The sequence below is a fragment of the Rutidosis leptorrhynchoides genome, chromosome 5 (genome assembly GCF_046630445.1).
Source record: "Rutidosis leptorrhynchoides isolate AG116_Rl617_1_P2 chromosome 5, CSIRO_AGI_Rlap_v1, whole genome shotgun sequence".
In the NCBI taxonomy this organism is placed as follows: domain Eukaryota; kingdom Viridiplantae; phylum Streptophyta; class Magnoliopsida; order Asterales; family Asteraceae; genus Rutidosis; species Rutidosis leptorrhynchoides.
The window spans coordinates 387,448,884-387,520,972 of NC_092337.1; positions in this window are offsets into that span (position 1 = coordinate 387,448,884).

The window sequence follows — 72,089 nt, forward strand, 5'->3', positions numbered from 1 at the left end:
GAATGTCGGTTACCAGGTGTTCAATCCATATGAATGATATTTTTGTCTCTATGCATGGGACGTATGTTTATGAGAAATGGGAATATGAAATCTTGTGGTCTATTAAAATTATGAAATGATTATTTATGATAAACTAATGAACTCACCAACCTTTTGGTTGATACTTTAAAGCATGTTTATTCTCAGGTATGAAAGAAATCTTCCGCTGTGCATTTGCTCACTTTAAAGATATTACTTGGAGTCATTCATGACATATTTCAAAAGACGTTGCATTCGGGTCGTTGAGTTCATCAAGATTATTATTAATTTAATTATAGTAAGATATATTACGAAATGGTATGCATGTTGTCAACTTACGATGTAATGAAAGATTGTCTTTTCAAAAATGAATGCAATGTTTGTAAAATGTATCATATAAAGGTCAAGTACCTCGCAATGTAATCAACTATTGTGAATCGCTTGTAATCAATATGGACTTCATCTGGATGGATTAGGACGGGTCATCACAGTTGGTATCAGAGCGGTGGTCTTAGCGAACCAGGTCTTGCATTAGTGTGTCTAACTGATAGTTGTTTAGATGTCTTAGTGAGTCTGGACTTCGACCGTGTCTGCATGTCAAAAGTTTTGATAATCATTTCTAGTCAGAAATCATCTGCTTATCCTCCTTAGGAAATTACCTGCTTATCATTCTTAGTCTAGACACATCTTACTGCATTGATTGCATAAATAGTGTATAGACAAAACTCATATCTTAGCGTATCCGCTAATTCATATCTTAGCATATCTATTACTGTAAACTCTACCTGACATATTCCGTATATTCCTCCGTAACTTATGGGATTTTAGTATTATATATACATATGTAACTTATGTATTGCAGGGTACTAATCTACATCCTATAATCTATTTCTTATCGAAAATCCTTCAGCTGATCGTACGAGATGAATCCCTCAACCATTTCGAGTCCCTCAGATTTCGATAGCTATTTCGATAGTTATTCCGACAGCTATTCCGATATGGATTTCCACTCGAAATCCGAAAGCAGTATAACCAGAATGAATCAACCAATCAGTCATCCTCAATTCATCTGATGGGTTCGTAGTCGACTTAATCAATGGAGACGCGAAGAAGGCGATCCCTTCCACCACCCGAATTTACCTCTTGGCGATGAACCTGAAGCACTTATCGACGAACCTATTTGTAATACTATTTTCTCTCTCATTTCATGAATATCTCGCCAAGATTATATTCTATCCACAATTCTAAACCTTATTCATTCGCTCATTCCAACCGACAATCATCTCGGAATAATAGAAGAAGTCAACAAACTTCGTGCTTGAAAAATAAATTTGGAGAATATGGTGCAAAATTTACCAGCTTCAGCAATATCACTGGCACCAACAGTACCATCTATAACAGCACCAGTACCATCAGTAATCCATGACTCAACATCTCATTCTGTACCTCGAGTATAATCATCATTCTACGTATCGTTCTACATCAATTATCTCCGTTCTTCATGATGATTATGTAATCTCTAATATTTTAGAGATTATGTATTCTAGTTTTAACGATAAATCAAATGAGATTAATATTATATTAACTCATTAAATAAATGATTTTCATCTGAAGAAAATATATATGTAAGTATATTTTCATAAAGATTGTAATTAAAAATTCCTTCGTACAAACTGTTAATGGTGAAAATATTTTAATGGGTAGGTAATACCCGAGGAATATTTAGTTTTCACATTAGTAAGTTACACTGTACATTCTTCGAATCTGATTCAACAGTCATTTACTATCCTACTTACATTCACCGATATACGTATCTGTTCACCGTAAAATAACCCTTTTCATTCAATTTCATATTTGGATTTTAATCTATCAGAATTCAACAAGTGGCATAGTGAAGAAAACATTTGACAAAATAAAATTTGTTAGAAACAAACAAATTACCTATGAGAAGAATTTTGTTACGAATCCACGCTAACTGTTCCTAGCTAACTGGTTACACTTTATTTATCGCAATTTAATTATCGCAATTTACATTCTCGCAATTTTATTTACCGTTATTTAATTTCTGTTATTTATTTTACGCACTTTAAATATCGGGACACGTATACAAGGTTTTGACATATCATATCGACGCATTTATATATATTATTTGGAATAACCATAGACATTCTATATGCAGTAATGAACGAGTTCTCTATACAGGGTTGAGGTTGATTCTACAATAATATATATAATTTGAGTTGTGATCGAGTCTGAGATATGTACACGGGTCACGATACGTATTAATTAATTCGAATATTATATATTAAATTATATATGAATTTTGAATTGCTAACTGTGAACTATCAATCGAGGACTACCAACATTGGACAATTAAAATGAATTAAAATACTGTTTATAACATATGAAACTAAACAAATCTTTAAGTTTGCCACTTGATTTCACCCTAAAACCTCATTTGTATCTTGACGATTACAATCTGCGTCCAAACCTTTTGTAATTCTTGAAAACACCTCAATTGAGAGGATGAACCAACCGCACTTCATCTACGGAAGAAGAGATCGATACATATAGTTATGCACCTGAAAACTCTCGGAAACTGAGTAAACATTTAACACATAGCTGTGTTAATCCCTTTAGTATTATTATTACCCAACATAACTTTGCAATCCCTTTCTAATTTAGCCAATTTTGTCCCAGCTCCAACAAGTCAATTTCGACTTTTCACTCGGAGTAGCTTATTATAACCCTGATATATAAGTTGCCGTTCGTCATCGATACCGGAAAACCGTTTATATCTCACTACATTAGCAGTAAACTTACCAGCAACATCATTGATCTTTGTCTTTATGAAAAGTTATTATATTCATTGAAATCCTATCATCTACTCATCTGCATCTAATGACGAGAATTGCCGTACCAAACACCGAGAATCAGCAATCGATATTTTGAAATCTCGCAGCATGTCTACATCAACAGTTATATGTAAACATATAACATTTATCTCTTAGAATTATGATCTTCCATTCTGAAATTTTGAAAAGCACCCAGTCTACAAATCATTATCTCAAATTCTGAAAAAGCTGAATACAGCAGCACAGATTGTACACGACCTTAACTGTCAAAAGTTTGATGATAAAGAATGGAGTATTGCAAACACTCAATAGAAAATTTAGTACCGAAAAGTGGATTATGTGAAACTATGAAGGAAGCCGTGGACAAATCACAAAGAATAAGTTTGACTTCAAAGAATTCAAATGATTCAATATCTGCTGAAGTCTTTAGCGAATATCTTGCTCCTTACTCTAAACCCTTGCGGACAATAGTTTCCATCATCCTCTGATCTTAGATATTCCAAGATATCATCATATCTTTCATTATAAATATCCTCCATATTTCTGAAGATATTTTTATAACTATTCTTATCTGAAATCATTAAGCTCTTCGTGCTATCAGTGTTACATCATATAGAAACTGTTAGTTTCTATATTCTGTAAACTTTCGAGCTTAAAATATGAATATTATTGAAGTAATGTTGGGAACTGATGCATGAGTTATTATAATATAATGACACTTGATCAACGTGATTATATTACATTAAGTCATGCTGAGTTTCTAATAGAACGTGATGATTCACAGAACATATCGTCATCACGTGCCATGTTACATAACTCTTTCATTCAAATTAACTTCAGAACATATCAAGAAAATATATTCTTGATAGTTCTATTCTCAGTGATTCTGGTAATTTGACAAATCAAATCGTGCCATTACGATTTCCTTCTTAGAACATTAACAATGTTTATTCTGAAGTTTATATCTGTGAATTCTGAACCATTACAAGCGGTGTTTAATCGCAAGAAGAAGAAACGAAGGGACAGAGCTCCAAAATATAAGAGAAAATATAAAGCCCAATAACAACACGGAGGTTACAAACCGTGGATATTAATACGAATAACAATATAAAGACATGAAATAATTAAGAATAGTATTACCCCAAGGTAATAGTAGGAGTAAACAGATTCTTCTGGTGGAAGATTGGAAAGAAGGATGATAGAAACGATGATTAAGAAAACATCAAGGATTAGAATGGGATTAAGCATTTCACAATCTTTTGGATGTATGGACTAAGAAAGAAAGTATATGAATGGTGAGAATAATGAAACGGAAGAGTTTGATTTATAATGAAAAAAAAAATCAGACAGAGTAATCTAGGCAGATCACGGTATTTAATTATAGAGATCTTAAATTCCTTATACGCCGAAGAATCAAATCTTTTAAATTTCGAAGATTTTCTTTAAATCCATTGAATTCCGAAATTCAACCCTCTACGTCAAAACTTAAGACGCACCTTATTTTCTAAATTCAACCCTGACTCTGTCAAAAGTTAAGACGCACCTTATTCTCTAAATTCAACCGTGACTATGTCATTGGTTAATACGAACTTGCATTTCTTCATTTCACTCTTTTGCGATAGCTTCACTCGTACGCTTCACATGATCGAATTGTTTTATCTATATTAATCAATAATGATAAAACTCTAACTCATATTCGTCATGAAAACATTCTTATTGTTAGCCATGACGACCTCACTCAAATTTCGGGACGAAATTTCTTTAACGGGTAGGTACTGTAGTGACCCGGAAATTTCCGATCAAATTTAAACTTAATCTTTATATGGTTTCGACATGATAAGCAAAGTCTATTTAATTGAATCTCAAAATCTTTGAACTGTTTACATGGATACATTTAAACCTATGACCATCCTCGACGATTCACGAACGATTGGGTGTAAATAAATATGTAATTATATATGTATACATAAATTCTATACGTAAGTAGTAATATATATATATATATATATATATATATATATATATATTGTAAATTATAAATATTAAAGAGTCAATGAGATACATAATTGATAGTAAAATATTGGTAATATTAATATTACTACCATTAATTTCACTATTATTATCAATATTTGTATCATTAATATTATTATATAATGCATATATGAAATTTGATATGTACAAATATTATTATTAATATTAGTATTATAATTATTATTAATTCTATTGTTATTATTATTATCTGTTTCATTAATATTAGATATTAAAAATTATATAATTAATGTTATCATGATTAATATTATTTATATATTTATTATTAGTATTAATATTATTAATAATTAAAGTATACATTTATTTATATAAATTATAATCAGATACACATGTATACACATACAAAATACAGTGTATATATATTCAAAGATATATACAGATATATATCTATATAAACACCGTATATACATATATAAATGCTAATAAATTGTCTAAATACGTATTCTGTTACAACTCATTTTCAAAACTACAGATGATTGTCCTTCTGTTTAATTGGTCGTACCAATCTATGAGGAATCAGAACCTAAAACAACAGGATAAATCCAAAACTTGTTAACAATCGACATCGTTCTATATTTTTGTGTACGATTGATTCCTCCTGTCAAACTCCATTGTTATTAAACTCAAACAAATCCAGTGTATATGATATCAATTGATTTTACCTTATCACTTTTCAATCACCTTCAATCTTGAACATTCCTTCTTATTTCTTCTTCGATGAACCACCATATCTTACAACTTGCTCGATGTAAACCTCCAACCCATCAACACGAACTCACCACCAATAATAGCATCCGTGAATTTACCTACAAATGCTACTACTTCTTCTTTAACATCACCACTATCTTTTATCACCATTAACAAAACCACAAACCTGTCATGTTTTCTTTACTATCGTGATCAAACCTAACACCGTTATTGAATCTATTTTCTGTTTTTATTCGAATACAACCACCAACTTAAACCCATTATCGTAGTACACCAACACAAATCCATCGCCACCATTTGATAGCCACTTGAATCCTCACTTCCATCACCTTTCACCACCATCTCTCTTCTCTCTCTCTCTTCTATTTCACTGTTATTATTCGACACCTATCACCCTTCTCATTTCTTGATCACTATCGTAAACCACTTGGGCTAATATATTATTACCGCTATTTTACAATCAAGAACAACCATCACTCATCACCTTCATTTAACCACCACCAACACGATCACCTTCAACAACCACAATCGCTACCCTTGTAAACCACCTCTCCTTGAACTCACTATAAACCGTCACCACTTTGAAACCCATCATCACCATCCCGTCGCCTGCCACCCTTGTTTCGATTAAACAACAATCAACACGGGCACTATCTGCTAAAATCTGATGCGTTATAGCTTGGTACCGCTGTTGCATTTTTTTTTATATAACATAAAGGAGAAGAATATGTCCACCATTTAAAGTTTGCAACTTGGTTATATAATACTTCAACAGATACAACACATGATTAAAGCTTATGTAAGAGATGTTTTAACAAAAAGCAAGTGAGGTTGATTACCCTCTCATGGCCGACCAAAAGAGTACCCATTAGGTGACGTTTAAAGTTTCATTGAAATTATAGATATGTTGTAAGATGATGATTTTGATTAAAAAAGGATGATTATAATTACAATAATGGGAAATGAGTTGGTGAGGAGTTGTTAGGTTGTCGAAAGCAAAAGCAAAGGAAGGGATTAAATTGATCATTTTTTGTGTAAATGTTTGATGTGTCACGAACAGAAAGAGATCAAGAACCAGAATCTTATTTCCCTTTTCAATGTGGGCCGTAAATCCTTTACTGTTGGGCCAGGTTTCTTTCGCTGTTGGGCTGTCACTAATCTTGGGCTGATATTTTAATACGTGGGCCGTAAGTTTGTTGGTGGGCTGTGACCCAGATTCGGGTCTTGTTGGATCATTATTAAGTATATTAACTAATGAGACACATGATGATAAATACTGAATATAATGATAACAATTATTATGTTATAATACGCGTAATAGAAGGTGATGATAGTTTAGGTGATGATGATTATTAGTCAATAAGGATGATGATAAGAGTTAAGATTATGATGGTGATTAAATTGATTAGAATAAAAGACCATGTTAATGATGATGTCATGATGATGACTATGTGTATTATGATCATATTATAACAATGGTGATTATACACTCAAGAAGTTGATGTTTAGAAGTCGATGATAGACATATACGTTGATGATGATGATATCATGATGAGCAGGTGATGGTGAAAAGAGATGATGAAATGGTTAAGAAAAAGAGACGAATTTATATATATAGATTAGGGACTAAATCAAGAAAACACGATTAGAGAAATGGTTCAGGTTGTTATCAGGTTAGCGGGACGTCGCGGGTTCAAACCCAGACTTGGACATTTTTTTAGGACTACTCCTTTGAGGTAGTTACTTATCCATTAACTCTATTAATATTATCATCTTATTATTATTATTATTATTATTATTATTATTATTATTATTATTATTATTATTATTATTATTATTATTATTATTATTATTAGAATTATCATAATTTTTATCATAATTAGTATTATTTTTATCATTATTATTATTACTATTAATATATCAAATGAAGATTTTTCTATATAAAAATATATTTATGACATAACACCTAGTCATATTAATACTTTTGTAATAAATATTAATTATCTATATAAAGATAAATATATCTAATTAAGTTACTAATAAAACACATAATATAAAATAATAAATAAAAACACTAATAATATATATATTTGTTTGATTACCATTACATGTATTAATATACGTGATTGAATAATAGGTTCGTGAATCCGAGGCCAACCCTATACTTGTTCAATGCCGTTATATGTATTTTTACTACAAAATACAGTATGGTGAGTTCATTTAATCCCTTTTTACTCATTACATTTTTGGGCTGAGAATACATGCAAATGCTTTATTAACTGTTTTACAATATTTATATGCGTGAGTTTCATTTGTTCCTTTTTTAAATGCTTTTGCAATATATATTTTTGGGACTGAGAATACATGCGCTGCTTTTATAAATGTTTGACGAAATAGACACAAGTACTTAAAACTACATTCTATGGCTGGATTATTAAACCGAATATGCCCCTTAAGTTTGGTAATCTAAGAATTAGGGAACAGACACCCTAATTGACGCGAACTCTAAAGATAGATCTATCGGGCCCAACAAGCCCCATCCAAAGTACCGAATGCTTTAGTACTTCGAAATTTATATCATGTCCGAAGGAGGATCCCGGAATGATGGGGATATTCTTATATGCATATTATGAATGTCGGTTACCAGGTGTTCAATCCATATGAATGATATTTTTGTCTCTATGCATGGGACGCATGTTTATGAGAAATGGGAATATGAAATCTTGTGGTCTATCAAAATTATGAAATAATTATTTATGATAAACTAATGAACTCACCAACCTTTTGGTTGACACTTTAAAGCATGTTTATTCTTAGGTATGAAAGAAATCTTTAGTTGTGCATTTGTTCACTTTAAAGATATTACTTGGAGTCATTCATGACATATTTCAAAAGACGTTGCATTCGGGTCGTTGAGTTCATCAATATTATTATTAATTTAATTATAGTAAGATATATTACGAAATGGTATGCATGTTGTCAACTTACGATGTAATGAAAGATTGTCTTTTCAAAAACGAATGCAATGTTTGTAAAATGTATCATATAAAGGTCAAGTACCTCGCGATGTAATCAACTGTTGTGAATCGCTTGTAATCAATATGGACTTCTTCCGGATGGATTCGGACGGGTCATCACATTAATTTCCTTTATTTTATATTTAATTGCACTTTTAATTATCGCACTTTTATTTATTGTCATTGTATTTAATTGCACTTTTAATTATCGTACTCTTTAATTGTCGTACTTTTTATTTATCACATTTTTATTTATCGCAATTTCATTATCGTTATTTACTTTACGCTTAAAATTAAGTTATATTTATTTTTAATATTTTACATTAGGTTTTAACTGCGACTAAAGTTTTAAAAATTGACAAACCGGTCATTAAACGGTAAAAACCCCCTTTTATAATAATAATATCACTTATATATATTTGTATTTTTATAAATTTAAAACTAATATAGCGTTAAGCTTGTTTAAGAGTTCCCCGTGGACGAACCAGACTTACTAAAAACTACACTACTGTACGATTAGGTACACTGCTTATAAGTGTTGTAGCAACGTTTAGGTATATCCATTCTATAAATAAATAAATATCTTGTGTAAAATTGTATCATATTTAATAGTATTTCGTTATAAAAATAATACTATTTCCTAGTACACCTCGCACACATCAAGTATTTTTGGTCATGAAATACTATTAAAAGCCAAGTGTGGGAAAATTTAACATTTACTAGTACACCTTTTATTTTCATTTATCCCACTTTAATCAATCAAATATTATCAAAAATACTTGATGTGCGTAGAGGTGTATACGAAATAGTTATATTTTTATTAGGAAATACTATTAAATACGATACAATTTTACACAAGTTATTTATTTATTTATAGAATTGATATACCTAAACCTTGCTACAACACTTATAGGCAGTGTACCTAATCGTACAGTAGTGTAGTTTTTAGTAAGTCCGGTTCCTTCCACAGGGAAAATAAAACAAGCTTAACGCTATAATTTTAAAAACTATATTTGTAAAAATACAAAAATATATATAAGTAGTATTATTATTATAAAAGGGGGTTTTTACCGTTTAATGACCGGTTTGTCGATTTTAAAACTTTAGTCGTAGTTAAAACCTAATGTAAAATATTAAATAAATAAAAGACTTAATTTAAAGAGTAAAGTAAATAACGATAATGAAATTGCGATAAATAAAAATGCGATAAATAAAAAGTACGACAATTAAAGAGTACGATAATTAAAAGTGCAATTAAATATAATGACAATAAATAAAAGTGCGATAATTAAAAGTGCAATTAAATATAAAATAAAGGAAATTAAATATGAAATAAAGGAATTATGCTTATTTAAACTTCCGTAATCATGATGTTTGACGTGTTGTTTTTAGTTTATTCCCATGTGTTAATTGTCCTTTGCCCTGGATTATTCGATATGTCCATATGGATTTGTCCATAATAGTCCATCAGTCATAAATATAAAGTGCGAAAGTCTTCATCAAATTATTCTTATTCCCGAAGTCAAATATTCTTACTAATTGGGGATTCGAATTGTAACAAGGTTTTAATACTTTGTTTAATGAATACACCAGGTTATCGACTGCGTGTAAACCAAGGTTTTACTACTTTGTTAACAATTACACCAATTACACTTGAATGTAATCCACCCCTGTTTCAACAAGTCTATTAACTATTAATCAAGTTTCGTGTCCGGTAAAATGAACAATTATTGGTATTTATAGATATCCCGCCCACCGTACCCAGTCAAGCGTATGTGGTTATATTTAAATACATCAAATTATAAGTCTATATATTATATTAACGAGGTATCGTTTAGTTAATATAAAAACCCATTAATAGCCCATAGTCTAATTTCCACAAGTGTCGTTCTTTTGTCCAAACCCCAATTACGGTACAAAGCCCAATTACCCAATTTTAATATTTAGTCTAACATCATGATTACTTCGGCATTAAATAAGCATAATAATAACTTAGCTACGAGACATTAATTTAAAAATAACATTAACCATAACTTACAGTGATTAAAAATAGCGTAGCGTTACACGGACAGAATTTCGAATTACACCCTTACAACATTCGCTAACATACCCTTATTATTAGAATTTAAAATTAAAATTAAAATTAAAATTAAAATTAAAATATAAATATATATATATATCTTACGTATGAGAGAAAGAAGAAAAAGATGTGTAAATTTCGTCCAAAACTCGCGAACTTTATAGGACCAGGCCTGGATTTCAGGGCCATGCGATCGCATGGCTTTTGTGCCTCCAGGCCATGCGATCGCATGGGGGTAGGTAGCAGCTCACATATTATTGTTTCTTTGCTTGTCGACGTTTTAATAAATAAATATAATATATAAATAATTATAAGAATTATTTAAATATTATATTATATTTATGTGCATAGTTAACTTGTAATTTTTAGTCCGTTGCATCGAGCGTTGAGAGTTGACTTTGGTCCCGGTTCTGGATTTTCGAACGTCCTTGCGTATAATTTAATATCTTGTACTTTGCGTTTTGCGTCTTGTACTCTTGTAATTTTGAGACGTTTCTTATCAATAATTGGAAACACTTTGATTGTATTTTGTACTTTTGAGCTTTTTGGTCGTTTGCGTCTTCAATTCTTCGAATCTGTCTTTTGTCTTCACCTTTTATTAATTAAACGAATATCACTTGTAAATAGAACAATTGCAACTAAAAGCTTGTCTTTCTTGAGGGATAATGCTATGAAATATATGTTCGTTTTTAGCATTATCAAATATTCCCACACTTGAGCGTTGCTTGTCCTTAAGCAAGAAATCAGTAACAATTTAAATTATTGAGGGTGATTAGCGTAGAAAAATGATTAAATTTTACCAAAGTTTCCAAACATATTGGCGTTTGTTTGTTTGTTTTTTTTTTTTTTTTTTTATGTTTTTGGTGCTATGAAAGTATTTTTATTTTTAGTTTATAAAAATATAAATTTTATTTCAAAAATACTTGATGTGTGCGAGGTGTACTAGGAAATAGTATTATTTTTATAACGAAATACTATTAAATATGATACAATTTTACACAAGATATTTATTTATTTATAGAATGGATATACCTAAACCTTGCTACAACACTTATAGACAGTGTACCTAATCGTACAGTAGTGTAGTTTTTAGTAAGTCTAGTTCGTCCACAGGGAACTCTTAAACAAGCTTAACGCTATATTAGTTTTAAATTTATAAAAATACAAATATATATAAGTGATATTATTATTATAAAAGGGGGTTTTTACCGTTTAATGACCGGTTTGTCTATTTTTAAAACTTTAGTCGCAGTTAAAACCTAATGTAAAATATTAAAAATAAATATAACTTAATTTAAAGCGTAAAGTAAATAACGATAATGAAATTGCGATAAATAAAAATGCGATAAATAAAAAGTACGACAATTAAAGAGTACGATAATTAAAAGTGCAATTAAATGCAATGACAATAAATAAAAGTGCGATAATTAAAAGTGCAATTAAATATAAAATAAAGGAAATTAAATCTAAAATAAAGGAATTATGCTTATTTAAACTTCCGTAATCATAATGGTTGATGTGTTGATTTTTAGCTTATTCCCATGGGTTAATTATCCTTTGTCCTGGATTATTCGATATGTCCATACGGATTTGTCCATAATAGTCCATCAGTCATAAATATAAAGTGCGAAAGTCTTTGTCAAATTATTCTTATTCCCGAAGTCAAATATTCCAACTAATTGGGGATTCGAATTGTAACAAGGTCTTAATACTTTGTTTAATGAATACACCAGGTTATCGACTGCGTGTAAACCAAGGTTTTACTAAAGAGTTTGGAGTCAGAAGCAAGGTATTCGCTAAAGATTTCATCAGAAATAGAATCATCAGGATTCTTTGAAGGCAGGTTTTATTTTTATAACGAAATACTATTAAATATGATACAATTTTACACAAGATATTTATTTATTTATAGAATGGATATACCTAAACCTTGCTACAACACTTATAGGCAGTGTACATAATCGTACAGTAGCGTAGTTTTTAGTAAGTCCGGTTCGTCCACAGGGAACTCTTAAACAAGCTTAACGCTATATTAGTTTTAAATTTATAAAAATACAAATATATATATAAGTGATATTATTATTATAAAAGGGGGTTTTTACCGTTTAATGACCGGTTTGTCGATTTTTAAAACTTTAGTCGCAGTTAAAACCTAATGTAAAATATTAAAAATAAATATAACTTAATTTAAAGCGTAAGTAAATAACGATAATGAAATTGAGATAAATAAAAATGCGATAAATAAAAAGTACGACAATCAAAGAGTACGATAATTAAAAGTGCAATTAAATACAATGACAATAAATAAAAGTGCGGTAATTAAAAGTGCAATTAAATATAAAATAAAGGAAATTAAATCTGAAATAAAGGAATTATGCTTATTTAAACTTCCGTAATCATTATGGTTGACGTGTTGATTTTTAGTTTATTCCCATGGGTTAATTATCCTTTGTCCTGGATTATTCGATATGTCCATACGGATTTGTCCATAATAGTCCATCAGTCATAAATATAAAGTGCGAAAGTCTTCGTCAAATTATTCTTATTCCCGAAGTCAAATATTCCAACTAATTGGGGATTCGAATTGTAACAAGGTCTTAATACTTTGTTTAATGAATACACCAGGTTATCGACTGCGTGTAAACCAAGGTTTTACTACTTTGTTAACAATTACACCAATTACCCTTGAATGTAATCCACCCCTGTTTCAACAAGTCTATTAACTATTAATCCAGTTCCGTGTCCGGTAAAACGAACAATTATTGGTATTTATAGATATCCCGCCCACCGTACCCAGTCAAGCGTATGTGGTGATATATAAATACGTCAAATTATAAGTCTATATATTAAATTAACGAGGTATCGTTTAGTTAATATAAAAACCCATTAATAGCCCATAGTCTAATTTCCACAAGTGTCGTTCTTTTGTCCAAACCCCAATTATGGTACAAAGCCCAATTACCCAATTTTAATATTTAGTCTAACATCATGATTACTTCGGCATTAAATAAGCATAATAATAACTTAGCTACGAGACATTAATTTAAAAATAACATTAACCATAACTTACAGTGATTAATAATATTTAGGTTTTAACTGCTTTCCCAAATAATATATATAAATGCGTCGATATGATATGTCAAAACCTTGTATACGTGTCCCAATATTTAAAGTGCGTAAAATAAATAACAGAAATTAAATAACGATAAATAAAGTGCGTAAAGTAAATAACAGAAATTAAATGACGATAAATAAAATTGCGAGAATGTAAATTGCGATAAAATAAATTGTGATAATTAAATTGCGATAAATAAATTGCGATAAATAAAATGTAATCAGTTAGCTAGGATTTTGTTAGCCTGGATTCTTAACAAAATTTCTCATAGTTAATTTGTTTGTTTCTAACAAATTTTATTTCGTCCAATGTTTTCTTCATTATGCCACTTGTCGGATTCTGATAGGTCAAAATCCAAATATGAAATTGAATAAAAATGGTTGTTCTGTGATGAACGGATTCGTATAGCTGTAGTTGCAAGTAGGATAGTAAATGACTGTTGAATCAGATTCGAAGAATGTACAGTGTAACTTATTAATGTGAAATCTAAATATTCCTCGGGTATTACCTACCCGTTAAAATATTTTCACCATTAACAGTTTGTACAATAAAAATTTTAATTACAATCTTTATGAAAACATATATACATATATATTTTCTTCAGACGTAATTATGGATTTAATGAGTCAATGTGATATTAAACTCATCAGAATTACGGCTAGAACTAGAGTACATAATCTCTAAAACATTAGAGATTACATATTTTCCATGAAGGATGGAGATAGTTTATGTAGAACGATTCGGAGAACGATAATTATGCTTGAGGTATAGATTACGAGGTTGAGACGTGTAATGATGTTGTTGTTATTGGTACTGGTTTATGCTGCTGGTGCTGCTGATGGTGGTACTGTTGCTGTCGGTGCTACAAGTGTTGTTTGTGCTGAGGTTGGTAATGATGTTGGTGTAGTAAGTATAGCTTGTTGATCACTCACCATTCTTGTCAGGTTTTATATCCTACCCTCTATCATTTCTATCCATCCACTCATCTGATTCGATAGATCTTGATTATCAATTCGAAGTTCCCTAACTTCTTCTAATATTCCCCTTCGATTGGTATTCGAAAGTAGAGGTTGAATATTTTCTGAGATTGCAGTAATGCGACCTTCGAGGTGGAAAACTTTAGCAAGAAGGGTGAATACAATGTTATGCATAGGTTCACCGGTGAGTACATCGTTTTCTCCGATGTTAGGAGGTAAGTTTGGTTCGCAGTAGGGCTCGCCTTCTTCATTTCTCCATCGAGTGAGTAAGTCTCGGACCCACCCCCATCTCCTCCAGAAAGAAAAATAACTAAATGGTTGAGAAACTTCTGGTTCATTGACTTCGGAGTCTACTTCAATATACATCTCGAAATCGCTTCCGGAACTAATGGAGTCCAAGCTAGGTGTAGGATCCATCTCTCACGATCAGTTAAAGAGTTTTGATATGAAATGATTTTCAAATATCGAATGATATTCTAATTATATATAGAATATCTATACATATTCCAAAGATCCCGTGAATCACTTCTTTATTCTTCACACTTTGTACATCAGTGATTTCTATACGGCGGTATAAACAATGGTAGTAACGATGTGGTTTACAGTCCCACATGACTATAAAAATTTAGATCCTTTAAGGAAATTGGATCTTTATGAAAACATTTGATCTTTTGAAAATTTAATCTAGCTTTTACCCTAGATAAGTTTTCCGGAATAACCCTTCACCAGTGTTTGCAAATTGTTTTTGCGGGTTTGGTGGGTTTCAGATTTGAAAATTTTAGCTCAAAACTTGTGGTTTTATGTCACCCACTTGCTAACCTTGTATTGGGAAAGCAACACGTCCAGTATACTTGCTCTGTATATTACCTTTTGGTAAACTATCGTCCGGTTGTAAAGGAAAGCGTTGAATAAGCAACTGTTAAGGCAATGTCCCGTGACATGCTTTTAATTATGGTTTATAACGTGTCGGATGCAATTACTATCCTTGGTAGGAGCAATAGTAAAGCTCACTCTAATAATTTTTTCAGTTTGGCACAAGGTCCTGTCTTTGACCATATTATGCAACCACCGTTCTTAGGTTGACACCCGATTTGGTTCAGGTGACCTAATGAATTCCAGGTGAATTCCTAGGATTTTACGGTCAATGGTAATGAACGCATTGAAAATGGGTTTTCAGAAAACAAATTGGTTTGTAATTATGATCAAAATATTTTCTCGTTCAAGCTCGAGTTTAGATATCATCGAATTCCAGGAGTTTGTAATTCTCAATCTTTAAAAGTCAATCTCAAGGATTGAGTAATATCAGTCTTAAAAGCTGATTTTTGATCTTTTAAGGAGATTATCCTTTCTGGGGGTCTGATTCATTAGTCTTATCCAGCTAATTTGCACGACGTCCTCCCCATTTTACGAGACAGATCCTCTCATGGTTAGGATAAGTCTGACCACTTGGCGACCCTGTTTGATGCTGAGGTCCGTGGATTTCCTGCTGATTTTAGAGATGACTTTTCTAGATTTTTCGTCAACCTACAGCTGGTCTGGACGACAACTTCATGACCTAAATCAAGAAGCGTGTTTCTTTTTCGAAAGACTTTACTTCCTTTTAATGATGGAATTGATTCATCGTGTAGATCCATCTTTCTTTAAAATATATTACAATTTTTCGGGTAAAATGGTTAATTTTGTCCAAAACAAAAGTATCTTTGTACAAAATATGTGATATATGTTTTAAAGAACTTGGTAAATTTTCCCACACTTGGCTTTTATTTTCCTTTTTATTGTCCTCTATTCCATTTTAAATGAATTCTAATATTTTGGTTTGTTTCTCAATTTATGTCCTTTCCGAGGTAATAATAATTTCGGTGTTAACACCTAGTTTTATCGTTCATAAATATGTATAAACATGATTTTTAATTCATTTAATTGAAAATTTTGAAAAATTTTACTAGAATTGGGTAGTCAGTATATAAGACTAGGGCTGTTCTTTATTATCAGAGAGCACTAGATTCTAATACAACTACTGCGTTACTAGTACTTTTAATGGTAACCAAGTGTATAAGTCAAAAATTTTTAAAATCCGAAAGAATTTAACCCCTTCCCACACTTAAGATCTTGCAATGCCCTCATTTGCAAGAAATTAGTAACAATTTAAATTATTGAGGGTGATTAGCGTAGAAAAATGATTAAATTTTACCAAAGTTTCCAAACATATTGGCCTTTGTTTGTTTTTTTTAATAATATAAAACCTTATAACTTATAAAACACATAATTAATAAAATTTTAAAAATTTGTTTCTTTTTAGGATGAGGGCGTTTCGGATCGTTGTCCTAGTCCGTCCCTCGACAAAATTTTAAAATTCGTCAATTCAAAGCGCGGTTTTAAAAGTAAAGATTTTTGGGGTTTTTTTTTTTGGCATACTCTAGTTCAATAAGATTAAAAATAATGATAATAAAAGTTCTCGTCCCTCCCTCGGGTAGAGCAATTTCGGTTCAACGACCTAGTCTTCAACTCACGACGAATTTTAAAAATCAAATTTTTAACTTAACGAAATAAAGTAAATTTTTGTTTTTAAATTCACACCAAACTTAAATTTAAAATGCATAAAATTAAAAATTCATATTAAAAATTCACACCAAACTTAAATTATATTTTTATTTTTATACATACAAACTTATATTAAAAATATTAATTTTTCAAATATTTACAATTTTAAATATAGTGATTTAAAAAGTTTACAATATTATTTTAATATTAATTTTAAAAACAAAGTAAAAATAAAATTAAAAATATTTTTGGTCTTTTATCCCACTTTAATCAATCAAATATTATCAAAAACATACGCCCCTCTTTTAAGTAAAGTAATTTCGGCTATATTACCTAGTTTTACTCCTGACGAATTTCTGAAATATTTTGGGTTGATTGATTAAAGATATTTGTACCTTAAGAATAAACGGTAAATTTCGCAGTGATGTAATAAATTTTTGTATGATATCAATAATTTCGGTCACGCATACCTAATTTTATCGAATACCAATTTAATACTTTATAGCAAACAAATTAGCATTTATTATCAAAAGGTTAAAAATTGATGGAATTTAACAAGTTCATAAAACATGTTCTTCTAGTTAACAAAATTACAAAACCAATTTGTAGTAGTGTTAAAGCAAGCGGAAGCAAAAGTTAGGTTCATGTTTATATGTTTAACCATTTAGTTAAATTCCATGTTAATATCAAGTCTTGAAACATATGCTTACATACAAGAACAAGGAAGTAAGATATATATACCTCCTCAAGCTAGTTGAGGGTTATTTTCAAGTGAGAAAGTTGATGATGAAGATGATGAAAATGAAGCTTCTAACTTGAAGCCTCAAGCAAGTAATACCCCAAGCCTTTAACTCCAAACCTTTGTACTTTAGTTAGGATTTATTAACACTTGATTGGAGCTTGCAAAAACCAAATTTTGATCACCCTTTCACCCAAAAAATGCCACGGCCAGGCAGCAAAAGAAAGAAGGTCTTGTGCAGTTTTTTTTTGCTCTCTATTTTGATGTGTATTTGCAAGTGTATCTTTTTCAAAGAGTCAAGCATGCATGTATATGGGAAATGGGATATGTAATTGACCAAGAAAAGGAATCTAGCACACTTGCTTCCAACTCCAATGCCACTACTCCCTTTGTTTATAAAAGTTAATTTTTATAAAAGTTAGATTTTATAAAATTTAATTTTTATAAACTTCCATATTTATTTATGTACATATCATTATATAAAACCCATCTATATAAAATGTAACATAAATTTATTAATTATTTAACCTATAAATAATTAAATCCATATTATATAAATTATTCCATAATTTATACATATATATATACATGTACACATCAAGTAGTATTTAAGAAAACCATTTTTCTTAAAGTTCAAGTGTCGCGTATTTAATCAATGATCCAATCGCTAAGATCAAATACGAATAAGGGTTTGGTAAGCTTGTTATTGGGTATGACCCGACTTGGATCAAAACATATTAGCCACGTTAATTTAATATGTCTCTCGGGCATACGAAATTCCATCAATCTCCCACTTGCACGAGAAACATAAGAAATTAACGCAAGTGATGGATACCACCTAACGACCGTCCATCACCCCCAATATGTTATGACTTTGTGCCATTCAATAACATCATCCTTTTCGAGTTCCATCTCGAATATGAATAGGTGAATCTTTCATCATTTCCTTTCGTCCTAGATGTCATGTTAAATCTAAGAGATATAGAATGATCACTCTCCTTTAGATTTAACTTTATCAGGCCTTAGACATCTGACTCTCAACGAATAAGAGGGACAAATTCCATCTTAACTACATACGTCCTAAACATATACCTTGCATTATATCTGAGCTCTTCCTTATGAACTACCATATTTCAGAATAGCGAAGGAAAGAATCAAGGTACAATATTTGGTAAATATCCGAACCCAATATGTATCTCAGGTCAGAGGATACAATGATATTCGCCTTTACTCAAGATTACATGTGATCAACCATGAAGGCTCCATTCAGTAAATCTTGAGAGCGGGTCTTCCAATACTTGTATCCCACAAATATCTATGAACCTTGGTAGCAACCTTATCCCACATTCAACCTGAATGTATACCAATCCAAGTTCATAATAGTCTAAACCTCACACTTGCTCCCACAAATGTGATCAACTACGGAATTTAGAATAATTACTTATTCATGGATAAAATATGCAAAATAGGAACATAACTCAAAATAAATTAATACCATAATTATATTAATGAGTTTGAACCACTTCGTTCCGTTACAATACTTAAAACAGATCATGACCAATCACTAGAATATCGAAGCCCTAATGCACAAACATGTCCTTCATGTTTTGCTCCATATAAGAGTTTCGTGAGTGGATCCGCTATGTTATGATCTGTGTGAACTTTGCGAATACATATCTTTCCCTTTTCAACTTCATCCCTAATGTAGTTGAATCTCCGCTCAATGTGACGGGTCTTTTGGTGAGCACGAGGTTCCTTGATTTGAGCAATCGCACCTTCGTTGTCACAAAAGATCTCAAGAGGGTCTTGAATGGTAGGGACCACTCCTAAGTCGTCGATGAATTTCTTTATCCATGCAGCTTCCTGAGCTGCCAATGAGGCGGCAATGTACTCCGATTCTGTAGTGGATAATGCAACAACATCTTGCTTTGAACTCTTCCAAGAGACCGCACCTCCATTTAATGTAAAGACATAACCGGATTGTGATCGAGAGTCATCTCGATCAGTTTGGAAGCTCGCGTCCACGTAACCTTTTACAGCGAGTTCCTCCTCACCAGACCCGTATATAAGAAACATATCCTTAGTCCTTCTAAGGTATTTCAATATACTTTTAACAGCAATCCAATGACTGTTTCCTGGGTTATTCTGGTATCTACTTGTCAAGCTAAGAGCGCATGACACATCCGGTCTAGTACATATCATTGCATACATGATTGACCCAATAGCAGACGCGTATGGGACATTCTTCATTCTCTCTTGTTCATCTTTTGTGGTAGGGCACTGAGATGAACTGAGAAGTGTTCCTCTTTGAATAGGTACCAAACCTTTCTTAGAGTTCTCCATCTTGAACCTTTTCAAGACCTTTTCAATGTATGCACTTTGATTCAAACCTATCAATTTCTTGGATCTATCCCTGTAGATCCCAATCCCCAAAATGTATTTTGCTTCTCCAATATCCTTAATGGAGAAGCAGCTACTTAGCCAAGTCTTAACTCCTTGCATTTGTGGAATATCATTTCCAAATAATAATATATCATCCACATATAGAACAAGGAACATGACTGTGCTCCCACTAGCTTTCTTGTATACACAAGCTTCATCACCATTTTTAATGAAGCCAAATTTCTTGGCTTCCTCATTAAAACGATGATTCCACATTCTAGAAGCTTGTTTCAGTCCGTAGATTGACTTCTTTAACTTACATACTTTGTCAGGATGTTTTGGATCAACAAAACCTTCAGGCTGAACCATATAGACATCTTCCTCAAGATATCCATTTAGGAAGGCAGTTTTGACATCCATTTGCCATATCTCATAATCATAATGTGCAGCAATGGCAAATAATATCCTGATAGACTTTAGCATTGCTACAGGTGAAAAAGTTTCATCGTAATCAACCCCTTGAGTTTGAGTGAAACCTTTTGCTACAAGTCTAGCTTTATATGTATCTAAGTTTCCATGTATGTCGGTTTTCTTCTTGAAAATCCATTTACAATCAACTAACTTGGAGCTAGTAGGTTGTATAACCATTTCCCAAACTTGGTTGTCATACATGGATTGCATTTCAGCTTTCATGGCTTCCTGCCATTTATCTTTATCAATCCGTGATAAAGCATCTTGGTAGTTTGTTGGTTCATCCAAATCAACCATATAGCAACCATCCACGAGAAATCCATATCTCTCAGGAGGATTACTGATCCTACCAGATCTACGAACGTTTTGTATACTTTGATCACCCATGTGATCATTCTCAACATTTTCATATTGAGTGCTAGTGTCAACCAATTGTGTATCATCTACTCGATCTTGAACCTCTTCAAGATCTATCTTCCTTTCATTATTACCTTCCATAAGGAACTTAGTTTCAAGGAATTCAGCCTTCCGAGCAACAAATACATTCTGCTCGGATGGATCGTAGAAATAGTATCCCATATCATCCTTGGGATATCCTATGAAGATACACTTCGTGGATCGAGCATTCAACTTATTAGGGACGTAACGCTTAGGGTAAGCTTCACATCCCCATACCTTTAAGTATGATAGAGAAGGAGGTTTTCCAAACCATATCTCATGAGGAGTTCGTTCCACTTTCTTGGTTGGGGCCATATTTAAAATACGAACCGCGGAGCTTAGACAATAACCCCAAAATGATAGAGGTAACGAGCTTCTTGCCATCATAGATCGAACCATATCCATTAGGGTTCGGTTCCTCCTTTCGGAAACTCCATTAAGTTGGGGTGTTCCGGGTGGAGTAAGTTGTGAGATAATCCCACAACTCCTAAGATGATCTTGGAAGGCATCGCTTAGGTATTCACCTCCTCTATCGGTACGAAGTACCTTAATTGTCCTATTGAGTTGATTTTGTACTTCGTTTTGATATTCTTTGAATGCTTCAAACGTTTTGTCCTTGTGTCTTAATAAGTAGACATATCCGAAACGACTGAAGTCATCAATGAAAGTAACGAAGTATCTTTCACCATTCCTAGTCATGGGCTTAAAAGGTCCACATACATCCGAATGTATTAATCCTAATAAGTCTTTAGCCCTTTCATAGGTCCCTTTGAAAGGTGCTTTAGTCATTTTCCCTTGTAAACAAGATTCGCACACATCAAACGAGTCCAGTTCATTTGATTTCAAAAGGCCATTCTTTTGAAGTGTATGCATTCGATTCTTGTTTATGTGACCAAGGCGACAATGCCATAAGTAGGAATCACTCAAATCCATTTTGAGCTTCTTGGTGCTTGCTTGGTATATTGAGCTATCGAATGATGTGCTATCATGAACCAATTCATAAATACCATTCAAAGGCGAGGCCTTAAAATAGAACATATCATTCAAAAAGACATGGATATCATCATTAATAAAATTAAGATTAAAACCACAATGTCTTAAACTGGAAACAGAAATAATGTTTCGTGTTAAATCAGGTGCATACAAAACATTTTCTAAATTAAGTTCCAATCTGCTTGGAAGTTTCAAAATAAAATCTCCTTGAGCTTTAACATGCACCTTTGCACCATTGCCCATATAGAGACTTGATGTTCCCGCCTTGTGATCACTTCTTTTGAACCCCTGCAAAGAATTGCAAATATGAGTTCCACATCCAGTGTCTAATACCCATGTATTAGAAGAAGTAATACTAAGCTCTATATATACCATATATATATTACCTGAGGTTTGCCCTGCATCCCTCTTGTCCTTCAACTCCTTAAGATAGACCGGACAGTTTCGTTTCCAATAACCCATCTCACCACAACCGAAACATGGGTCTTCCTTGGGGTTTGTCTTCTCGGCTACCTTTTGCTTCTTAGCCTTGTTGATGGTTGGGGTAACCATCTTCCCCTTCCCTTTGCCTTGATAGGCGGGTCCTTTTCTCTTAGCCACCTTTGGCTTAGAGGTGTTACCTTTGGATCCACCTTGATCGATTGCTAACACGGGTAAAGCCCTTTTACCCATGCTAGTTTCCGCCGTTCTAAGCATACCGTGAAGCTCACCTATGCTCTTATCCATCCCATTCATATTGTAATTAATTACAAATTGATCAAACCTTTTTGATAGGGAGTTAAGGATAAGATCGGTGGCTAACTCATTTGATATGTTTAGGTTAAGGCGGTTAGCACGATCAATAAGGCTCTTCATCTTAAGCACATAAGATGAAACCGATTGGGTATCGTCCATACGACAAGCATGTAGCGCCCGAACGGTCTCGAAACGCTCGACACGCGCTTGTTGAAGGAACATCTCCTTCAATTGCGTTATCATGTCGTATGCACTATGATGCTCGAAATCCTTTTGGAGTTCGGGAATCATAGTCCCAAGCATTAGGCATGAGACTTGAAGGGAGTCGTGGCAATACTTATCGTAAGAGGCCATTGCTTCCACATCATTATCATCCGGTTGATCGGAAATGGGGTCCTCAAGTACATACGCTTTATCCTCTTATTTGAGGACAATCCGAAGATTGCGGAACCAATCCATAAAGTTTGTATGGTTGAGTTTGTCTTTCTCTAAGAGAGACCTTAATGATAGGTTGTTCATGTTAAGTGGTGCGATTTGAATGTTGTTGTTGTTATTGACGGCCATCTACAAAATTAACAAAGTTCGTTTAAGTATCGATTTTTAATTTAACATTCAATACCCTTTTAATCCAATTGATATATTAAATTTTAGAATCCAACGGTAAACCAAACTTCGGTTAGGTGACCTTTATCCCGTTATTTGATTTAGCTAGGTAGTCATTATATGACAATTGCAATCCTTTTGCAACTTTTAATGTATGGGATCATGCAATCCTTTTGCATGGCATATTTATCCCATCAATGCCTATTTGTTCCTCATGCTTTGGTGACCCTAAGTTCATGATTCCCAAATCAAGTCGTCCTACTTGTGTAAACGTGTAAACTTAACATACAAGTGGTTAGGTGACCTTTATCCCACAAGCATGCGAAATTCACCCTAATCATATTAGTTTGTTCATGATGGTTAGGTGACCTTTATCCCATCATGAGTTCCCTAACATGCTTAAGTGTCACACAAAAGGATGGCGTTAAACTTGTTATCCTTGTTTGTAAAAGGGATTTTAAGTTTTCGTTTATTCTAGTTTGAGAAAACTTTTATGCCATACACCAACATGCATTTAGTGTATGGTACTTATGAAAAACCATTTTCATGTCTTGTAATTAGCCAATTACTTGATATAAACCATTTTATATGTATGATCCTTATCATGCTCTTAATAACCAATTATTAATGTCCTTTTAGCCATTTTTAATTTAACCATTTAAATTGACGTTTTGCATGTCGTTAATTATGTCTAATTTAACCAATTAAATTGTCGTTTTCTAGTTGTTGACTTGTGTGATTAACTTGTAGCATACAAACATACAATCCACATAATCATACAAAACAACCACGCATGCAAAATCATATGTTCACAATCAAGCCATTTTGGTGGACATTTGTTTAGCCGAAAACAAATGCCACCGATGAAGGGGTTATAACACAAAGTAGGAGATTTTAAATCTCCCACTTAATCTTGCATCCAAATGCTTCTTCATGTGTTCTTCAAGTCTTCATCATCTTCATTATTTTACAAAATATATCCTAATACATTTTGTCTAAAAATATGAAAATACAACCTAATCTATTTTACATACCAAATATAAAATAAATTACATAACCAAATGAATAATTATTACAAACCAAATTTGAATAAATTATTACAAACTTAATGAATAATACAAATCATCTAACCAAGCAACCAAACAACCACAAGGTCTAGGCATTGATTGTGAACATTAATGTATCAACAAAATGACCAAAATGGAGCAACCCAAAACCCATTTTGGGTGTCCAAAATTCGGCCTACATCACCAACCCTCCCAAACCCGAAAATTTTTGTATTCCATTTTCATGCATGTATATGGAATGCAAATATAGTGGGTTTAAAGACAATATACGAAGCATAATCCATAGACTTCAGCTCTAGATACCATTGATGGAATTTAACAAGTTCATAAAACATGTTCTTCTAGTTAACAAAATTACAAAACCAATTTGTAGTAGTGTTAAAGCAAGCGGAAGCAAAAGTTAGGTTCATGTTTATATGTTTAACCATTTAGTTAAATTCCATGTTAATATCAAGTCTTGAAACATATGCTTACATACAAGAACAAGGAAGTAAGATATATATACCTCCTCAAGCTAGTTGAGGGTTATTTTCAAGTGAGAAAGTTGATGATGAAGATGATGAAAATGGAGCTTCTAACTTGAAGCCTCAAGCAAGTAATACCCCAAGCCTTTAACTCCAAACCTTTGTACTTTAGTTAGGATTTATTAACACTTGATTGGAGCTTGCAAAAACCAAATTTTGATCACCCTTTCACCCAAAAAATGCCACGGCCAGGCAGCAAAAGAAAGAAGGTCTTGTGCAGTTTTTTTTGCTCTCTATTTTGATGTGTATTTGCAAGTGTATCTTTTTCAAAGAGTCAAGCATGCATGTATATGGGAAATGGGATATGTAATTGACCAAGAAAAGGAATCTAGCACACTTGCTTCCAACTCCAATGCCACTACTCCCTTTGTTTATAAAAGTTAATTTTTATAAAAGTTAGATTTTATAAAATTTAATTTTTATAAACTTCCATATTTATTTATGTACATATCATTATATAAAACCCATCTATATAAAATGTAACATAAATTTATTAATTATTTAACCTATAAATAATTAAATCCATATTATATAAATTATTCCATAATTTATACATATATATATACATGTACACATCAAGTAGTATTTAAGAAAACCATTTTTCTTAAAGTTCAAGTGTCGCGTATTTAATCAATGATCCAATCGCTAAGATCAAATACGAATAAGGGTTTGGTAAGCTTGTTATTGGGTATGACCCGACTTGGATCAAAACATATTAGCCACGTTAATTTAATATGTCTCTCGGGCATACGAAATTCCATCAAAAATAAAAATAAAAATAAAAGCTGTACATACTTACCTGTGAGATAGTATTCTTAGTGATATGCTTTAGCCCACTCATAAGATAGTCGGACTAATTGATTTTCCATAGCTACATAGGCGTAACCTCGAGCATTCAACATTTTTCTTCTAAACATATGAACGGTCCTGATGGTTAGAGCTAAGGGGTATAAAATACTATTAAATTTTACAAGGAAATACTATTAAATACGATACAATGCTACACAAGATATTTATTTATTTATTGAATGGATATACTTAAACCTTGCTACAACACTTATAGGCAGTGTACCTAATCGTACAGTAGTGTAGTTTTTAGTAAGTCCGGTTCATTCCACAGGGAATCTTTTAATCAAAGCTTAACGCTATATTAGTTTAATTTATAAAAATACGAATATATATATATATATAAGTAATATTATTATTTTAAAGGGGGGTTTTTTTACTGTTTAATGACCGGTTTGTCGATTTTAAAACTTTAGTCGCAGTTAAAACCAAATGTATTAAATAAATAAAAGACTTAATTTAAAGCGTAAAGTAAATAACGATAATGAAATTGCGATAAATAAAAGTGCGATAAAATAAACTTGCGATAATTAAAAAGTACGATAATTTAAAGTACAATTAAATACAATAACAAAAAAATAAAAGTGCGATAATTAAAAGTGCAATTAAATATAAAATAAAGGAAATTAAATATGAAATAAAAGAATTATACTTATTTAAACTTCCGTAATCATGATGTTTGACGTGTTGATTTTAGTTTTATGCCCATGGGTTAATTATCCTTTGTCCTGGATTATTTAATATGTCCGTCTGGTTTTTGTCCATAACAGTCCATCAGTCATAAATATAAAGTGCGAGTGTCCTCGTCAAATTATCCTTATACCCGAAGTTAAATATTCCAACTAATTGGGGACTTAAACTGTAACAAGATTTTAATACTTTGTTTAATAATTACACCAGGATGTCGACTGAGTGTAACCCAAGGTTTTAATACTTTGTAATCAATTATGCCAAGTGTCCTTGTACATAATTTCACCCCTGTTTTAATAATTCTAGTGGCTATTAATCCATTCCCGTGTCCGGTTAAATGAACGATTATTCGTACATATAAATACCCCGCCCATCGTGTCCGATCGAGTGTAAATGGTTATTTATAGGGACGCCCAATTGTAAATATTTATATTAACATTAACAAACTATCATTTAGTTAAACAAATATAAAGCCCATAAATAGCCCATAGTCTAATTTCCACAAGTGTCGTTCTTTTGTCCAAACTCCAATTATGGTACAAAGCCCAATTACCCAATTTTAATATTTTTAGCCCAACATTATTTTTACTTCGGATTAAATAAGCATAATAATAACTTAGCTACGAGACATTAATGTAAAAAGGTTGAACATAACTTACAATGATTAAAAATAGCGTAGCGTTACACGGACAGAATTTCGACTTACACCCTTACAACATTCGCTAACACACCCTTATTATTAGGATTTAAAATTAAAATTAAAATTAAAATATAAATTATATATACATATACAACGTTTGAGTGAAGAAGAAAAAGATGTGTTTTTGCGTCCAAAACTCGCGAACTTTATAGGACAGGCCTGGAAAAAGGGCTCATGCGATCGCATGGGCTTTGCCTTTCAAGGCCATGCGATCGCATGGCCAGCTGGGGAGACTCAAAAGTCTTTGTTTTTTTTTGCCGACGGTTTTATAATATAATATAATATATATATTAATTTTATGAATTAATTATATATTATATTATATTCATGTGCATAGTTGACTTGTAATTTTTAGTCCGTTGCGTCGAGCGTTGAGAGTTGACTCTGGTCCCGGTTCCGGATTTTCAAACGTCCTTGCGTACAATTTAATATCTTGTACTTTGCATTTTGAATCTTGTACTCTTGTAATTCTGAGACGTTTCTTATCAATAATTGGAACCTCTTTGATTGTATTTTGTACTTTTGAGCTTTTTGGTCGTTTGCGTCTTCAATTCGTCGAATCTGTCTTTTGTCTTCACCTTTTATTATTCAAACGAATATCACTTGTAAATAAAATAATCGCAACTAAAAGCTTGTCTTTCTTGAGGGATAATGCTATGAAATATATGTTTGTTTTTAGCATTATCAAATATTCCCACACTTGAGCGTTGCTTGTCCTCAAGCAATATAGTCTTGAAATACTAGAATCACTTCTTTATTCTTCATACTTTGTACATCAGTGATTTCTTTAAATCGGTATAAATAATGGTAGTAACGATGTGGTTTACTGTCCCACATGACTATAAAATTTAGATCCATTAAGGAAATTAGATCTTTATGAAAACATTTGATCTTTTGAAAATTAAATCTAGCTTTTACCCTAGATAAGTTTTCCGGAATAACCCTTCACCGGTGTTTGCAAAATATTTTTGTGGGTTTGGTGGGTTTCAGATTTGAAAATTTTAGCTCAAAACTTGTGATTTTGTGTCACCCACTTGCTAACCTTATATTAGGAAAGCAACACGTCCAGTATACTTGCTCCGTATATTACCTTTCGGTAAACTACCGTCCGGTTATAAAGCAAAGCGTTGAACAAGCAACTGTTAAGGCAATGTCCCCTGACATGCTTTTAATTATGGTCTATAATGTGTCAGATGAAATTACTATCCTTTGTAGGAGCAATAGGAAAGCTCACCCTTATAATTTTCTGGTCTGGCACAAGGTCCTGTCTTTGACCATGCTATGCAACCACCGTTCTTACGGTTGACACCCGATTTGGTTCAGATGACCTAATGAATTCCAGGTGAATTTCTAGGATTTTACGTTCAAAGGTAATGAACGCATTGAAAATAGGGTTTTCAGAAAACAAATCGGTTTTAATATGATCAAAATATTTTCTCGTTCAAGCTCGAGTTTAGATATCATTGAATTCCATGAGTTTGTAATTCTCAATCTTTAAGGTCAATCTCTAGGATTGAGTAATATCATTCTTAAAAGCTGATTTTTGATCTTTAAAGGAGATTATCCTTTCTGGGGATCTGATTTATTAGTCTTATCAAGCTAATTTGCACGGTGCCCCCCCATTGTACGAGATAAATCCTTCTCATGGTTGGGATAAATCTGACCACTTTGCGACCCTGTTTTATGCTGAGGTCCGTGGATTTCCTGCTGATTTTAGAGATGACTTTTCTAGATTTTTCATCAACCTACAGCTGGTCTGGACGACAACTTCATGACCTAAATCAAGAAGCGCGTGTCTTTTTCGAAAGACTTTACTTCCTTTTAACGATGGAATTGATTCATCGTGTAGATCCATCTCTTCTTTTCTTTCATCGGGTAAAACAGTTAATTATCGACCAAAACAAAAGTATTTTCAATTATTTGTACAAAAATATGTGATATATATTTTGAATAACTCGTTGAAAATTTCCCACACTTGGCTTTTATTTTCCTTTTTGTTCTCCTCTATTCCATTCTTAAATGAATTCTAACATTTTGGTTTGTTTCTCAATTTATGTCCTTTCCGAGGTAACAATAATTTCGGTGTTAACACCTAGTTTTATTGTTCATAAATATGTATAAACATGATTTTGAGTTCATTTAATTGAAAATTTTGAAAAATTTTACTAGAATTGGGTAGTCAGTATATAAGACTAGGGCTGTTCTTTATTATCAGAGAGCACTAGATTCTAATACAACTACTACGTTACTAGTATTTTTAATGGTAACCAAGTGTTTAAGATAAAAATGTTAAAAATCCGAAAGAATTTAACCTCTTCCCACACTTAAGATCTTGCAATGCCCTCATTTGCAAGAAATCAGTAACAATTTAAATTATTGAGGGTGATTTGCGTAGAAATGATTAAATTTTACCAAAGTTTCCAAACATATTGGCGTTTGTTTACTGAATGATAAATGGTGCATATCATTTGTTTATTCCGTCTGTTGTTACATCACATTTATTTGTCATCTTGTCGTCAAAATTAGTAGCTTTTGCTGAACTTAATGTCAGTCTTTGAAAATGCACTGTTTTACCCTGTTTTGTACAATTTACAATATACATACATACAAATATAAACATGCATGGCAATTTGAAATGGGACTTAATATCCCACTTTCAAATCCTAAATGTGAAATATTAGTACACAATAATAATAAAAATGATAAAGATTACATAAGTATATTCAATAACATAAGTTTAAACATGAATAAGTAAAAAGATAAAAACATAAAAATCATATAAATAACCAAAGGGAACTAAATCAGTCTGGATATGGGTTCCAGTTTATCTCGTTAGGTGGGTTCCATTGTTGGTTATAGGTGTTCTGATAGGCTTGGTTATAGTCATACCGGTTAAAGGGTGGTCGGATATCGGGGTTGTGTGGCGGAAAATGAGCAGGTCGAGTAGGCACGCAATTATTTGGTACCTGATACGATAGCTGGCTCATGATTTGGTGCTGATGAACTAACCAGCTATCGTGTTGGCGTTGCCTATAATCCTTGTATACTTGCTCGGAGTTCCACTTCTCGTACATACTATGTCTGGCCGCATTCGTCATTGCTTCCTCATCTATACGAACGTGGACGTCAAGAATAGCATCTCGAAAGACATCCCTAATGTCTTCCGCCTCCTCCATTTCCTCGTCTGAGCCTCTCTCTACCTGAGGATGAGATCCCTCATAGGGTACTGCCTGGTTACGACTGCTTTTCAATACCTTAGCACCCACATAAACTTTCAATCCTAAGGGCTCAACCTGTTCTCTACAAAGCTGTAATGAACCCCCTTGGTTCCTATCAACACCTAAATACTCTCCAATGAGAGTAACAAAAATACCTCCTCCTATTATACTCCCGTCCTGCATTCCCTCTACCATTTTAGATAAATAAAAAGCAACACAGTAAGGGATATTGACAAAGCTTCTTGGATCCCGAATACACTTTAGGTAGAATAAATCATGTAAGGTAATTTTTTCTTTATTTTGACCTCTCTGTGTAATCGAGTTAGCCAAAAATCTATGAATAATACGAAGCTCGGCTCTGTCAATATGTGTATAGGAGTGTCCTCCTGCTCGTGTAAAAACATCAAAATGTGACATACACCTCCAAATGGCGTCAGCGTCAAAGTTACTATCTACCCTTTCACCATAATGAATCAAATTTGTACAATCGGGTAATAGCAACTCACCAGGAGTATATATCTGTAAGGCCCTGGCCATGTCCAGCATGGACATTCTGTACATCCTACCGCCAAGGATAAACCTAAGAAATCTTCTGTCATCTATTCTAACTATATTTGTATCAAGTGATACATTACTCATCAACTCAACACACCATTCCTTATATACAGGTCTACGAATGGTGAAAAGACGTTCCCAATCTGTAAAAGAAGAACTGCCATACCTTTGTACCAAAAGCTGTCTAACACGGTCAGCTAGATGGACCGTTTCTAAAGGGGCCCAATCGATTACCCTTGGCACCTCTACATTTTTTGTTACCAATTTGAATTTGTTCCTTTGATATGTCTCGTAATCTCTCCATCTCCTATCAAATCTTAGATTAGGATACAGAGTGTGCTCAGGAATAGTTGGGAATTCTACTGGCAGCCTCACTGGAAATACTATGAATTCATCAACAAACTGTACCGGATCATAATAAGGTATGTGCTGATCAGGCTGTTGTTGTTGTTCCTGTTGTGGTTGTTGTTCGTGTTGCATTTCTGGTTCTGGTTCTAGTGCTGGTGCTGGTCGTCTAGATGATGATGCTCCTGAACCTCCAGTATCGGCTTTCTGCAAAACACATTAAACACAAAATTTGTGCATCCAAATATGCATTAGTGTTAGCAAAATAACAACTTAAAACAATCACTATAACATGTTAAATCAAAATTAAACTTATACACATTTTCACAATTTTTCACAATTCTACACTTTTCAAATAAGCACATATGAAAATGTATACAAAATTCATAAGCAATTAACTCAAATAACATGTCAAAATAGTCATTACTAATAATTAAACAAGTCTCAAATGGCAGTTAAATCAAATTAATCAAGTTCATGAATTTTGGACTTAAAAAGTCCACTTTAATCTCCAAAAATCATGTTTAGGATCAATGTTTGGATCATTTAACTATCTAAACATGTTACACTACTCAATTTAGCAATAATTCATGACAAAAATCGGCCATAACCTGTTTATATCAAAAAGCCCTAAATTGCTCAAGAACACAAACCCTAGATTTCTAAAAATTTTGAAGTTTTTGGCTTCAAATCATGTTAAATAGCATCAATATAGGTTATACATGCATAAAATACTAACAATTTAACACTAATTACACTAGAAATTAACAAAATTGCATTAGGTAAAAAATTGGTAATTATCACAAAAACTAGGAATTTATAGAGTTTAGGGGTGTAATTTTTACCATTTTGCTGAAGAATGAGAATCTAGGCATGACTAGAGCAAGAAAAATGACGAATTACGGTGGAAAATTGCGAATTTTAGAGGTGATTTTGGGGTTGGTTCGTATATGTGTGTGTTTTGTGTTGGGACAGAACCGCTGAGCTGCTTATATCAGGCCTAAAATACAGGTCCATGCGATCGCATGGCTTCAAAGGCCTAACTCCATGCGATCGCATGAAGTCCCGGGTACAGTGTTCTGGGCTTTTTTTTTATTTATTATAAAACCTTATAGTTTATAAAACTTATAATTAATTAAATTTTAAAAATTTGTTTTCCTTTAGGAGCGAGGGTGTTTCGGATCGATGTCCTAGTCCGTCCCTCGACAAAATTTTAAAATTTGTCAATTCAAAGCGCGGTTTTAAAAGTAAAGATTTTTGTTTTTTTTAATGTTTTTGGCATACTTTAATTCAATAAGAGTAAAAATAATGATAATAAAAGTTCTCGCCCCTCCCTCGGGTAAAGCAATTTCGGTTCAACGACCTAGTCTTCAACTCACGACGATTTTTAAAAATCATATTTTTAACTTAGCTAAATAAAGTAAATTTTTGTTTTTAAATTCACACAACTTAAATTTAAAATATGCATAAAATTAAAAATTCACATTTTTTTTAAAATTAAAAATTCACACCAAACTTATATTATATTTTTGTTTTTATACATACAAACTTAAAAATATCAATTGTTCAAATATTTACAATTTTAAATTTATTAATTTAAAAATTTACAATATTAATTTATGATTTATATATTAATTTTAAAAACATGGTAAAAATAAAATTAAAAATATTTTTGGTCTTTTATCCCACTTTAATCAATCAAATATTATCAAAAATATGCGCCCCTCTTTTCGGTAAAGTAATTTCGGTTCCATGACCTAATTTAACTCATGACGAATTTTTGAAATATTTTGGGTTGATTGATTAAAGATATTTATACCTTAAGAATAAACGTTAAATTTCGCAGTGATGTAATAAATTTTTGTATGATATCAATAATTTCGGTCGCCAAACCTAATTTTATTCAATACCAATTTAATACTTTATAGCGAACAATTTAGCGTTTATTATCAAAAGGTTAAAAATAAAAATAAAATAAAAATTAAAAACTGTACAGACTTACCTGTGAGATAGTATTCTTAGTTATATGATCTATCTCATTCATAATATAGTCGGTTTAATTGGTTTTCTATAGCTACATAGGTGTAACCTCGAGCATTCAGTGTTTTTTCTTCTAAACATATGAACGGTCCATCTCTGCATAAAGTAACAAATTTGGTATTTGAATAGGTTTGATTATTTGAACATTTACCTCCATGTGACCATTTTCCGCATTTGTGACATCTTTCAAGGTGTCGTGCTCTTCTTTTCGCTGCGGATTTTAATTTTCCTTTACCAAATTGTAACTTATTATCTTCACATCTGGATTCTTTTCTTACTCCGTCCAATCTTTCTCTGATTACTGATACTATTTCACTCGGAAGTGTGTCATTATTACGTTTAGTGATCAAAACATGTAGCATTATACCATGGTTTAGTTCACAGGCAGTCTTCATTTCGTAAAAACCTAAAAAAATAAAAATTCAGAATGGGGGGAGAAGACTAGTTCTTTAGGGTCTGCTAGGGAAAGACCATTCGGGTTCCATTTTCGAGAACTACACGAAAACAGAAAATCTAACTCTAACATAAATACATATTATCCTTTAAAGACTTGATTCTCCCCACACTTAGTTAGCTGTGGTATCGAAATTGTGATTAACTTCGTTGTCGACTTCCATCGGATTATCTATGTAATGTTTAACTCTGTGACCATTAACTTTAAATTCAATTCCATTTGAATTTATTAATTCTATCGTTCCATATGGGAAAACTCTTTTGACTAAGAATGGTCCAGACCATCTCGATTTCAATTTTCCAGGAAATAGCTTGAATCGTGAATTGAAAAGAAGAACTCTGTCTCCTTCTTTAAATTCTTTTGAACTTCTGATTCTTTTATCATGCCATTTCTTCGTTCTTTCTTTATAGATTAACGAATTTTCGTATGCTTCATGTCTTAATTCTTTTAATTTGTTTAATTGACTTAACCGTAGACGTCCAGCTTCATGTAAATCAAGATTACATGTCTTCAAAGCCCAAAATGCTTTGTGTTCAATTTCTACTGGAAGAGGACATGTTTTTCCGTAGACGAGTTTAAAAGGTGTGGTTTCAATTGGAGTTTTGTAGGCTGTTCTAAAAGCCCAGAGTGCATCCTCCAATTTAATGGACCATTCCTTCGGATTTGATCCTACGGTTTTCTCTAGAATACGTTTTAAAGCTCGGTTGGTATTTTCAACTTGTCCACTTGTTTGTGGATGATATGCGGTGGAGATTTTATGAGTTACTCCATATCTTTTAAGAATTTTTTCAAGTTGATTATTACAGAAATGAGTACCCCGATCACTTATTAAAGCTTTCGGTGTTTCAAACCTTGCAAAAAGACATTTTAAAAAGTTGACTACAACTCGTGCATCGTTAGTTGGGAGAGCTTGTGCTTCCGCCCATTTAGATACATAATCAATGGCTACGAGAATATAGAGATTATTATGAGATTTTGGAAATGGACCCATAAAGTCAATACCCCAAATGTCAAATACTTCACATACTTGAATGACATTTTGTGGCATTTCATCACGTTGACTTATTTTTCCGGTCCTTTGACAAGCATCACAGGATTTGCAAAGAAGGTGAGCGTCTTTGTAAATTGTAGGCCAATAGAATCCAGCATCATAAACTTTTCTTGCTGTTAGTTGAGGCCCATAATGCCCTCATGTTGGTCCTGTGTGACAATGGTTTAAAATTTTACTAGCTTCATCTCCGAATACACATCGGCGTATTATTCGATCGGGACAACTTTTAAACAAATGTGGATCTTCCCAGAAATAGTGTTTTATATCACTGAAGAATTTCTTTCGTTTTTGGTACGATAATCCTTTTTCAAGGAATCCACATACTAAGTAGTTTGCATAGTCTGCAAACCATGAAATTTCAGTATAATCTATCTTCAATAGATATTCAACAGGAAAGTTATCTTGTATGGCCGATTCATTTAGAACTTCTAATTCGGGATTTTCAAGACGAGAAAAATGATCAGCGGCGAGATTTTCTGCTCCTCTTTTATCTCGGATTTCAATATCGAACTCTTGTAAGAGTAAGATCCAACGGATTAATCTTGGTTTGGCATCTTGTTTCGAAAATAGGTATCTAAGAGCAGAATGATCGGTATAGACCACCGTTTTTGCTAGAACGAGATATGAACGAAATTTGTCAAAAGCAAAGACAATAGCAAGGAGTTCTTTTTCAGTAGTTGTATAGTTCGTTTGTGCTCCTTGTAACGTCTTACTAGCATAATATATAGGTTGAAATCGTTTTTCAATCCTTTGTCCTAAAACGGCTCCCATTGCAAAATCACTTGCATCGCACATTAGTTCAAACGATAGATTCCAATTTGGTGTTATCATGATCGGCGCATTAGTGAGTTTCTCTTTAAGAATATTAAAATATTTGATACATTCATCTGAAAAGATGAATGGAGCATCCTTTTCTAGGAGTTTATTCATAGGAGTGGCAATTTTAGAAAAATCTTTTATGAAACGTCGGTAAAAACCGGCATGCCCTAGAAAACTCCTAACTCCTCTAACATTGGTGGGATGTGGAAGTTTAGCAATTACATCTACTTTAGCTTTATCCACTTCAATTCCTTCTTTTGAAATTTTATGTCCAAGAACGATGCCTTCTTTAACCATGAAATGGCATTTCTACCAATTAAGTACTAGATTTGATTGTTCGCATCTAATCAGCATTCGTTCAAGATTAGCTAGACATGATTCAAATGTATCACCGAAGACTGAAAATTCATCCATGAAAACTTCCATGCATTCTTCTATCATGTCGTGAAAAATCGCCATCATACACCTTTGAAAGGTTGCAGGGGCGTTGCAAAGTCCAAATGGCATGCGTTTGTAAGCAAAAGTACCATAAGGGCACGTGAATGTGGTTTTCTCTTGATCTTCGAGTGCTATTGGAATTTGAAAATATTCGGAAAAACCATCAAGAAAACAATAGTAACTATTTCCGGCTAATCTTTTCAACATTTGATCAATAAAAGGTAAGGGAAAGTGATCTTTTCTGGTGGCGTCATTTAATTTTCTATAATCAATACATACACGCCATCCTGTTACAGTCCTAGTAGGAATAAGCTCATTTTTTTCATTTGTAATGACAGTCATGCCACCCTTCTTAGGCACGCATTGAACTGGGCTTACCCATGGACTATCAGAGATTGGATAAATTAAACCTGCATCTAGCAGTTTAATAATTTCTTTTTTAACTACATCTTGCATATTCGGATTTAATCTTCATTGGCGTTGCACATACGTTTTATGACCTTCTTCCATAAGGATTTTATGTGTGCAATACGAAGGACTTATTCCTTTAATATCATGAATCTTCCATGCAATGGCTGGTTTATGAGCTTTCAACACAGAAATGAGTTGTGATTTCTCATTTTTAGTAAGAGAAGACGATATTATTACAGGTAATTCAGATTCACCATGTAAATAAGCGTATTCCAAATGGGTTGGAAGTGGCTTTAACTCTAATTTCGGAGGTTCTTCTATCGATGATTTATATCGATATCTGTCTTCTTCTTTTAGCATTTGAATTTCTTCTATTGTTGGTTCATATCCATTTGCTATAAGTGTAGCTAACATTTCAGCTTCATCAATTGGTTCATTACCTTCTCCTAAAGAACATTCTCCTGTTCCTTGTAATTTTGGAAATTCTTCTAATAATTCTGCATGTGAATCTATAGTTTGAATATAATAACATTATCATCTGCAGATTGCGGTTGTTGCATTGCTCTATCAACTGAAAAGGTAACACTCTCATCCTCTATACTTAGGGTCAATTTCTTACCGAACACGTCTATCATTGCTTTAGCCGTGTTTAAGAATGGTCGTCCTAATATGAGAGGAACTTGAGAATCTTCTTCCATGTCCAGAACAACAAAATCTACTGGAAATACTAAAGTACCAACTTTAACTAGCATATTCTCCATTATCCCTCTAGGATATTTTATTGATCGATCGGCTAGTTGTATACTTATTCTTGTTGGTTTCAATTCTCCAAGGTCTAGTTTAGTGTATAGTGAATACGGCATTAAATTTATACTAGCACCTAAGTCTGCCAATGCTTCTATTGAACTAAGACTACCCAGAAAATATGGAATTGTGAAACTTCCTGGATTAGATAGTTTTTCTGGTATCTTATTCAACAGCACTGCTGAACAATTAGCATTCATAGTAACGGCCGAGAGTTCTTCCATTTTCTTTCTATTTGAGATTAGATCTTTCAAGAATTTAGCATATCTAGGCATTCCTGAAATCACATCAATGAAAGGAAGATTTACATTTATCTGTTTAAACATATCCAAGAATTTAAATTGCTCGGCTTCAAGTTTCTCTTTTTTCATTTTACTCGGGTAAGGAAGTGGTGGTTGGTATGGTTTAACATAAGGTTTAGCCTTAACTGTGTTATCTTCATTAACCTTTTCAACTACCGGTTCTTTTTCCTTATCTTGATCAGGTTGTGGTTCTTGTGGAGTAGGAATAGCTTCATCAGAAGTTACAGGTATTTCAGGTGGTTTAAGTGTTGTACCACTTCTTGTGGTAATGGCTTTAGCTGTTTCATTCCGGGGGTTTGCATTTGTATCACTAGGTAAACTTCCCGGTTTTCTTTCACCTATTAACCTTGCTAGGTTACTTACTTCTTGTTCCAAGTTTTGAATAGAAGCTTGTTGATTTCTATAAGCTTTAGCACTTTGTTCATTAGTTTGTTTTTGAGATGTGAAAAACTGCGTTTGAGTTTCAACTAGCTTCGTCATCATATCTTCTAAATTCGGCTTTTTATCATCGGGTTGTGGTGGTTTGTTTTGAAAATTAGGTCTTTGCTTATTGTAAGTATTATTGGATACTTGTTGATTGTTAGGACCTTGTTGGTTGTTGTATGGAATATTTCGGTTATAATTCTGATTTTGATTGTAAATCGGTCTTGGCGGTTGATAATTATTCTGATAATTATTTCCAGGCCTTTGGTTTAGATATGAAACATTCTCTCTTTGTTCCATTGTTAATTCAATACTGAGACAATCTTTTGTCAAATGTGGTCCTCCACACTGCTCACAACTAATTCGTATTGAGTGGATATCTTTAGTCATCTTTTCCATTCGTCTCTCGACAGCATCTATCTTTGCGGAAATGGAATCTAAGTCATGGCTAGAATCGGCTCTAGCTGCTTTAGATGATCTAACGATATCTTTTTCTTGGTGCCACTCATGTGAGTGGGAAGCAGTGTTATCAATAATTTTATAAGCATCAGTTTCGGTTTTCTTCATAATGGAACCACCAGCTGCTATATCTATGTCTTTTCTTATAGTGATGTCGCATCCTTGGTAGAATATTTGTACTATTTGACAGGTGTCTAAACCATGTTGCGGACATCCTCTTAATAACTTTCCAAATCTTGTCCACGCCTCATATAGAGTTTCATTCGGTTTCTGTGTGAACGTAACAATTTCTCCTTGAAGTCTTACGGCTTTAGATGCCGGAAAGAATTGTTTAAGAAATTTTTCAACTAAAACGTCCCATGTATTAATCGCCCCTTCAGGTAACGATTCCAACCAATCTTTGGCTTCTCCCTTTAAAGTCCAGGGAAATAACATGAGATATATCTGTTCATCCTCCACTTCTCGAATTTTAAATAGAGTGCAGATCCTATTAAAGGTACGAAGATGTTCATTTGGATCTTCCTTCGGCGCACCACTAAATTGGCATTGGTTAGTCATCATGTGTAGAATTTGTCCTTTGATTTCATAATCTGGCGCATTAATGTCTGGATGAGTAATTGCGTGACCTTGGCCAGTGCGTTTAGCTCTCATTCGGTCTTCCATACTTAAAGGTTCCAGATTCTCCATAATTGAATTTGTTGAATCGGAATCACTAGAGGATTCTGATTTAATGGTTCGTTCCTCAACAATCTCTGTTTGAATGATTGGTGGTTCCGGAGGAAAATTTAATGGTTCAGGATCTATGAATCGTCCCTGAATATTCTCCGGATTCTCAATTGTGAGGTCGGGTTCAAAAAATGGATTATCGAAAATTTGAATTGGAGTACTTGGTCGACTGGATGACGATTCTAAAGAAAAATCAACGGCGGTAATATTAGCTAGATGTCTTGATCTAGTTACAGGTGGTGAACGTACAAAAGGTGGTGAACGTCTTGCTCGGTGCATTCACTGAATATCCTATTAGTTTTTAAAAGGAAAGAAAAATTATATAAGTTATCCAATTAATAGATTTTCTGATTTTGCCCATGTTTCGAATAGCCAAAAGATGCAGCAGAGGGGCAGGATTCGTTTGGTCTCAATATAATTGAGGACTGTTTGGCTCCAATAACCCGGTCCACATACAAATCCAGCTATTACTACGAACCAGAAAATTTTGATGTCTATCAATTTAACCACTTAAAATAAATTTTCGTAATTTTAAGAAGTATAGATAAGAAGTAGAAAAAAATCTATGTCCTAAAACTAGAATGGCGAGAAATAAGAAAGAAAAAGAGCGCGTCGAAAAAGGTCGAAAAAGAAAAGATCGAAAAATAAAAGGCGTCAAAAAATAAGAAAGAAAAAAATGACTTATAGAACTTAAAAAAAAACTCGACTAACCCAACCTTATTACTATCACTAACTTAAAATTATAATCGCAAATTAAGATTACTAATTGGAATGATAATTGATACATAGGTAAAAGGCGTCGAAAAATAAAAATAAGAAAGTAGCGCGTTGAAACTTAAAAAGAAACTAAAAACTAAAAAAAACTAAAAGTCGCGTCTAAAAATATAAAAGCTTACAAGTAAAACTATATCCCAAATGGCAATATCTTAAAAAGGTACTAAAACTTAAAAAGGCGTCGCAAAATTCTAAAGCACCTATATCTTAGTCTAAAGAAAAAGCACTTAAGGGATTTTACGGCAGAGCCTAAAAATCTAGAAATAAAAATAACTATGGCAAAAACTATAAAAATAACTATGGTAAAAACTATGTCTTAAAACTAAATACGAGCGAAAAATACAAAAGTTACGCTAAAACAATTAAAAAGGGACAAAATATAAAAATATACTAAAAGTTGTAAAAAGTACAATTTTTATAAAAATATTATTTTTATATTATTTATTTTATAAAACTATTAATTTTACAACTTAATTAAACTAATTTAACTAAATATAAAATAAATCTAAAAACTAATAACTAATTAAATAATAAAACCTAATTAGGGTTTATTAAATAATAATAATAATACACCGTAATAAATGCAGTTTTAGGGTTGCAGTTGGCGTGTCAGACACTCTCATGCGATCGCATGAGTTTATGCCTTCGGGCTCATGCGATCGCATGAGCTGAGGTTTTGGGCCAGGTTACGGGCTGCTACAGTAGCAGGCCCGAGTGTTTTTATATTTTTTTTTCTGTTTTGAATTTTCTGTTTTATATATTTATGTAATATATTTATATAAATTAAATAAAACTTATATTTTTATAAAATAAAGATAAAGAAACTTTTATAGAACTTAAATATTTAACAAACTCTTAAAAATATTTATATTTTTGTTTTCTTTTTATATTTTTGAATATATTAAAACTTATTTTTTTACAAAAGCGTATTTTAATAAAAGTAAACTAAAAATAAAAATCTTTTTGTTTTTTTTTCTTTTTAGCGTTGCGCTTCCGGCTTTTAAGCAAGAAAGTTCTCCGGCAGCGGCGCCAAAAATACTCGATGGTTAGAGCTAAGGGGTATAAAATACTATTAAATTTTACAAGGAAATACTATTAAATACGATACAATGTTACACAAGATATTTATTTATTTATTGAATGGATATACTTAAACCTTGCTACAACACTTATAGGCAGTGTACCTAATCGTACAGTAGTGTAGTTTTTAGTAAGTCCGGTTCGTTCCACAGGGAATCTTTTAATCAAAGCTTAACGCTATATTAGTTTAATTTATAAAAATACGAATATATATATAAGTAATATTATTATTTTAAAGGGGGTTTTTTTACCGTTTAATGACCGGTTTGTCGATTTTAAAACTTTAGTCGCAGTTAAAACCAAATGTATTAAATAAATAAAAGACTTAATTTAAAGCGTAAAGTAAATAACGATAATGAAATTGCGATAAATAAAAGTGCGATAAAATAAACTTGCGATAATTAAAAAGTACGATAATTTAAAGTGCAATTAAATACAATAACAAAAAAATAAAAGTGCGATAATTAGAAGTGCAATTAAATATAAAATAAAGGAAATTAAATATGAAATAAAAGAATTATGCTTATTTAAACTTCCGTAATCATGATGTTTGACGTGTTGATTTTAGTTTTATGCCCATGGGTTAATTGTCCTTTGTCCTGGATTATTTAATATGTCCGTCTGGTTTTTGTCCATAACAGTCCATCAGTCATAAATATAAAGTGCGAGTGTCCTCGTCAAATTATCCTTATACCCGAAGTTAAATATTCTAACTAATTGGGGACTTAAACTGTAACAAGATTTTAATACTTTGTTTAATAATTACACCAGGATGTCGACTGAGTGTAACCCAAGGTTTTAATACTTTGTTATCAATTATGCCAAGTGTCCTTGTACATAATTTCACCCCTGTTTTAATAATTCTAGTGGCTATTAATCCATTCCCGTGTCCGGTTAAATGAACGATTATTCGTACATATAAATACCCGCCCATCGTGTCCGATCAAGTGTAAATGGTTATTTATAGGGACGCCCAATTGTAAATCTTTATATTAACATTAACAAACTATCATTTAGTTAAACAAATATAAAGCCCATTAATAGCCCATAGTCTAATTTCTACAAGTGGCGTTCTTTTGTCCAAACCCCAATTATGGTACAAAGCCCAATTACCCAATTTTAATATTTTTAGCCCAATATCATGATTACTTCGGATTAAATAAGCATAATAATAACTTAGCTACGAGACATTAATGTAAAAAGGTTGAACATAACTTACAATGATTAAAAATAGCGTAGCGTTACACGGACAGAATTTCGACTTACACCCTTACAACATTCGCTAACACACCCTTATTATTAGGATTTAAAATTAAAATTAAAATTAAAATATAAATTATATATACATATACTACGTTTGAGTGAAGAAGAAAAAGATGTGTTTTTGCGTCCAAAACTCGCGAACTTTATAGGACAGGCCTGGAAAAAGGGCTCATGCGATCGCATGGGCTTTGCCTTTCAAGGCCATGCGATCGCATGGCCAGCTGGGGAGACTCAAAAGTCTTTGTTTTTTTATGCCGACGGTTTTATAATATAATATAATATATATATTAATTTTAAGAATTAATTATATATTATATTATATTCATGTGCATAGTTGACTTGTAATTTTTAGTCCGTTGCGTCGAGCGTTGAGAGTTGACTCTGGTCCCGGTTCCGGATTTTCAAACGTCCTTGCGTACAATTTAATATCTTGTACTTTGCGTTTTGAATCTTGTACTCTTGTAATTCTGAGACGTTTCTTATCAATAATTGGAACCTCTTTGATTGTATTTTGTACTTTTGAGCTTTTTGGTCGTTTGCGTCTTCAATTCGTCGAATCTGTCTTTTGTCTTTACCTTTTATTATTTAAACGAATATCACTTGTAAATAAAACAATCGCAACTAAAAGCTTGTCTTTCTTGAGGGATAATGCTATGAAATATATGTTTGTTTTTAACATTATCAGGTCCATCTCTGCATAAAGTAACAAATTTGGTATTGGAATATGTCTGATTCGTCGAACATTTTCCTTCGTGTGACCATTTTCCGCATTTGTGACATCTTTCAAGGTGTCGAGCTCTCCTTTTCGCTGCGGATTTTGAATTTCCATTACCAAATTGTAACTTATTATTTTCGTTCCTGGATTCTTTTCTTACTCCGTCCAATTTGCCTCTGATTAATGATACTATTTCACTTGGAAGGGTGTCATTATTACGTTTAGTGATCAAAGCGTGTAGCATTAGACCATGGCTTAGTTCACAGGAAGTCTTCATCTCGTAAAATCTAAAAAAATAAAAATTCAGAATGGGGGGAGAAGACTAGTTCTTTAGGGTCTGCTAGGGAAAGACCATTTGGGTTCCATTTTCGGGAACTACACGAAAACAGAAAATCTAACTCTAATAGAAATATGTATTACCCTAAAAGGATTCAAACCTCCCCACACTTAGTTGAAATTGTGATTAACGTTATTTTCAATTGGATCATCAACAACTTGTATATCTTTGACTTTTACTTCAATCCATTTGTTGATTTCCTCCGTAGCTTTCACAAATTCAACTAACATCGCCTTTTCTTTTGGTGATAAATTGGATACTAATTGGTTACATAACTTAAAGTTTTCCTTTATCTTAGCATCGTGAATTCGTTTATAAAGTTTCTTCGTTGAACTGTTAAAAACGGGTTCATCTAATTTCTTATCATCAACGGGGTTCTATGTGATCGGATCATCATTAAGTGTTTCTTCATCTTCCCCATACTTATGCGTTTTTATTGGTCTAACAGTTTTGGTTGGTGGAGATCTAAACTTTTGATTCACAAAGGTGATCGATTTATCACCATCCCTAAGTGTCATTCTACCTTCTCTTACTTCAATGAATGCCTCGGTGGTTGCTAAAAATGGGCGACCTAAAATTAGAGGAATATCAAGGTTTTCCTCCATATTAATCACTATGAAGTTTGCAACAAAGGTCAAACTTCCCACGTTAACAAGTAAATTATTTGCTACTCCAACCGGGTGTTTAATGGTTAGGTCAAATGATTGGATACCTATTTTGGCTGGTTTTAATTTACCCATACCTAATCTTTTATATAAGGAAAAAGGCATAATATTTGCACTTGCTCCTAAATCTGCGAGTCCATTATATACAGCACCATCATTAAGCAAGCAAGAAATGATAAATTCACCCGGGTCTCCTGCTTTAGTAAGTCGAGTTGGTTTGTAAACCTTTTTCGGGTGTTCTTTCACTTCTAATTGAACTTCTTGTTCACATTTTTCTTCATTTCTTGGAATGGGAGGTTTGTATAAGAATTCTTCTTCATCACTCAAATTTGAATCCTCCTTATTTTCCAATTTTGATTTTTCATATGTTGTTGATAACATATTTATGTTTTCATTTTGAAGGTTTTCTTGGGTGGTGAAATTATGATTGACTTCATTGTCAACTTCCATCGGACCATGTATGTAATGTTTAACTCTGTGACCATTAACATTATATTCAATCCCATTTGAATTTATTAACTCTATTGTTCCGTATGGGAAAACTCTTTTGACTATGAATGGTCCAGACCATCTTAATTTCAATTTTTCAGGAAATAGCTTGAATCGTGAATTGAAAAGAAGAACTCTGTCTCCTTCTTTAAATTCTTTTGAACTTCTGATTCTTTTATCATGCCATTTCTTCGTTCTTTCTTTATAGATTAACGAATTTTCGTATGCTTCTTGTCTTAATTCTTCTAATTCGATTAATTGACTTAATCTTAGACGTCCAGCTTCATGTAAATCAAGATTACATGTCTTCAAAGCCCAAAATGCTTTGTGTTCAATTTCTACTGGAAGATGACATGCTTTTCCGTAAACGAGTTTAAAAGGTGTGGTTCCAATTGGAGTTTTGTAGGCTGTTCTAAAAGCCCAGAGTGCATCCTCCAATTTCATGGACCATTCCTTCGGATTTGATCCTACAGTTTTCTCTAGAATACGTTTCAAAGCTCGGTTGGTATTTTCAACTTGTCCACTTATTTGTGGATGATAAGGAGTGGAGATTTTATGAGTTACTCCATATCTTTTAAGAACTTTCTCAAGTTGATTATTACAAAAATGAGTTCCCCGATCACGTATTAAAGCTTTCGGTGTTCCAAACCTTGCAAAAAGACGTTTTAAAAAATTGACTACAACTCGTGCATCGTTAGTTGGGAGAGCTTGTGCTTCCGCCCATTTAGATACATAGTCAATGGCAACGAGAATATATAGATTATTATGAGATTTTGGAAATGGACCCATAAAGTCAATACCCCAAATGTCAAATACTTCACATACTTGAATGACATTTTGTGGTATTTCATCACGTTGACTTATTTTTCCGGCCCTTTGACAAGCATCACAGGATTTGCAAAGAAGGTGTGCGTCTTTGAAAATTGTAGGCCAATAGAATCCAGCATCATAAACTTTTCTTGCTGTAAGTTGAGTCCCATAATGCCCTCCTGTTGGTCCTGTGTGACAATGGTTTAAGATTTGACTAGCTTCATTCCCGAATACACATCGGCGTATTATTCCATCGGGATAACTTTTAAACAAATGTGGATCTTCTCAGAAATAGTGTTTTATATCACTAAAGAATTTCTTTCGTTTTTGGTACGACAACCCTTTTTCAAGGAATCCACATACTAAGTAGTTTGCATAGTCTGCAAACCATGGAATTTCATTATAATCTATCTGTGACGACCCGGAAATTTCCGACTAAATTTAAACTTTATCTTTATATTATTCTGACACGATAAGCAATGTTTGTTAAGTTAAATCTCAAGGATTTTAAACTATGTTTATACATTCATTTAAACCTCGACCAAATTCCAATGATTCACGAACTATTAAATGAACATATATGAATATGTATGTATATGTGTATATGTTATAAATTGAAAATGTCAACAAAGTATTTAAACGTATAATGCCTTATATGAACGTATTTGTTTCAATATGATTATCGACGAAAAAAAAATATATTAAATGATTGAATTATCAGAAACATTGAATTATGATTACAAGTCTCTGTTGAGAGGTCCACTATGATTTGAGAAAATCTATTCCTCTTAACGATATTCGGAATAATTTGTAAAGCTATTTATAAATAAAAATAAAAAGTGTCATTTACGAAAGTTAGACAAAAGCTAGTGGAGAATTGGTTTCCATAATATTCTATTAATCTATTTTCAAACGTACAAAAACGTTTTCAGTTTAAAAAGAACTTTATTATTAAAACGTACATAACTTTTATAAATATCTAGAATCACTTTTGACAACTCATTACTTAACCAGTATAATAAATATAACGATATTTATATTTTATTTCATTAAATATATATAACGATTTAAATTAATATTATATATATTTATACGCGTATTATACATACATAATTTTTATACTTTTACTATACTTTAACTTTACCTTTACTTTACTTTTACTTTACTTTAACTTTAATAATTCACTTTAATAATTCATACTTTAATAATTCACTTTAATAATTCATACTTTAATAATTCACTTTAATAATTCATACTTTAATAATTCACTTTAATAATTCATACTTTAATAATTCACTTTAATAATTCATACTTTAATAATTCACTTTAATAATTCATACTTTAATAATTCACTTTAATAATTCATACTTTAATAATTCATACTTTAATAATTCATACTTTAATAATTCAAAAATCTATTATAAATAGAATTCAATAGGTTTCATTATTTCATAGAAACTTGAAAATATATTTCTCTAAACTCTCTCAATCGATTTATATATATATATATATATATATATATATATATATATATATATATATATATATATATATTTGCTCTGCATTATTTCAAGATATTATTAGTATACATAAAATATTACGACGGAGTGATGTCCGAGTGATTTCAAAATAGTTTTTTGAATGAGTCGAAGCTAAGGAAATTATGGGTTATAGCTATGGAGGTGATGGGTATGGTTCATGGGTATGCTCGTGAGGTCAATCTAGTGTTTATCATCTCCGTTGCGTCGACGTACTTTCCTGCAATATTGAATCTCAATATTGATACGTGACCACTCATAACTTAACTTTTATATATCAATAGTGTATCCCTGACTAGTGCTCGAGTATATAGGATTATGCATGCTTGTACATTCGATATTGTCCTTAGATAGGTTTGTTGAATCCTGAATTAGATACATATGCTACTGAGATAGGGTATATGATATGCATGTCATTGGAAAGCTATCGAAAAATTAAGAACTTTTCATTTAGATATCGAATGGTTTCGATGAACGGATTAGAAGTTATAGTCAACTGAATTTTAGTATTATTGTTAAAATGATTATTATTACTATCGTCATTATTATTTTAATAGAAATATCATTGTTATTATAAAATATCATTATTACTATTATGTTAGTATTATCATTTTATCATAATACCATTTTTAGTAAATATAAATATTGTTATTTTTTATAGAATAATAATAATTATTATTACAAAATAATACAACTTTTACTTATTATTATTATGATCAATATTATTTTATCAAATAAATAGGGGATACAAAGATATTTTTCACCACGCGTAATATAATTACATTAATAATACTTACCACTATAGTTTTACGATATTAAGTGAACTTTATAAATTTTACTACTTAAGATATATAAAAGTATATTTTATCATATATAAACGTTAATATAAATTTTTATTAATAAATGACTTTTATTATTATAAAATATAATAAATATATTTAAATATATAAAACGACTATAGTTAAGTTATATAATAAACACGTATAAATTTTAGAAGTCATTTTGGGTCAAGTTGACTTTTGTTGACTTTTGCATATTAGTCTCGAGCATTAGGAATGTGGTACACTATGACTTGACCAAAAATTGTTAGAAAAATATTGACCAACATATAAATATATATAATTAATATAGGTTCATGAATCCGAGGCCAACCTTGCACTTGTTAAATGACGTTATATGTATTTTTACTACGAAATACAGTATGGTGAGTTTCATTACTCCCTTTTTATATATATTTTTGGGCTGAGAATACATGCGCTGTTTTATAAATGTTTTACGAAATAGGCACAAGTACTAAAACTAATTCTATGTGGGTTTAAACCAGAAATATACCCTTAGCTTGGTAACATTAAACTACTTGTCTATGTACGGTAGGCGCGAATCCTAAAGATAGATCTATTGGGCCTGACAAACCCCATCCTAACTATGGGATGCTTTAGTACTTCGATGTTATTTTAAACACACCTGATCTGGTGTACTTCAGAGGGTAAAACATGAACGTTAAGGCTTGTTACCGGGTGCCTACAACTTATAGAATACTTTTATACACTTGCGAGTGTACATATATTTATAAACGGAAATCTTGTGGTCTATTAATATATTGAAATGATTGTTATGATAAACCTATGAACTCACCAACCTTTTGGTTGACACTTTAAAGCATGTTTATTCTCAGGTATTAAAGAAATCTTCTGCTGTGCATTAGCTCATTTTAAGGATATTACTTGGAGTCATTCATGGCATATTTTGAAAGACGTTGCATTCGAGTCATTGAGTTCATCAAGATTATTATTATGTCAATTATAGTTGGATGTATTATGAAATGGTGTGCATGCCGTCAACTTTTATTGTAAAGAAAGTTTGTCTTTTAAAAACGAATGCAATGTTTGTAAAATGTATCATATAGAGGTCAAATACCTCGGGATGTAATCAACTATTGTGAATCGTTTATAATGTATATGAACGGGTCCTTTCAGTTGGTATTAGAGCGGTGTTCTTAGCGAACCAGGTCTGCATTAGTGTATCTAACTGATAGTCGTTAGGATGCATTAGTGAGCCTGGACTTCGACCGTGTCTGCATGTCAAAAGTTTTGCTTATCATTTTTGTCGGAAATTGCCTGCTTATCATTCTTAGTCTAGACACGTCTTACTGCATTGATTGCATGAATAGTGTATAGACAAAATTCATATCTTAGCGTATCTGTTACTGTAAATTTTGCCTGACATATCCCGTAAATTTCTCCGTAATCTACGAAATCTTTTGCGCTATATATATAGATATTCTATGTAATTAGAATACCACCCGATAGCCGAAAAATCATTTCATATCAAAAAAAAAATCCTTTATTCAATCGAACGAAATGGAATTCGTCATTAGTTCAAGTCCCTCGAATTCCGATATGGAATCTCACTCAAGCTCCGAAAGCAGTGTGACCGGAATGGATCAACCAATTAGCCATCATCTATTCTGGATGAATTGGGGATAGCTTCGTAGCCTCCTATATAATTGGAGACAAGAAGAAGGTGATCCCTTCCATCCACCACATTGCCCTCTTGGTGATGAACCTGAAGCACTTACCGGCGAACCGGTCTGAAACACCATTTTCTCTCTCATTTCCAAAGTATCTCGTCACGATTATATACTACATCAAATTCTATATTTTATTTATCCGCTCGTCCGAACTGACAATCACCTCGGTGTAATAGAAGAAGTCAACGTGCTTCACGCTCGAGTAGTGGCTTTAGAGAATATGGTGCAAGTGTTACAAACACCAACAAATAATGAAGTATTAATTCATAATTTCAATTTTATTGAATAAATACTCCGTAAAAGTTATGTAATTTCTAAAGTCTTTAGGGATTATTCAGTTCTAGTTTCAACCGTAAATCAAATGAGTTTAATTTAATATTAACTCATTAAATCTATGTTACATCTGAAGAAAATATGCACATATATATTTTCATAAAGACTGTAATAAAATTCTGTTGTACAAAATATTAATTGTAAAAAAAAAATTTAACGGGTATGTAATACCCGAGAGATATATAAATTCACAATTAATATGTTACATTTTTCGAATCTGATTAAGCAAATCATCAACTATACTCCCAAAATTTCACAACAATATACATTCTTGTATAGTAATCAAAACAACCATTCTCACCCAAATTTGATTACGCATTCTGATTTTGACAAATCAAAATCCAAGTCATGATTTAACAGAAGACATCACTTTTAGATTCCTACATCTTTCAAAGCTATACTTTGACTTCAAAACTGTGTTAGAACATCATATGTATATTAACGATTACAAACTGTGTTCAAACTCTCCGAAGTTTTCGAAGACACTTCAAATAATGAACAATCGAGATGATGATCCAACCACATATTACCCACATTTATGTACCTAAAAAGCTCTCGAAGCCAAAGTCATAGTTCGACGCGTATCCGTGTCAGACCCTTTGGCATTTATTAGCTAAAATGACTTTTCAATTCCTTTTCAAAGTAGACAGTTTTGTCACAGCTCCAGCAAGTCAACTTCAACTTTTCAGTTGGACTAGTCTTATTATAACCTCGATAGATACGTTGCCCTTTCGTCATCGTTACTGGGGACCTTTCATATCTCGCCACCTTAGCAATAAACTTACCAACAACTTCAATTATCTTTGACTTTTAGAAAAATCATTATATTTATTGAAATCACATCATTTACTCATTCGCATCTTGTAACGAGAATTGTCATACGAATCATCGGAAAACAGTAACCAGTATTTTGAAATCTCGCAGCATGTCTACACCAACAGTTTTATGTGTACGTAAAACGTCTATCTCCTGGACTTACATACTTTGAATGTGAAGTTCTGAAAAATATTTTGAACTGCAAACTAGTTCTTGAAATGCTGACGAAGCATCAAAAACTATAAACGATCTTAACAGTAAAAAGTTTGATGACAAAGAATAGTAAGGTGGTAAAGCTGAGAAAAAGAGAAGGTTTGGAACTGGAAAACGGATTGAACAGACTATGAAGGAGGTTGTGGACAAATCACAAAGACTAAATCTGCCTTCGAAGAATTCAAATGATTCAGTGCCTGCTAAAGTTATTAACGAATACCTTACTCTTTATTCTAAACCTTTACAGACAAATCTTCATCCTCATCCATCAATATTAGAAATTCTAAGATATTATCATATCTTTCATTATAAATATCCGCGATATTTTTGAAGATATTTTCACAACTAATCTTATCTGAAGTCATTTATCTCTTTGCGCTATCAGTGTACATCATATAAGAAACTATTAGTTTCTATATTCTATAAACTTTCGAGTTTAAATTATGAATGTTTTGAAGTAGTGTTGGGAACTGAAGCATGAGTTAGTATAATATAATGACACTTGATCAACGTGATTATATTGCAGTAAGTCATGCTGAGTTTCTAATGGGACATGACGATTCACAGACCATGCCGTCATCATGTTCCATGTTACACGACTATTGTATTCTATTTAATCTCTAAAAATATCAAGAATATATTTTCTTGATGATTCGGTCTTTTCAGGGTATTCTGGTAAATTAACAAATCAAGATCGTGCCATTACCATTTCCTTCTTAGAACATTAACTATGTTCATTCTGAAATTCATATCTACGAATACTGGACCATTACAAACGTTGCTTAATCGCAAGAAGAGGAAACGAAAGGACAAAACTCCAAAATAGAAATTGGAGTATAAATCGCAGCAAATAGAAGGGAGCATTAACTATGGATGTCAATGATTATAGAAGACAAAAGCAGGGGCTTTGAAATATAAGGGAAGATATAAAACCCAACAACCACCCAAAAATTATAAACCATATATATCGATGCATATAGCAATATAAAGACATGGAAGAACTAAAAACACTATAAAATCGAGAGTATAGTAGAAGTAAATAGATTCTTCCGGAGGCAGATGAAAGAGAAGAATGACAGATATGAAAGAGAGGAGTATATCGAGAATCAGTACTGGATGAAGCATATTGACAAATACTTTAAAATATGAGTTGAGGGAGAAAGAATAGAAGGTGTGAGTTGTAAGGAAATGAAGGAGGTGGATATATAGTGAAATACCCGGCAGAGAAATCAAGATGGATTATCGTATTAATTCGAAGAGAATCATAATCTCCTTAATCACCGAAGCATCAAATCCAACATAGATTACAAAGATTTTCTTTAAATTCGGAGATCAATTGTGATGACGTCAAAAGATATGACGAATCACTATAATCTTATTTCCTTCATTTACGATAACTACCCTCATACGCTTCGAGTAATCGAATTATTTTATCCATACTTCTTAGACATGATAAAACTTCATAATCGTTACGTCATAATAACATTCTCATTGTTAGCCATAACGACCTCTATCAAATTTCGGGGACGAAATTTCTTTAACGGGTAGGTACTGTGATGACCCGGAAATTTCCGACTAAATTTAAACTTTATCTTTATATTATTCTGACACGATAAGCAATGTTTGTTAAGTTAAATCTCAAGGATTTTAAACTATGTTTATACATTCATTTAAACCTCGACCAAATTCCAATGATTCATGAACCATTAAATGAACATATATGAATATGTATGTATATGTGTATATGTTATAAATTGAAAATGTCAACAAAGTATTTAAACGTATAATGCCTTATATGAACGTATTTGTTTCAATATGATTATCGACGAAAAAAATATATATTAAATGATTGAATTATCAGAAACATTGAATTATGATTACAAGTCTCTGTTGAGAGGTCCACTATGATTTGAGAAAATCTATTCCTCTTAACGATATTCGGAATAATTTGTAAAGCTATTTATAAATAAAAATAAAAAGTGTCATTTACGAAAGTTAGACAAAAGCTAATGGAGAATTGGTTTCCATAATATTCTATTAATCTATTTTCAAACGTACAAAAACGTTTTCAGTTTAAAAAGAACTTTATTATTAAAACGTACATAACTTTTATAAATATCTAGAATCACTTTTGACAACTCATTACTTAACCAGTATAATAAATATAACGATATTTATATTTTATTTCACTAAATATATATAACGATTTAAATTAATATTATATATATTTATACGCGTATTATACATACATAGTTTTTATACTTTTACTATACTTTAACTTTACCTTTACTTTACTTTTACTTTACTTATACTTTAATAATTCACTTTAATAATTCATACTTTAATAATTCACTTTAATAATTCATACATTAATAATTCACTTTAATAATTCATATAATTCATACTTTAATAATTCACTTTAATAATTCATACTTTAATAATTCACTTTAATAATTCATACTTTAATAATTCATACTTTAATAATTCAAAAATCTATTATAAATAGAATTCAATAGGTTTCATTATTTCATAGAAACTTAAAAATATATTTCTCTAAACTCTCTCAATCGATTTATATATATATATATATATATATATATATATATATATATATATATATATATATATATATATATATATATATATATATATATATATATATATATATTTGCTCTGTATTATTTCAAGATATTATTAGTATACATAAAATATTACGACGGAGTGATGTCCGAGTGATTTCAAAATAGTTTTTTGAATGAGTCGAAGCTAAGGAAATTATGGGTTATAGCTATGGAGGTGATGGGTATGGTTCATGGGTATGCTCGTGAGGTCAATCTAGTGTTTATCATCTCCGTTGCGTCTACGTACTTTCCTGCAATATTGAATCTCAATATTGATACGTGAGCACTCATAACTTAACTTTTATATATCAATAGTGTATCCCTGACTAGTGCTCGAGTATATAGGATTATGCATGCTTGTACATTCGATATTGTCCTTAGATAGGTTTGTTGAATCCTGAATTAGATACATATGCTACTGAGATAGGGTATATGATATGCATGTCATTGGAAAGCTATACAGGGTCGAGGTTGATTCCAAATATATATACTTTGAGTTATGATCTAGCCTGAGACGTGTATACACTGGGTCGTGGATGTGATAAAACGGAAATTTCCAACCAAATTTAAACTTTAATCTTTATATGTTTCCGACACGATAAGCAATATTTGTTAAGTTAAATTTCAAGAATTTTAAACTATGTTCATACATTCATTCAACCTCGACCAAGTTCCAACGATTCACAAACCATTAAACGAATATGATTATATATGTATATGTGTATATATATTATAACTTGAAACGTAAACAAAATATTATATTAAATACTTTATATGATTGTATCTGTTTCAAAATATTTATCAATGGAATTAGAAGATAAGATCAAATGATTGAATTATCAGATATATTGAATTATGATTACAAGTCTATGTTGAAAGGCCCACGTTGATTTGAGAAATCTTTCCATTTTAACAATATTCGGAAAATGGTAAAGTGATTTATAAATAAGAACAAATTGTCAATCATTGAGAACTAGACAAATGATAGTGGAAGATTGAATCTCATAAAGACTCGATTGATCTATTTAGTTTCAAACGTACAAAAAAGAAAACGTTTTCAGTTTAAAAAGAACTTTATTATTTAAACGTATATAACTTTTATAAATATCGAAAAATTAAGAACTTTTCATTTAGATATCGAATGGTTTCGATGAACGGATTAGAAGTTATAGTCAACTGAATTTTAGTATTATTGTTAAAATGATTATTATTACTATCGTCGTTATTATTTTAATAGAAATATCATTGTTATTATAAAATATCATTATTACTATTATGTTAGTATTATCATTTTATCATAATACCATTTTTAGTAAATATAAATATTGTTATTTTTTATAGAATAATAATAATTATTATTACAAAATAATACAACTTTTACTTATTATTATTATGATCAATATTATTTTATCAAATAAATAGGGGATACAAAGATATTTTTCACCACGCGTAATATAATTACATTAATAATACTTACCACTATAGTTTTACGATATTAAGTGAACTTTATAAATTTTACTACTTAAGATATATAAAAGTATATTTTATCATATATAAACGTTAATATAAATTTTTATTAATAAATGACTTTTATTATTATAAAATCTAATAAATATATTTAAATATATAAAACGACTATAGTTAAGTTATATAATAAACACGTATAAATTTTAGAAGTCATTTTGGGTTAAGTTGACTTTTGTTGACTTTTGCATATTAGTCTCGAGCATTAGGAATGTGGTACACTATGACTTGACCAAAAATTGTTAGAAAAATATTGACCAACATATAAATATATATAATTAATATAGGTTCATGAATCCGAGGCCAACCTTGCACTTGTTAAATGACGTTATATGTATTTTTACTACGAAATACAGTATGGTGAGTTTCATTACTCCCTTTTTATATATATTTTTGGGCTGAGAATACATGCGCTGTTTTATAAATGTTTTACGAAATAGGCACAAGTACTAAAACTAATTCTATGTGGGTTTAAACCAGAAATATACCCTTAGCTTGGTAACATTAAACTACTTGTCTATGTACGGTAGGCGCGAATCCTAAAGATAGATCTATTGGGCCTGACAAACCCCATCCTGACTATGGGATGCTTTAGTACTTCGAGGTTATTTTAAACATGTAACGACCCGGAAATTTCCGACCAAATTTAAACTCTAATCTCTATATGGTTCCGACACGATAAGCAAAAACCCTAAAGTTGACCCGCACTTTTTCGATCGTTCTATACTTATAAGATTAATATTTACATAAATTAAACCTTACCAACATGATAAGCAATCCAAATTGTTGAGACTTATGTTTTCGAAAAGAGTTTTACACAACGTTTGACCGTCTAGTTTGACCGATGATATCACGAACTATACAATATATGATAATTATACGTTTGTGTATATATATGTATATATACATATTTAACATGATCTAAGAATGTTTTAATATCTCATTTTGTATTAATAACAATAAGTTATAAGTATATTTTGAAACTACTAACTTAAGTTTTCAAAACGATAACCATACGTAACGTTATTTGACTTAAATACTTATGACCTATAATGTTTATACATATATCGTATAAGTAATGTATTTAATCACTTTTAAAGACTTAAATACATAAAACAATATAAGTATATTTACAAAAGATAGCTATATTTGAATCCTCGTTCCGTTTTCTCAAAGATTTCTATACGTATACCTAGGGTATATGTACCCGTATCATACGCAGCTTCTAGATGTATTTACTATTGGTATATACCAATAAAAATCTGCTCCTTAGCAGCCTTAAATGATTAAGAAACATGTGGAACCAACCATTTGTCAAGTAGCATGAATTATTTAGCAAGAAAACAAAGTTAGGTATTTTTTTTTTCCTTTATAACCTAAAAACGTTTTTATGCATGCACACCATTTCTTCACCCCATTTTCTTATACTTACACTTCCATTTCTCTCTCAAAATACTCTTAACTTCATACTTGATCATCTCCAAGCATTTTTCCCATCATTTAGCTTCAAAAACCTTACTTAAACACCATAAGAAAACCATACAAAAACACTTCAAGAAATCCTTCCAAGAACACAAACTTACTTCCAATCTTTCATCCAATTCCATCACCCTTTTGGTTCTAGCTTTTTACTCCTCTTTTACAGAAACCTTGTCCAAGGAACTTGAGGTAGTATCTATGTTCATAACCATATTCGATTCATATATATATAGCTATCATATTTTGTGGTATACAATTTTAACAACAAGAACATAGTTTGAAAGTTTTCAAACTTGTTTGCAAACTAAATAGATCCTTCTAACTTAACTTTTAAAATACTTCAAGACCTGTAATATAACTTAAATATATGCTAACTTAACAAGGTATAACTTGGTTTTTCAAAGAATATCTTAAAAACTGTTTTTACGACGTCGGAGTGTAACCGGGGACTGTTTTGGGTTGGATAATTAAAAACTATCTTAAACTTTGAATTGGAGGTTTATGTTCTGGAAAAATGATTTTTACTATAAATATGTTAACACATAGAAATTTCATGATTTAATTCAAAGTATAAGTATTTTTAGAAAAATGGTCATTAAGTGTTATTTTTTTGTAACAAAAATGTTTAACTTCATAAGTTTCACTAAATTTTCACCTATGCCGTGTGATTTTGAATACAAACCAAGGTATTTTCAGTTCATAGTCTTAAAGAGGGACTCGATCCAAGGAGATGGCAAGTTGAATCAACGAAAACGGATTTGTAACGAAGAAACTATGACCGAAACAAAATTGGTTATCCTAGACTTGTTTAACTTCGGGATTAATTGGGAAAAATTAAATAAATCACATATTTCTAAGATAACATGATATTTTATATATATGTACTTATAATTCAATTTTATATGGTTCAGGATCACCCGTAAACAACACGAGAAGATTAATCATAAGATCCCATGTTTGTACGCAACACGTCATTTGACAACACCGGTACTTTATGTACGCAACACGTCATTTGACAACACCGGTACCGTGGGTCAAGATTAATCTCGACCAATACATATACGATGGGGTTTTATTTATTTCGTTGGGGGTTTTATTTATTTCATTGCGGGTATATTAAACATCTAAAAATGAACCATTAAAATTGAATTACTAACAACGAGCTGCTAACTACGGACTAAGGAATTATTCAAAGTATTAAAAGTATAACAAGTATATATATGTGACGTTTGTTTAAAAAGAAAAGGTATTGATATATTATATATGGATAGGTTCGTGATATCAACCGGAGACCAAGTCAAATTATATATATCTTCAAGACGAAAGTGAGTATATAGTCCCACTTTTAAACTCTAAATATTTCGGGATGAGAATACATGTATTTTATGTTTTACGTTATGGACACAAGTAACTGAAAAATATATTCTACGTTGAGTTGTACCACTGGCATACTTCCCTATAGCTTGGTAACTAATATTTACAGCGGTATTGTAAACGCGAATCCTGTTGATAGATCTATCGGGCCTGACAACCCCAACCGGACTGGACGACCAGTATTCAACGGTTGCACAGTACTTCGTTTCGTGACTACACTTGGTACAGTGTAGTAAGATTTCATATTAAAGGGAATATGCGACGTGATTAATTGTTAAGTATGGTTACCAAGTGCTCAACCACTTAGAATATTTTTATTAAAATGTTTATATATGAAATCTTGTGGTCTATATTTATATCGCTGTCGACATTAAACCTATATCTCGCCAACTTTATGTTGACATTTTAAAGCATGTTATTCTCAGGTATGAATTAAGTCTTCCGCTGTGCATTATCTCGTACTAAGGATACTACTTGAGGCCATTAAGGACTTATATCATAAGGCGTTGCATTCGAGTCATTGAAGTTCATAGAGACTATTATTAAGTAAATGGCGGTTTAGGTCATTTGAATATTATGAAATGTCAGGCGAATATGTCAATTATGGATGTAACTATAGATTGTCTTTTAAGAATAAATGCAATGTTTGTAAGATGTATCATATAGAGGGAAAGTACCTCGCAATGTTATCAACTATTGTAATTCGTTTGTAATCAATATGGACAACGTCCGGATGATTAGTTTCGGATCCTTTCAGTTGGTATCAGAGCGTTGGTCTTAGCGAACCAGGCCTTGCATTAGTGTGTCTAACTAGTAGTTGTTAGGATACATTAAGTGAGTCTGGACTTTGACCGTGTCTGCCTGTCAAAAGTTTTGCTTATCAATCCTAGTCGGAAATCATCTGCTTATCATTCTTAGGGAACTGCCTGCTTATCATTCTTAAGTCTAGACACGTCTTACTGCATTTAGTGCATCGATAGTGTATAGACAAAATTCATATCCTAGCGTATCTGTTACTATAGACATTGCCTGACGTATTTCAAAGATTCTCCGTAATTCATGGGATTTTGATATTATATATACATATGTAAATTATGTATTGAAGAGTACCAAACCCAACTCCTATAATCTATTCCAAACCAAAAATTCATTTCTCCGACCATACAAGATGGATTCTTCATCCAGCTCAAATTCCTCCGACTTCGATAGCTTCGCCGATATGGATTTCCATTCGAGCTCCGAGAACAGCGTTACCGGAATGGATCAACCAATTTCCCATCATCTATTCTGGATGAATTGGGGATGGGTTCGTAATATACTAAATTTCTGGAGGCAAGAAGAAGGTGATCCATTCCATCCACCAAATTGTCCTCTTAACGATGAACCTGAAGCACTTACCGGCGAACCTATTCGAAACACCATTTTCTCGCTCATTTCTAGAGTATCTCGTCATGATTACATACTATCCCATATTTCAAATCTTGTTCATTCGCTCGTTCCAACCGTCAATCATCCCGGTATAATAGAAGAAGTCAACGAACTCCGTGCTCGGGTAGTGGTTTTGGAGAATATGGTGCGAAGGTTACAAACACCAACAGCAGCACCAGCAGCATAATCCGTACTACCATCGTCAACGCCGACAGTACCTTTATCACCCCAATCACAACCGCGCCTTAAATCTCAACATCACAATCTGTATCTCGAATATCAACATCACACGACTCAATATCTGTACTTTGAGTATGATCTTCGTTCTATATATCGTTCTACATCGATTATCTTCGCTTTACGTATCGTATGACGATTATGTAATTTCTAAAGTCTTAGAGATTATGTAACCTAGAATTAACGATAAATCAAATGAGTTTAATATCTTATTGACTCATTAAATCTATGATTATCTCTGAAGAAAATATATATGCAAGTATATTTTCATAAAGATAGTAATTAAAAATTCCTTCGTACAAACTATTAATGATGAAAATATTTTAACGGGTGGGTAGTACCCGAGGAATATTTAGAATTCACATTAATAAGTTATATTGTACATTCTTGAATCTGATTCAACGGTTATCTATTATCTTACTTACAACCACCGATATTCGTATCCGCTCACCCCAGAATAACCATTTTCAATCAAATTTCATATTCGGATTTTGACCTACCAGAATCCAACAAGTGGCATAAAGAAGAAAACATTGGACAAAATAAAAAAAAATTGTTAGAAACACACGATTTAACTAATTAAAAATCTATTAAGGATTCCACGCTAACTGTTCCGGCTAACTCTGGACAATTAAAATGAATTAAAATGTTGATTGTAACATATGAAGCTAAACAATTCTTCAAGCTTGCCACTTGATTTTATCTTAAACCTCATTCGTAACTTGACGATTACAATTCGCATTCAAATCCTTTCATGATTCCTGAAAACACCTCGACCGAGAAGTTGAACCCGCCGCACCTTGCCTACGGAATGAAGATTTATACATACAGTTATACACCTGAAGAACTCTCGAACCCAAATTCATAATTTAACACATAACATATTGAATCCTTTGCCATTTATTAGCAAGAACAACCCTACAATTCCTTTTCAAGAAGCTAATTTTGTCACAGCTCCACTTCGACTTTTCAGTGAGATTATTTCTATTATAATCATGATATTTATACCTTGTCCTTTCGCCGTCATTACCGGAAAACCTTTTATATCCCTTGACAACATCAACAGGTGCACCAGCAGATCGTTATCCTTTTGGCGAAATCAACAATCAGTATTTTGAAAATCTCGCGGAACTTCTTCCATCATATCTATAATGTCTATCCCTAAGAATTTCATAATCTGAACGTGAAGTTTCTGAAAAACACCCGGGACTATGAAATAGTTCTTGAAATGCTAACGAAGCAGCAAAAACTGTAAACGACTTTAACGGTCAAAAGTTTGATGACAAAGAATAGTAAGGTGGTAAAGCTGGAAAAAAAAAAGTTTGGAACTAGAAAACGGATGAAGCAAAGTATGAAAGAGGCTGTGGATAAATCACAGGGACTGAACCTGCTCTCAAAGAATACAAACGATTCCGTACCTGCTGAAACCGTCAGTAAGAACCCTACTCTTTATTCAAAACCTTGCCCGGATGATATTTTTCATCATCATCTTATCTTAGATATTATAAGATATCTTCATATCATTCGTTATACATATTTTTCATATTTCTGGAGATATTTTTACAACTATTCCTATCTGCGATCATTTATCTCTCCGTAACATCTGCGTTACAATATAAAAGAAACTGTGTTAATTTCTAAATTCTGAAACCTCCGAGATTAAAATATAAATGATTTGAAGTAGTGTTGGGAACTGATGCATAAATTAGTATAATATAATGAAACTTGATCAACTTCATTATATTACAGTAAGTCATGTTAAGTTTCTAATGGAATGTGATGATTCACAGTACCGTCATCATGTGCCATGTTACACGGCTCTTACATTCTATCAAGTCTCCAAACATATTAGAACGTATCACCTTGATAGTTCTATTTTTCCAGAATATTCGAGTAATTTAACGAATCAAGATCGTGCCATTACAATTTCATTCTAAAACCAATAGCTAGGTTCATTCCAAATTTCCTACCTACGAATTTCGGACCATTGTTCGCTTGGCTCGAGGACAGGAAGAAGAAACGAAGGGACAAAACCTCAGAATAGAAATAGGAACATAAACCACAGCAAATAAGAGAGAGCATTAACTGTGGATGACAATGATTTTAAGGGACGGGAGTAGGAACATCGAAATATAAGGGAAGGTATAAAACCTAACAACAACCCCGAAACTACAAACCGTGCATATCAATACGTATTGCAACGTAAAGGCACGGGAGAATTAAAAACATTATAATTCCAAGGAAAGGATAAAAGAGAATAGATTCTTCTGGTGATAGATGAAAAAGAAGAATGAAAGATATGAAAGTTAGAAATATAACAAGGATTAGAATGGGATGGAGCATATTAGCGAATGTCTTAAAGTAGGAACTAAAGAGAAAGAATAGAAGATGTGGGAAGAAAGAAAGGGAAGGAGGTAAATTTATAGTGAAATATTCGACAAAGAAATCAAAACAGATTGCCGCGTTAAATCAAAGAAGATCCTGATCGCCGCAAAACTAAATCTTATTACATAAGATTTTCTTTAAAACCCTTAAATCCCGGAAATCGATCATAATCACGTCATCGGTTACAACAATTCTATATTTACTCATTTCACTCTTTTGTGATAGCTTCGCTCGTGCGTCTCACATAACCGAATCGTTTTATCTAAATCTTTCAATAATGATAAAATTTCATTATTACCTCATATTCGTCATGAAAACATTCCTATTGTTATTTATGACAACCTCTACCAAATTTCGAGGACGAAATTTCTTTAACGGGTGGGTACTGTAACGACCCGGAAATTTCCGACCAAATTTAAACTCTAATCTCTATATGGTTCCGACACGATAAGCAAAAACCCTAAAGTTGACCCGCACTTTTTCGATCGTTCTATACTTATAAGATTAATATTTACATAAATTAAACCTTACCAACATGATAAGCAATCCAAATTGTTGAGACTTATGTTTTCGAAAAGAGTTTTACACAACGTTTGACCGTCTAGTTTGACCGATGATATCACGAACTATACAATATATGATAATTATACGTTTGTGTATATATATGTATATATACATATTTAACATGATCTAAGAATGTTTTAATATCTCATTTTGTATTAATAACAATAAGTTATAAGTATATTTTGAAACTACTAACTTAAGTTTTCAAAACGATAACCATACGTAACGTTATTTGACTTAAATACTTATGACCTATAATGTTTATACATATATCGTATAAGTAATGTATTTAATCACTTTTAAAGACTTAAATACATAAAACAATATAAGTATATTTACAAAAGATAGCTATATTTGAATCCTCGTTCCGTTTTCTCAAAGATTTCTATACGTATACCTAGGGTATATGTACCCGTATCATACGCAGCTTCTAGATGTATTTACTATTGGTATATACCAATAAAAATCTGCTCCTTAGCAGCCTTAAATGATTAAGAAACATGTGGAACCAACCATTTGTCAAGTAGCATGAATTATTTAGCAAGAAAACAAAGTTAGGTATTTTTTTTTTCCTTTATAACCTAAAAACGTTTTTATGCATGCACACCATTTCTTCACCCCATTTTCTTATACTTACACTTCCATTTCTCTCTCAAAATACTCTTAACTTCATACTTGATCATCTCCAAGCATTTTTCCCATCATTTAGCTTCAAAAACCTTACTTAAACACCATAAGAAAACCATACAAAAACACTTCAAGAAATCCTTCCAAGAACACAAACTTACTTCCAATCTTTCATCCAATTCCATCACCCTTTTGGTTCTAGCTTTTTACTCCTCTTTTACAGAAACCTTGTCCAAGGAACTTGAGGTAGTATCTATGTTCATAACCATATTCGATTCATATATATATAGCTATCATATTTTGTGGTATACAATTTTAACAACAAGAACATAGTTTGAAAGTTTTCAAACTTGTTTGCAAACTAAATAGATCCTTCTAACTTAACTTTTAAAATACTTCAAGACCTGTAATATAACTTAAATATATGCTAACTTAACAAGGTATAACTTGGTTTTTCAAAGAATATCTTAAAAACTGTTTTTACGACGTCGGAGTGTAACCGGGGACTGTTTTGGGTTGGATAATTAAAAACTATCTTAAACTTTGAATTGGAGGTTTATGTTCTGGAAAAATGATTTTTACTATAAATATGTTAACACATAGAAATTTCATGATTTAATTCAAAGTATAAGTATTTTTAGAAAAATGGTCATTAAGTGTTATTTTTTTGTAACAAAAATGTTTAACTTCATAAGTTTCACTAAATTTTCACCTATGCCGTGTGATTTTGAATACAAACCAAGGTATTTTCAGTTCATAGTCTTAAAGAGGGACTCGATCCAAGGAGATGGCAAGTTGAATCAACGAAAACGGATTTGTAACGAAGAAACTATGACCGAAACAAAATTGGTTATCCTAGACTTGTTTAACTTCGGGATTAATTGGGAAAAATTAAATAAATCACATATTTCTAAGATAACATGATATTTTATATATATGTACTTATAATTCAATTTTATATGGTTCAGGATCACCCGTAAACAACACGAGAAGATTAATCATAAGATCCCATGTTTGTACGCAACACGTCATTTGACAACACCGGTACTTTATGTACGCAACACGTCATTTGACAACACCGGTACCGTGGGTCAAGATTAATCTCGACCAATACATATACGATGGGGTTTTATTTATTTCGTTGGGGGTTTTATTTATTTCATTGCGGGTATATTAAACATCTAAAAATGAACCATTAAAATTGAATTACTAACAACGAGCTGCTAACTACGGACTAAGGAATTATTCAAAGTATTAAAAGTATAACAAGTATATATATGTGACGTTTGTTTAAAAAGAAAAGGTATTGATATATTATATATGGATAGGTTCGTGATATCAACCGGAGACCAAGTCAAATTATATATATCTTCAAGACGAAAGTGAGTATATAGTCCCACTTTTAAACTCTAAATATTTCGGGATGAGAATACATGTATTTTATGTTTTACGTTATGGACACAAGTAACTGAAAAATATATTCTACGTTGAGTTGTACCACTGGCATACTTCCCTATAGCTTGGTAACTAATATTTACAGCGGTATTGTAAACGCGAATCCTGTTGATAGATCTATCGGGCCTGACAACCCCAACCGGACTGGACGACCAGTATTCAACGGTTGCACAGTACTTCGTTTCGTGACTACACTTGGTACAGTGTAGTAAGATTTCATATTAAAGGGAATATGCGACGTGATTAATTGTTAAGTATGGTTACCAAGTGCTCAACCACTTAGAATATTTTTATTAAAATGTTTATATATGAAATCTTGTGGTCTATATTTATATCGCTGTCGACATTAAACCTATATCTCGCCAACTTTATGTTGACATTTTAAAGCATGTTATTCTCAGGTATGAATTAAGTCTTCCGCTGTGCATTATCTCGTACTAAGGATACTACTTGAGGCCATTAAGGACTTATATCATAAGGCGTTGCATTCGAGTCATTGAAGTTCATAGAGACTATTATTAAGTAAATGGCGGTTTAGGTCATTTGAATATTATGAAATGTCAGGCGAATATGTCAATTATGGATGTAACTATAGATTGTCTTTTAAGAATAAATGCAATGTTTGTAAGATGTATCATATAGAGGGCAAGTACCTCGCAATGTTATCAACTATTGTAATTCGTTTGTAATCAATATGGACAACGTCCGGATGATTAGTTTCGGATCCTTTCAAAACACACCTGATCTGGTGTACTTCAGAGGGTAAAACATGAACGTTAAGGCTTGTTACCGGGTGCCTACAACTTATAGAATACTTTTATACACTTGCGAGTGTACATATATTTATAAACGGAAATCTTGTGGTCTATTAATATATTGAAATGATTGTTATGATAAACCTATGAACTCACCAACCTTTTGGTTGACACTTTAAAGCATGTTTATTCTCAGGTATTAAAGAAATCTTCCGCTGTGCATTAGCTCATTTTAAGGATATTACTTGGAGTCATTCATGGCATATTTTGAAAGACGTTGCATTCGAGTCATTGAGTTCATCAAGATTATTATTATGTCAATTATAGTTGGATGTATTATGAAATGGTGTGCATGCCGTCAACTTTTGTTGTAAAGAAAGTTTGTCTTTTAAAAATGAATGCAATGTTTGTAAAATGTATCATATAGAGGTCAAATACCTCGCGATGTAATCAACTATTGTGAATCGTTTATAATGTATATGAACGGGTCCTTTCACTATCTTCAATAGATATTCATCAAGAAAGTTGTCTTGTATGGCCGATTCATTTAGAACTTCTAATTCGAGATTTTCAAGACAAGAAAGATGATCAGCGGCGAGATTTTCTGCTCCCTTTTTATCTCGGATTTCAATATCAAACTCTTGTAAGAGTAAGATCCAATGGATTAATAGTGGTTTAGCATCTTATTTCGAAAATAGATATCTAAGAGCAGAATGGTCGGTATAGACCACCGTTTTAGCTAGAACGAGATATGAACGAAATTTGTCAAAAGCAAAGGCAATAGCAAGGAGTTCTTTTTCAGTAGTTGTATAGTTCGTTTGTGCTCCCTGTAACATCTTACTAGCATAATAAATAGGTTGAAATCGTTTTTCAATCCTTTGTCCTAAAACGGCTCCCATTGCAAAATCACTTGCATCGCACATTAGTTCAAATGGTATATTCCAATTTGGTGTTATCATGATCGGCGCATTAGTGAGTTTTTCTTTAAGAATATTAAAAGATTTGATGCATTCATCTAAAAAGATTAATGGAGCATCCTTTTCTAGGAGTTTATTCATAGGAGTGGCAATTTTAGAAAAATCTTTTATGAAACGTCGGTAAAAACCGGCATGCCCTAGAAAACTCCTAACTCCTCTAACATTGGTGGGATGTGAAAGTTTAGCAATTACATCTACTTTAGCTCTATCCACTTCAATTCCTTCCTTTGAAATTTTATGACCAAGAACGATTCCTTTTTTAACCATGAAATGGCATTTCTCCCAATTAAGAACTAGATTTGATTGTTCGCATTTAATAAGCATTCGTTCAAGATTAACTAGACATGTTATAAAAGTATCACCGAAGTCTGAAAAGTCATCCATGAAAACTTCCATGCATTCTTCTATCATGTCGTGAAAGATCGCCATCATGCACCTTTGAAAGGTTGCAGGGGCGTTGCAAAGTGCAAATGGCATGCGTTTGTAAGCAAAAGAACCATAAGGGCACGTGAATGTAGTTTTCTCTTGGTCCTCGGGTGCTATTGGAATTTGAAAATATCCGGAAAAACCATCAAGAAAACAATAGTAACTATTTCATGCTAATCTTTTCAACATTTGATCAATAAAGGGTAAGGGAAAGTGATCTTTTCTGGTGGCGTCATTTAATTTTCTATAATCAATACAAACACGCCATCCTGTTACAGTCCTAGTAGGAATAAGCTCATTTTTCTCATTTGTGATGACAGTCATGCCACCCTTCTTAGGCATACATTGAACTGGGCTTACCCATGGACTATCAGAGATTGGATAAATTAAACCTGCATCAAGCAGTTTAATTATTTCTTTCTTAACAACATCTTGCATATTAGGATTTAGTCTTCGTTGGCGTTGCACATACGTTTTATGACCTTCTTCCATAAGGATTTTATGTGTGCAATACGAAGGACTTATTCCTTTAATATCATGAATTTTCCATGCAATAGCTGGTTTATGAGCTTTTAGCACAGAAATGAGTGTAGATCGGTCTTGGCGGTTGATAATTATTCTGATAATTATTTCCAGGCCTTTGGTTTATGTATGAAACATTCTCTCTTTGTTCCATTGTTAATTCAATACTGAGACAATCTTTTGTCAAATGTGGTCCTCCACACTGCTCACAACTAATTCGTATTGAGTAGATATCTTTAGTCATCTTTTCCATTCGTCTCTCGACAGCATCTATCTTTCCAGAAATGGAATCTAAGTCATGGCTAGAATCGGCTCTAGCTGCTTTAGATGATCTAACAATATCTTTTTCTTGGTGCCACTCATGTGAGTATGAAGCAGTGTTATCAATAATTTTATAAGCGTCAGTTGCTGTTTTCTTCATAATGGAACCACCTGCTGCTATGTCTATGTCTTTTCGTGTAGTGATGTCGCATCCTTGGTAGAATATTTGTACTATTTGACAAGTGTCTAAACCATGTTGCGGACATCCTCTTAATAACTTTTCAAATCTGGTCCACGCCTCATATAGAGTTTCATTTGGCTTCTGTGCGAACGTAACAATTTTTCCTTGAAGTCTTACGGCTTTAGATGCCGAAAAGAATTGTTTAAGAAATTTTTCAACTAAAACGTCCCATGTATCAATCGCCCCTTCAGGTAACGATTCTAACCAATATTTGGCTTCTCCCTTTAAAGTCCAGGGAAATAACATGAGATATATCTGTTCATTCTCCACTTCTCTTATTTTAAATAGAGTGCAGATCCTATTAAATGTACGAAGATGTTCGTTTGGATCTTCCTTCGGTGCACCACTAAATTGGCATTGATTAGTCACCATGTGTAGGATTTGTCCTTTGATTTCATAATCTGGCGCATTAATGTCTGGTTGAGTAATTACGTGACCTTGGCCAGTGGGTTTAGTGTAACACCCCAGCTTAACATGACCACAATATTGTCCGCTTTGCCCGCAGGCGCACGGCTTTTTCTTGGCGACCACACACGAGAAGCACTTTCCCAGGAGGTCACCCATCCTGGTAGTGCTCTCGCCCGAGCACGCTTAACTGCAGCATACTCACACATCTGCTCTGCCTGTGGTCCCAAAACGCGTTGTGTCATTTAAGCGTGAGTATTACCTTATAATCCCATGATCACTCATGTCCGTGGGCGATGTGGGATTTGCCTAGGGTGTTACATTCACCCCCCCTCAGGGACTCATCGTCCTCGATGAGGTTTGCCCCCCACCCCCAACATCACATGAGTGGCTCTGATACCATTCTGTAACACCCCAGCTTAACATGACCACAATATTGTCCGCTTTGCCCGCAGGCGCACGGCTTTTTCTTGGCGACCACACACGAGAAGCACTTTCCCAGGAGGTCACCCATCCTGGTAGTGCTCTCGCCCGAGCACTCTTAACTGCAGCATACTCACACATCTGCTCTGCCTGTGGTCCCAAAACGCGTTGTGTCATTTAAGCGTGAGTATTACCTTATAATCCCATGATCACTCATGTCCGGACCCGTTCATATACATTATAAACGATTCACAATAGTTGATTACATTGCGAGGTATTTGACCTCTATATGATACATTTTACAAACATTGCATTCGTTTTTAAAAGACAAACTTTCTTTACATCGAAAATTGACAGGCATGCATACCATTTCATAATATCCACTATCCAACTATAAATTGATTTAATAATAATCTTTGATGAACTCAATGACTCGAATGCAACGTTCTTCGAAATATGCTATGAAAGACTCCAAGTAATATCTTTAAAATGAGCAAATGCACAGCGGAAGATTTCTTTAACACCTGAGAATAAACATGCTTTAAAGTGTCAACCAAAAGGTTGGTGAGTTCATTAGTTTATCATAATCATTTATTTTCATCATTTTAATAGACCACAAGAATTTCATTTCCAGTTCTCATAAATATACGTCCCATGCATAGAGACAAAAATAATCATTCATATGGTGAACACCTGGTAACCGACATTAACTAGATACATATAAGAATATCCCCATTATTCCGGGATCCTCCTTCGGACATGATATAAATTTCGAAGTACTAAAGCATCCGGTACTTTGGATGGGGTTTGTTAGGCCCAATAGATCTATCTTTAGGATTCGCGTCAATTAGGGTGTCTGTTCCCTAATTCTTAGATTACCAGACTTAATAAAAAGGGGCATATTCGATTTCGATAATTCAACCATAGAATGTAGTTTCAATTACTTGTGTCTATTTCGTCAAACATTTAAAAAAGCGCATGTATTCTCAGTCCCAAAAATATAAAGGGTAAAAAGGCAAATGAAACTCACCATACTGTATTTCGTAGTAAAAATACATATAACGTCATTGAACAAGTGGAAGGTTGGCCTCGAATTCACGAACCTAAATTAATTATATAGATTTATGTGTTGGTCAATATTTGTCTAACAAATTAGGTCAAGTCATAGTGTACCACAATCCTAATGCTCGAGACTAATATGCAAAAGTCAACAAAAGTAAATTTGACTCAAAATAATTTCCAAAAATCTATACATGATTAATATATAGTTTAAATATCGTTGTTTTATATTTTTAAATATTTTTAAAAGATTTATTGGAGTAAATAATATAATTTATTTATTAATAAATAAAATTTTATATTAAATTTATATAATAAAATATACTTTTATATATATTAAGTAATAAAATTTATAGGGTTCATTTAATATCATAAAGATAATATGATAGGTATTATTAAAGTAAGTTATTACACGTAGTAAAATATGTTTGTATCACATATTTATTTGATAAAATAATATCTATAATGATAGTAAGTAAAAGTTGTATTATTTTGTAATAATAATAATTATTATAAAAATATCAATATTTATAATTACTAAGATGACATTAGATAAAACGATAATTCTAATTATGATAACTTTAATATTTACGATAATTTTTAATATTATCTTTAAAATAATAATTCTATTTAAAATAATAATAATAATGATATTTTATAGTAACAATGACATTTCTATTAAAATGATAATTTTTGTTAAAATGATAGTTTTAATACTAACGATACTTTTAATAATAATAGTAATGATAAAAATAATAAGAACGATAATTTTATCTAAATCAATATCTTATAATATTTTAATTTCATCATGATACTCTTACCCATAATTTCCTAATCGTTTCGTTTAATAGCTTTTAATCGTCTTTTATATCGTGTTCATAATAATGATAATAATAGTAATCAAAATAATTAGGTGTTACAAATATTTGTTTTAATTACACTAATATTAATAATGATAGTTACTATAACATTACTAACGATAATACTAATAATTATCCTAATGATAATATAGTAATAATAATAATAACAATAACAATAACCATTTTTAAATAATGATATATATATTAATAATGATAATAATAATAATAATAATACTAATAATAATAATAATAATAATAATAATAATAATAATAATAATAATAATAATAATAATAATAATAATAATAATAATAATAATAATAATAATAATAATAATTGGATAATAATAATAATACTAATTATAACTTTAACGATAATAACGATAGTAATAAATAAAAAAATAACAATTTAATGATAAATCCCTTTTATTGATAAAGATAATAATAATGATAATAATAAGATAAAACTAGAACGACGATAAAAACGACGATAATAATAATCATTTTTAATAAAAATATCAAAAATTCAATTGATTATAACTTCTAATCCGTTCATCGAAACCATTCGATATCTAAAGGAAAAGTTCTTAATTTTTCGCTAGCTTTCCAAGGACATGCATATCTTATACCTTATCTCAACCGCAAGTGTAACTAATTCAACATTCAACCTAACCTGTCTAAGGGCAATATCAAAAGTACAAGCATGCATAATCCTAAATACTCGAGCACTAGTCAGGGATACACTATTAGTATGTAAAAGTTAAATTATGAGTACTCACGTATCAATATTGAGATTCAATATTGCAGGAAAGGTACGTAGACGCAACGGAAATGATAAACACTATATTGACCTCACGAGCATACCCATGAACCATACTCAATCACCTCCATAGCTATAACCCATAATTTCCTTAATCCTATCCCACTCGAAAAACAATTTCGAAATCACTCGGACAGCACTCCGTCGTAATATTTTATGTATATTAATAATATCTTGAAATAATACGGAGTAAATATATATATGTAAATCGATTGAGAGAGTTTAGAGAAAAATATTTTCAAGTTCTATGAAATAATGAAACCTATTGAATTCTATTTATAATAGATTTTTGAATTATTAAAGTGAATTATTAAAGTATGAATTATTAAAGTGAATTATTAAAGTATGAATTATTAAAGTGAATTATTAAAGTATGAATTATTAAAGTATGAATTATTAAAGTAAATTATTAAAGTATGAATTATTAAAGTGAATTATTAAAGTTAAAGTAAAGTAAAAATAAAGTAAAGGTAAAGTTTAAGTATAGTAAAAG